This window comes from Phyllobates terribilis, unplaced genomic scaffold (assembly GCF_046119375.1).
Source record: "Phyllobates terribilis strain yellow unplaced genomic scaffold, ASM4611937v1 Scaffold_5__5_contigs__length_657084704, whole genome shotgun sequence".
NCBI classification, from domain to species: domain Eukaryota; kingdom Metazoa; phylum Chordata; class Amphibia; order Anura; family Dendrobatidae; genus Phyllobates; species Phyllobates terribilis.
Window position 1 is genome coordinate 58,965,877 of NW_027362765.1, and position 72,089 is coordinate 59,037,965.

The window sequence follows — 72,089 nt, forward strand, 5'->3', positions numbered from 1 at the left end:
TAATTTTTATTATTTTCCAATTGCCAGAATAATGAGAGAAAGTGAATGTTTTAAGGCATTTTTATTACTGCAAAGTCAAAAGTTTACATACATTTCATTAGTATTTGGTACCATTGCCCTTAAACTGAATGACTTGTTTCAAACGTTTGGGACATCCTTCCACAAGCTTCTCACAATAGTTGGTCGGAATTTGGGCCCATTCTTCCTGACAACACTGGTGTAACTGATCCAGGTTTGTAGGTCGCCTTGCTGGCACCTGCCTTTTCAGCTTTGCCCATAAATTTTCAATAGGATTGAGATCAGGGCTTTGTGATGGCCACTCCAAAACATTGCCTTTGTTATCCTTAAGCCACTTTGTTAAAATTTTGGCAGCATGCTTTGGGTCATTGTCCATTTGGAAGACCTATTTCCGCCCAAGCTTTAACTTCCTGACTGATATCTTGAGATGTTGCTTCAGTATTGCCACATAATCTTCTTTTCTCATGATGCCATCTATTTTGTGAAGTACACCAGTCCCTCCTGCAGCAAAACAACCCCACAACATGATGCTGCGACCCCCGTGTTTCACAGTTGGGTCATTAATGAGGTCATTATGCCCAAAAAGTTCAATTTTAGTTTTATCAGACCACAGGACATGTCTCCAAAAATTAAGGTATTTGTTCCTGTGTGCATTTGCAAACATTAATCTGGGTTTTTATGTTTCTTTTGGAGTAATGGCTTCTTCCTGGCAGAGTGGCCTTTCAGCCCATGTTGATACTGCACTCGTTTCACTTTGAATATTGACACAATCTTACCAGCTACCACAATCATCTTCACAAGGTCTTTTGCTTTTGTCCTTGAGTTGATATGCACATGTAGGACCAAAGCACGTTCATCTCTGGGACACAGAACCCGTCTCCTTCCTGAGTGGTATGATGGCTGGATATTGCCATCTTCTTTGTACTTGCGTATAATTGTTTGTACAGATGAACAAGGCACCTTGAAATTGTACCCAAGAATGAGCCAGACTTGTGCAAGTCCACAATTCTCTTCCTGATATCTTGGCTGATTTCTTTATACTTTCCCATACACAAAGAAGCAGTGTGTTTCAGGTGTGCATTAAAATACATACACAGGTGGGTCTCTAATTAATCAGAAGCTTCCAAACACATGACATCATCATATGGGCAGTCCAGAATTGTTTAAAGGCATAGTAATCTTAGTGTATGTAAACTTTTTACTTTGCAGTAAGTAATAATAATGTCTTAAGACATTCTCTATCATTATTCTGTCATTTGGCAAATATTCAAATTTATGGTAATCCTTATTGACCTAAAATGGGAAAGGGAAAGGTTTATTCTGATTTCATGTCAGATATTGAGAAAAACATGCATATGTGTCTTTTTATATACTGTATGTAAACTTCTGGTTTCAACTGTAAATAACCATAGGACTGTTGAGAAGTGATGATTGAAAATGTGCATCTTTTTTTCTTTTTCTTTTCAGCAACACATGTAGGAAAATTCTTCACCCTGTGAGCTGATTTTTAATTGACGTGAACATTATAAAGGGGTCCCAAACTTAATACTTTTAACCCCTTCACGATGTGGCCAATTTTTGTTTTTTCCTCCCCTTCTGGAGAAATTGTGAAAAAAAAATGAAATTTTTACATAGTTTATTGGGAATTGTTTTTATGGTGTACATTTTCTGGTAAAAATTACCTTGCAATATGACTCTGCTCATCAGTACAATTACGGCGATACCAAACATGTCCAGATTTTTTATTATTTTAGTGGTGAAAAAAAATCAGAATTTTGCAAAAAAAAATTTTTTGGTGTTGCCATTTTCTGAGACCCGTAATGTTTTTCTTTTTTGGTCAGTGGAACTGAATTATGGCTTATTTTTTGCACAAGAAGACTTTGTGAACTTTTTATCGCTTGCTGCAGCATTTTTGTGGAATTGCAGCTACTAAAAAAACTTAATTTCGGTGTTTTTGATTTTTTTTCGTTCACGGTGTTTACCGATCGGATTCATTATTTTTATATTTTGATAGATTGGACTTCTGAACACGGCAATGCCACATGTGTATTTTTTTTATATGCAGTACAGACCAAAAGTTTGGACACACCTTCTCATTTAAAGATTTTTCTGTATTTTCATGACTATGAAAATTGTACATTCACACTGAAGGCATCAAAACTATGAATTAACACATGTGGAATTATATACTTAACAAAAAAGTGTGAAACAACTGAAAATATGTCTTATATTCTAGGTTCTTCAAAGTAGCCACCTTTTGCTTTGATGACTGCTTTGCACACTTGGCATTCTCTTGATGAGCTTCAAGAGGTAGTCACCGGAAATGATTTTCACTTCACAGGTGTGCCCTGTCAGGTTTAATAAGTGGGATTTCTTGCCTTCTAAATGGGGTTGGGACCATCAGTTGTGTTGTGCAGAAGTCAGGTGGATACACAGCTGATAGTCCTACTGAATAGACTGTTAGAATTTGCATTATGGCAAGAAAAAAGCAGCTAAGTAAAGAAAAACGAGTGGCCATCATTACTTTAAGAAATGAAGGTCAGTCAGTCCGAAAAATTGGGCAAACTTTGAATGTGTCCCCAAGTGCAGTTGCAAAAACCATCAAGCGCTACAAAGAAACTGGCTCACATGAGGACCGCCCCAGGAATGGAAGACCAAGAGTCACCTCTGCTTCTGAGGATAAGTTTATCCGAGTCACCAGCCTCAGAAATCGCAGGTTAACAGCAGCTGAGATTAGAGACCAGGTCAATGCCACACAGAGTTCTAGCAGCAGACACATCTCTTCAACAACTGTTAAGAGGAGACTTTGTGCAGCAGGCCTTCATGGTAAAATAGCTGCTAAGAAACCACTGCTAAGAACAGGCAACAAGCAGAAGAGACTTGTTTGGGCTAAAGAACACAAGGAATGGACATTAAACCAGTGAAAATCTGTGCTTTGGTCTGATGAGTCCAAATTTGAGATCTTTGGTTCCAACCACCGTGTCTTTGTGCGACGCAGAAAAGGTGAACGGATGGACTCTACATGCCTGGTTCCCACCGTGAAGCATGGAGGGGGAAGTGTGATGGTGTGGGGGTGCTTTGCTGGTGACACTGTTGGGGATTTATTCAAAATTGAAGGCATGCTGAACCAGCATGGCTACCACAGCATCTTGCAGCGGCATGCTATTCCATCCGGTTTGCGTTTAGTTGGACCATCATTTATTTTTCAACAGGACAATGACCCCAATCACACCTCCAGGCTGTGTAAGGGCTATTTGACCAAGAAGGAGAGTGACGGGGTGCTACGCCAGATGACCTGGCCTCCACAGTCACCAGACCTGAACCCAATCGAGATGGTTTGGGGTGAGCTGGACCGCAGAGTGAAGGCAAAGGGGACAACAAGTGCTAAGCATCTCTGGGAACTCCTTCAAGATTGTTGGAAGACCATTTCCGGTGACTACCTCTTGAAGCTCATCAAGAGAATGCCAAGAGTGTGCAAAGCAGTCATCAAAGCAAAAGGTGGCTACTTTGAAGAGCCTAGAATATAAGACATATTTTCAGTTGTTTCACACTTTTTTGTTAAGTATATAATTCCACATGTGTTAATTCATAGTTTTGATGCCTTCAGTGTGAATGTACAATTTTCATAGTCATGAAAATACAGAAAAATCTTTCAATGAGAAGGTGTGTCCAAACTTTTGGTCTGTACTGTATATATATTACTAATGGGCAAAAGGGGGTGATTTGAACTTTTATGGTTTCTTTTTATTATTTTTTTCACATTTTTTAAAACACTTTTGTTTTTACTTTTTACTGCACTTATTAGTCCCGTTAGGGGACTTGAAGCTGCGATCGTCTGATCGTTTGTGCTATATACAGCGATGCCACAGCATCGCCGCATATTGCAGAAATTACGGTCTCCTTTGAAACCCAGGCAGAGGCTGGTTTCAAAGGAGCATCATAAGGACAAGCATGGGGGTCTTCAGCAGACCCCCGGCTGTCATAGCAACCCATCAGCGACACGCGATCAGGTCACAGGCGCACCAATGGGCGCAAAGAATGATGCACCCCCATGCTGCTGAATGTTAAATGTCAGTAAATAAGTAAGTAAATAAATAATTTAGGGAGAGGCCAACTGCACAGATCTCAAAATTGACTACCAGAGGCAATCTCTTCTGTAGATCCTTCAGAAGGTCTTCGAGAGAAGTATTAGGAGAGGCCAAATAACATACAGTAATACTTGAGAATGAGATTCTATTCCTGGAGGATCTTTCTGAATTGCTAAATTGTAAGCCTACAAATTGCTTTCCTTTAAAGCAGTATACAGAAGTATATTTTAAAATAACCTTTTTTTTCAAGCTAGTGGTTCTAGGCAGAGAAGAGTTAGCTCACCTGGTTTCCATATCTCTGGCAGATTTGAAAGATTATAGACCACCTCATGATCAGTTTTCCTGGTTGTCTTGGAGGAAAACTTGTTCAGTTTTTATGAAGAGGTGATTAGAAACCTGGAAAGAGGGGTAGCTATGGATATAGTGCTTTGGACTTTGCAAAGGCATTTGACACTATCCCACATAGATGCCTAATGGATAAATTAAAGTCTATAAGCTTAAAAAGAAATGTTTGAAATTGAATAAAAAACTGGCTACCAGGATTCAAGACTGGCCACCAGAGAGTTGTGTTGAATAACTGCTACTCTGAATGGTCTCTGGTTATAAGTGCTATACCCCACATTTCAGTGCTATCACTGCTATTATTCAACTTATTTTGTAATGATATAGAAGACAGGAATATAGTGTAGTTTTTAATTTTGCAGATTGTAGGAAAGTCCATGAGAGCTTTACAAAGTCCGAGAAGGCACTGTAGACAATCCGTCTTGAAGCAGGAATTGAGGTTTATTAGAGAAGTGTAAAAGAGCAGATACAAAAGACAGGTTAGTAGATGCACGAGGACCCTTGTATATGTTAAGACAAAAAAAGTGGTGGCCCCAAACTTGGGTGTAGGGGCTTTTTAAACATGGTTAGACAAAGGAAACTACATATTGCAGAAAAAGGCATATACATTGTAGAACAAAGAACCTCTAGCAAATAAATAGCAATAGTGAAGGTTCTGCTCGTCACTTATTCACATTGACGTAATTTGACCTATTGTAAGGTTTTAATACTAGAAGTTAGGACCATCCCGAATATGGTCACCGTGATGTGGTGGGATGGCTTTACTTTTTTTTTAATCAAAATTATGTTAACCAAGTACCCGATGTTATTTTCATCCACTATTGCTATTTATTTATGTGAGCATGCTGCTACACGCTGCATGCATACCAACTTATATTCAAGTTCATTTCTTTAGGTTTTTGTGTCAGGTTTTTGCACTCTGTGAAAATATGTGCGTGAACTCCCTTTTCTTTGAGCTGGACATTTATATAACTCCCCAGGGCTAGGTGTCCTTTAGTCTGGGTCTCGGATCGTCCCGAATAGGGTTACCGTGACATGGTGGGATCTTTTAAAAAATCCTTGGCAATATTTTCTACAGTTTCATCACTGCTTAAATTTAGACTGGCAATGGATAATTTGTGACTCTCGAGCTCCTCCTCCTCCACAGGCACAAGTTACGGAACAAATGCTTGCTCTTTTGCCCCACCACAGAAATTTGTTGCAAAAATCCCCATTGCTCCTAAAATATCAGTACCTAGAATAGTGAAATCTAACTGTGGATTTAGCCAAATAGTGCATTGAAGACCCCTTTGCTTCAATCACCCTGAGTCCTGAAATTTCAGATTTACTAAACAGCTTTTGCGTGGATACAGGAGCCCTCAAAACCTACCAAAGTGGTAGTCTCAGGCAGTCCAGGGGGTGACTGCATCCTGTTACAGAAACTGAGGCTCCCGTATTGATAAGGACATCTTCCCATGCAATCCCTCTGACAATAAGGTCTTCGATCCTTGAGCAGGGAAAGGGTGACAAGGAGAGCCAGGGAACAGGGGGAGCTCCCCATCAGTTGGTGTTTCCTGTGGTGGGAATCCAAAAAAATCCATCATCCTCATCTGAGAAAGTTTTCCATCCTCCAGCCCCCAACTCTACTCCAAAGAGATCATCAGTCAGTGCCCAGTCCTCAGGCTGCTGCAACTCCTTCATTGAAGGAGCATAGGGACAAGCAGGAATGGCTCTTCCCTGAATAACATTGCTCTCTGGTCATGGATGGCTGGAAACTATTGGAGCAGAAAGCTTCTGAGTTGCAGGGTTAACCACTTGAAGACCATTATACTGCTGATACTGCCTAGGCTCATTCACAACTGGATAAGGAGATCACTGGTAAACAAAGCCTCTACAACATCTTCAGCATTCTGCAAGACTCTTGACTTGTAAGCCCCGAATGGTACTATGTTTACAAACTATTCAATGGCACAAACTCTCCTAAACTGTTCCATCATGCTCTCAAGATGCATTGTCACCACATTCTATTTCTCCAAATGTTCTCCCATCCATTCTTCTATCCTAAGTCTCCAGTCCTCAATCTTATCCCCTTCAACTTCCTGCTCCTCTGCTACACCTCAAATCTTATCAATGACTATTTGCAAAGCCCGGTATTCATACCTATCTTTCTGTACTATCTTTAGTGTTTCATTCACCTGTCCTACTCTCTCTCCAAATACCGCCCCTCCCTTGGTGATCACATTAACATGGTGTCTTTCAGGGGGTATCAAAAGCCTTGACTGTTTTACACAAAGCAGCTGTTCGGCTACTATCTTTCCTAACTCCTCTTTCTTGTCTTGGTCCCTACTTTCTTTTGTGAACCGCCACATACAATTTAACCAGGTGGTCTCTGTATTAACCCCTTCTGGATGTGGGGTGCTAGCATGCTTTTCTGCCTGTCTTCTTCATCACTCCATACTGGAGGACGACATGGATGCTTTTTCCTCTGCTCTGGTATCAACAAATGCGATTTAAGCAAAAGTTAGATACTCACACCTCTCTGTACAGGAGAAACGTGCCGGCATGAGTCGACCAAAAGAGGTGTGGTTGCACTCGAGTCTTCTTGCTAAGCTTGCCAGGCGTCTCCTTTCCATCTTTTAATGTCTCTTTGCTAACATGGCACAAAACTCTTTCCCACGTCCTTATAGATAACTCAAGTAGAGGTTTATTCTTACTTGCACATATATTTTTACAGCCCTCAGTTTTTTGTAGTTTTCATATGAAAATTAGGCAGACTCAGGAGGCACTCATGAGAGATTCTCTTTCTGGCTCGTTTCCTTTGAGCGATTTCCATGTGGCAAAAAAATCATTATAATCCTATAGGCCTCCATGTTCCTTCTAACTAATTCCATAATGTCGTCATTACTGACATCTCTGATCTTTGAAGGTGCCTCTATTCAAATAACTCTTCAAACACTTTCTGATGAAACATTCTGCGAAACGTGCGTTAAAGGGCTTAAAGGTGGTAAATATGGAAATGTCTTTTCTTGTTCTCTGCAATATGTAATGTCTGAATAAGCTTTACCTTCTGGTCTGATGCTCCCTGTTCCTCTACCTACCTGTTTTCATGCACTTGCACCTTATTGTTAATATCCAAGCTTGTTTAAGGTACTGGAGCATCGGATCATTAGGATTAGCTTTTATTTAACACTCCTCATAGTGGCCTTTTTTATTTAGCACATGCACTTTATGATGTGTGGATTATATGAATCTACCTCAACTCACACACCCTCGCAGAAATCTCAAACACCTTGACCTACACTCTCTCTCTGAATCCCTCCTTCCTCTCACAGACATAAATTCCTTGCACGATGCAGACGTTGCTGCTGCTTCATATAACACCACAATAGCTGCAGCTCTAGACTCGATCGCCCCTCTCACACACACCACACCTCGCACATTCAACAGGCAACCCTGGCACACTAAACTTACCAAAGAACTGCGCCGGGCCTCCAGGGTTGCGGAGCGGAGATGGAAAAGGTCTCACTCCATCGAGCACTTCATCGCATTCAAGCAATCCCTCACTAATTTCAAGTCCGCACTCACTACAGCAAAACAAACCTACTTCTCATCTCTCATATCCTCCCTATCTCACAACCCTAAACAGCTATTTAACACTTTTAACTCTCTCCTTCGTCCCCCAGCACCTCCTCCCTCTTCTCTCATCTCAGCCGACAACTTTGCCTCATTCTTCAAACAGAAGATTGACACCATCAGACAAAACTTTGGCCTAAAGTCCACACAACCCCTCCTCATATCTACTCAACCCTCCTCCTCCAAACCCCACTTCTCCACCATTACAGAAGGTCAAGTCTCCTCTTTACTCTCCAAATCACACCTCACCACCTGCGAACTTGACCCAATCCCATCCCACCTCATCACTAACCTCACCTCAGTCTTCATCCCAACCCTAACCCACCTCTTCAATCTATCACTAACAACCGGAGTCTTCCCCTCATGTTTCAAACATGCCGCAATCACACCCATCCTCAAAAAGCCCTCCCTTGACCCTTCCTCTCTGACCAGCTACCGCCCCATATCACTTCTCCCCTTTACCTCAAAACTTCTAGAACAACATGTCCACCTTGAACTGACCTCCCACCTCTCCTCCTGCTCCCTCTTCGACCGTCTACAATCTGGCTTCCGACCGCATCACTCGACTGAAACTGCCCTGACCAAAGTCACCAACGACCTACTAAATGCCAAATCCAAGCGACACTACTCCATCCTCCTCCTTCTGGACCTGTCATCTGCCTTTGACACAGTGGACCATTCCCTCTTACTCCAGATTCTCTCATCTCTTGGCATCACGGACTTGGCTCTATCTTGGCTCTCCTCATACTTAACAGACAGGACATTCAGCGTCTCCCACTCACGCACCACCTCCTCATCTCGCCCCCTATCTGTCGGTGTCCCCCAAGGTTCAGTTCTAGGACCCCTGCTCTTCTCCATCTACACCTTCGGCCTGGGACAGCTCATAGAGTCTCACGGCTTTCAGTATCACCTCTATGCTGACGACACACAGATCTACCTCTCTGGACCCGATATCTCCTCCCTACTAACCAGAATCCCACAATGTCTGTCCGCCATCTCATCCTTCTTCTCCGACAGGTTTCTAAAACTCAACATGGATAAAACAGAGTTCATCAACTTTCCACCCTCTCATTCACATCCCCCATCCGACCTATCCATCAACGTCAATGGCTGTTCACTCTCCCCAGTCCCACAAGCTCGCTGCCTTGGGGTAACCCTGGACTCTGATCTCTCCTTCAAGCCACATATTCAAGCCCTTTCCACCTCCTGCCGACTCCAACTCAAAAACATCTCCCGGATCCGTGCATTCCTCAGCAAAGACTCTGCAAAAACACTAGTGCATGCCCTCATCATATCCCGCCTCGACTACTGCAACCTCCTGCTCCGTGGCATCCCTTCCAACACTCTTGCACCTCTCCAATCTATCCTAAACTCTGCTGCTCGACTAATCCACCTGTCCCCCCGCTATTCCCCGGCCTCTCCTCTCTGTCAATCCCTTCACTGGCTCCCTATTGCCCAGAGAATTCAGTTCAAAACTCTAACCATGGCATACAAAGCCATCCACAACCTGTCTCCCCCATACATCTGTGACCTAGTCTCCCGGTACTTACCTGCACGCAACCTCCGATCCTCACAAGATCTCCTGCTCTACTCCCCTCTTATCTCCTCCTCCCACAATCGTATACAAGATTTCTCCCGTGCTTCCCCCCTACTCTGGAACTCTCTACCCCAACATATCAGACTCTCGCCGACCGTGGAAACCTTCAAAAGGAACCTGAAGACCCACCTCTTCCGACAAGCCTACAACCTGCAGTAAACACCACTGCACGACCAGCTCTACCCTCACCTACTGTATCCTCACCCATCCCTTGTAGACTGTGAGCCCTCGCGGGCAGGGTCCTCGCTCCTCCTGTACCAGTCGCTGACTCGTTTTGTTAAGATTATGTAAATGCTTTTGTTATGTATATCCCTATCACATGTAAAGCGCCATGGAATAAATGGCGCTATAATAATAATAATAATAATAATAAATAAAATAAATAAATAAATACCTCGTTGTAGTATGTACTCTTTTTGGCCACTAGATGGAGACCTAATACCCATTTCTATCTGAAGTATAAAATGTGTATAAAATGTAATGTATTTTCTCCATATGGTTCATTAGTAGGAAATAGGTGACATTCAGAAATATCTTTTGGACTGACATAATGTCTGTATGCACTATACCTGTGTTTATTGCAGTACAATCTTGCTTATTTTTTTAATGTGTTTTTCTTCTGTGTTGATTTATATTTTCAATAAAGATATAACTTTTTAATTAAAGGGAGTGTATCTATTGGCTTTTATGGTTTAATACTCCCTTATACTTAGGACCTTTGTTTAGATATCACTGACAGATCTATTGACAACTGGGTTTCTATATCAATTCAACATACTCACTATTCACTACCATATATCACCACTTATCAACCACCACGTTCCACTGCACCTATTCCAGTTAGCCTATTTAGACTTCTACTATACTTAATAATGACACATGTTATTTATGTCTCTAGTCCGGGGAGAACTTCAGAAACTGCATCTCATTAGTTGCAAAGTTAGTTTGCTCAAGTTTTCCCAAGGTGGCTGCTAGGCACAACATGGCTGACCATGATCTTACACAGATTATATCAAGATTCATACTACAGCACAGTCTATGGAAGATATTCATAAGCTATAAGACTATTTTTGCCAAACTGAGTTTATGGCCATCTATTAGGCAGATGACATTAAACGTGGAAAAATATAAAGTAATGCACCTGTGCACTAATTATGTGTGAGCAGTATATGTGCTAGGTGGAGCAAAACTAGGAGAGTCACTTGTAGAGAAGGATCTGGGTGTACTTGTAGAACACACACTAAATAATAGCATACAATGTCAATCAGGAGCTTCTAAGGCTAGCAGGATATTATCATACTGTATGTTATAACAGGCATGGATTCATGGGACATTGAGGTAATACTACCATTTTACAAATCATTAATGTGACCCCATTCGGAATATGAAGTTCAGTTCTGGGCACCAGTTTATACAATGAATGACCTGGAAATAGAAAAGGTAGAAATAAGAGCCACAAAACTGATAAAAACACGAAGGATTTTGGTTATGAGGAAATATTAAAAGAAATGTATTTAATCTTGGCGTGCAGTGGAGGATGGCTTCCACCAACTCTGATGAAAAGTTGAAGCTCAAGTGGGTGAGCTTCATGAAACCCCAGCACACCCTATCATATGCCTTCTCAAAGTCAATGCAAAGAAGGACTAGAGGGGACATAAATCTGTGCTAAGTGTATACCATGGTTTAGACATCAAACCAAAGAAATGAGCTGGAGCACAAGTTGATATATATACAACGTATAAGAGCATGTCTACACTGTGGCCATTTAACATACAAAATTCAAGATAGAAACAAAATGAGCACATACTCTGCTGAAAAAAAACAGTTTTTAATCAAAAAAGTGTGAAAACCATTTCACTGTGACAAGGTGTGTCCCAATCGGGATGGTCCTATCCTCTAGTATTAAAATCTCACCTTGTGTCAGACGACCTCAATGCAGATGGGGGCAGTGCGATACCGGGATTCGACTGTTCGGACACCCGGTCATGGAAAGCTATATAAATGAAATGCCTAGCTAAAAAAGGAGGCCACATCCCTGTATGTACAAAATACAAGGAATTACAGCACAAACAAAGAAATGAGCCAGAGCACAAGTTGTTATACACTCAACGTATAAGAGCATGTTCACAATGTGGCCATTTAACAGACATAATTCAAGATAAAAAACAAAATAAGCATATATCCTGCTGTAAATAAATAGTAATAGTACATATAAATAACAGAGTACTTCGTAAATACTGTGTGACACTGAGTCACTTCTCATGGACACGCCGTGAGTTGGGATAGTCAAGGAGTCCGAGGTCAAAAGCCAGGAGGGTACGTCATGGGCGGACCTATCGCCTGTGCAGCCTGTTCATTGAACGGGGGCCCCTCCAGCCTCCAGCAGGGCCGCCATCAGGGCATGACTGTCCTGACTCCAGTATGGGGCCCGGCCGGTCGGGGCCCCCTCGGAGCCCCGTTGGGGCCCCCATCTTGTGCGTCTCCTCATCGGGTCCCCGCAGGGCCGGCGTCAGCACCCGGCGCACCCGGGCAAATGACGGGGCCCTGAGCAGGCGGGGGGGCCCTCACCCGTGGGCACCCCGCGTGCTATGGGACCCGTGAGCGGAGGAGAGCGGTGTCAGCGCCCGCTCCCCCCCGCTTGCTCAGGGCCCCGGCACCCGGCACAATACTTACCTCTCCTCGTGCCTCCGCAGCAGCTCCTGCATCCTCCGCGGCTGCTGCACTGTGATGTCTCAGGTCAGAGGGCGCGGTGACATCTTTACATCACGCTCTCTCCTGAGCAGTCACAGCGCAGAGCGGGATGAGGCCGGCGACGCTGGAGTCCGGAGCAGCGACAGCAGGTGAGACGTGAGGTGAGTATTTGATTTTTTTTCTTATTGTATGGAGGCCTGTGGCAGTATAAGGGAGGGGGTGAGGTGGGGGTGTGTGACATCCTGCATGGGGCATTATAAGGGGGGGTGACATTCTGCATGGGGCATTATAAGGGGGGGGTGACATCCTGCATGGGGCACTATAAGGGAGGGGGGGTGACATCCTGCATGGGGCATTATAAGGGAGGGGGGGGGACATCCTGCATGGGGCATTATAAGGGAGGGGGGTGTGTGACATCCTGCATGGGGCATAAGGGAGGGGGGTGTGTGACATCCTGCATGGGGCATTATAAGGGGGGCGGGTGTGACATCCTGCATGGGGCATTATAAGGGATGGGGTGGGTGACATCCTGCATGGGGCATTATAAGGGGGGCGGGTGTGACATCCTGCATGGGGCATTATAAGGGAGGGGGTGTGTGACATCCTGCATGGGGCATTATAAGGGGGAGGGGGGGTGACATCCTGCATGGGGAATTATAAGGGAGGGGGTGTGTGACATCCTGCATGGGGCATTATAAGGGGGGCGGGTGTGACATCCTGCATGGGGCATTATAAGGGAGGGGTGTGTGTGACATCCTGCATTGGGCACTATAAGGGAGGGGGGGTGACATCCTGCATGGGGCATTATAAGGGAGGGGGGTGTGTGACATCCTGCATGGGGCATTATAAGGGAGGGGTGTGTGTGACATCCTGCATGGGGCATTATAAGGGAGGGGGTGTGTGTGACATCCTGCATGGGGCATTATAAGGGGTGCGGGTGTGACATCCTGCATGGGGCATTATAAGGGATGGGGGGGTGACATCCTGCATGGGGCATTATAAGGGGGACGGGTGTGACATCCTGCATGGGGCATTATAAGGGAGGGGGTGTGTGACATCCTGCATGGGGCATTATAAGGGGGAGGGGGGTGACATCCTGCATGGGGCATTATAAGGGAGGGGGGGTGACATCCTGCATGGGGCATTATAAGGGGGGCGGGTGTGACATCCTGCATGGGGCATTATAAGGGGGGTGGGTGTGACATCCTGCATGGGGCATTATAATGGGGGGGTTACATCCTACATGGGGCATTATAAGGGAGGGGGGGTGACATCCTGCATGGGGCATTATAAGGGAGGGGGATGTGTGACATCCTGCATGGGGCATTATAAGGGAGGGGGGGTGACATCTTGCATGGGGCATTATAAGGGGGGCGGGTGTGACATCCTGCATGGGGCATTATAAGGGATGGGGGGGACATCCTGCATGGGGCATTATAAGGGGGGCGGGTGTGACATCCTGCATGGGGCATTATAAGGGAGGGGGGGTGTGACATCCTGCATGGGGCATTATAAGGGGGGCGGGTGTGACATCCTGCATGGGGCATTATAAGGGAGGGGGGTGACATCCTGCATGGGGCATTATAAGGGAGGGGGGGTGTGACATCCTGCATGGGGCATTATAAGGGGGACGGGTGTGACATCCTGCATGGGGCATTATAAGGGATGGGGGGTGTGTGACATCCTGCATGGGGCATTATAAGGGGGGCGGGTGTGACATCCTGCATGGGGCATTATAAGGGGGGCGGGTGTGACATCCTGCATGGGGCATTATAAGGGAGGGGGGGTGTGACTTCCTGCATGGGGCATTATAAGGGAGGGGGGGTGTGACATCCTGTATGGGGCATTATAAGGGGGGCGGGTGTGACATCCTGCATGGGGCATTATAAGGGATGGGGGGTGTGTGACATCCTGCATGGGGCATTATAAGGGGGGCGGGTGTGACATCCTGCATGGGGCATTATAAGGGGGGCGGGTGTGACATCCTGCATGGGGCATTATAAGGGAGGGGGGGTGTGACTTCCTGCATGGGGCATTATAAGGGAGGGGGTGTGTGTGACATCCTGCATTGGGCATTATAAGGGAGGGGGGGTGTGACATCCTGTATGGGGCATTATAAGGGGGGCGGGTGTGACATCCAGCATGGGGCATTATAAGGGAGGCGGGTGTAACATCCTGCATGGGGCATTATAAGGGGGGCGGGTGTGACATCCTGCATGGGGGATTATAAGGGAGGGGGGTGTGTGACATCCTGCTTGGGGCATTATAAGGGGGGAGGGGGGTGACATCCTGCATGGGGCATTATAAGGGAGGGGGGGTGACATCCTGCATGGGGCATTATAAGGGGGGTGGGTGTGACATCCTGCATGGGGCATTATAAGGGGGGCGGGTGTGACATCCTGCATGGGGCATTATAAGGGGGAGGGGGGGTGACATCCTGCATGGGGCATTATAAGGGAGGGGGGTGACATCCTGCATGGGGCATTATAAGGGAGGGGGTGTGTGTGACATCCTGCATGGGGCATTATAAGGGAGGGGGTGTGTGTGACATCCTGCATGGGGCATTATGTGGGGGGAACAGCCTACGTGGGGCATTATGTGTGGGGAAGAGCCAGCATGGAGTGTTATATGGGGGCCAGTATTCTGTATGGAGCGTTATATGGGGGCCAGTATCCTGCATGGAGCGTTATATGGGGGCCAGTATCCTGCATGGAGCATTATATGGGGGCCAGTATTCTGTATGGAGCGTTATATGTGGGCCAGTATTCTGTATGGAGCATTATATGGGGGCCAGTATCCTGTATGGAGCGTTATATGGGGGCCAGTATTCTGTATGGAGCGCTTTATGGGGGCCAGTATTCTGTATGGAGCATTATATGGGGGCCAGTATCCTGTATGCAGCGTTATATGGGAGCCAGTATTCTATATGGAGCATTATATGGGGGCCAGTATCCTGTATGGAGCGTTATATGGGGATCAGTATCCTGTATGGAGCATTTTATGGGGGCCAGTATTCTGTATGGAGCATTTTATGGGGGCCAGTCTCCTGTATGGAGCATTTTATGGGGGCCAGTATACTGTGTGGAGCGATTCGCTGGTTTCTGAGCTATTGTGGAATTTACACTAGATATCACTCATGTAACGTAAGAAGTGAAATCTTCGGCATTGTGCTATATATATATTTCTCTGTGCATCATGAATCGTGATATGTGTTAAAGGGGACCACTGAGACTCTTTCGCCCGGGGCCCACAAAAACCTGGAGCCGGCCCTGGGCCCCCGGCCCCATGCTGAGCGCTAAGCGCCGGGACCTCTCAGCGCTGCTTTCCTCTGTGTAGCAGTGCAGCGCTGCTGCGGCAGAACCTTCATGATTCCCCTGACTTCCGGTCATGTGATGGCGCCGCCACATGACCAGAAGTCAGGAGAACATGGTGGCAGCGACGTGGACGAGCGCCAGGATTCTGCAGGGATAGCATGGGGGTAAGTATAACAAGTTTTATTTTTTTTAAATGCAATTAATTAACTAGGAGTGGAGGGAATCAGAGATGCACGGGGGGGGGGGGGTGATGAGAGATGCACGGGGGGGATGAGAGATGCACGGAGAGGATGAGAGATGCACGGGGGGTGAGATGCACGGGGGGGTGAGATGCATGGGGGGGTGAGAGCTGCACATGGGGGGGATGAGAGCTGCACATGGGGGGATGAGAGCTGCACATGGGGGCGATGAGAGCTGCACATGGGGGGGATGAGAGCTGCACATGGGGGGGATGAGAGATGCACATGGGGGATGATAGATGCACATGGGGGGGATGAGAGCTGCACATGGGGGGGTGAGAGATGCACATGGGGGGGTTATGTTTACAAGCTGAATGTACGTCTGGCAGAGGTCTGGGACTAACAGTCCAGTTAAGAAGCCAGTCGATCACCTTGGACAATGAACACCTAGACACAGCCAGTGCCTCCCAGTCTCAGACTGGACAGCTGAGCTGTCAATCAAAACACCGACACCTCAGCACGCCCCTGCACCAGACTGGACACTGAGCTGTTGTGGCTCCCCTGAGGGTTCAGTCGCCACAGGGGTACTGCACCTCAGACCGAGGTGTGGTATCTCCTCTCCGAGGTAAGGATGGAGCACCTCTCAGGACTCAGCCATCCATTCAACACTACACCACTCCTGTCCTGAGGGGGGCTTGAAGGCACCATAGTGCTGACCCAGCCGGGATAGAGGAGATGTGGGGGGGGAACCAAAAGAAAGGGGGAACCATGTAGTGGGTGAGGGTGGAGGACGCACCTTTAGGTTACACTTACTAATTCATATTTAACTAACGGCCATCTTAGGTTCAAGGTCTTTTGATTGTGGTCTTCATCGCTGAATATGGCTTTCTGGGATAGAACCTGCAGCCTGTTGAAGATACACGGTCCTCGTTCTCTGGCCTTGAGACGAGGAGCAGGTTAGAGTTAACTGCTGTCTCTACCCGGTCAAGGTCCCTACCTAAGAAGGCCTGGAGGGGAGCGGAGAAGTAAAGCTCCACAGGCAAAAGGATCCCAGGGGATGCGGACGGAGCGGCGTACGCCACCTGCTACCCTCCTTCTGGCCAAGTCAGAGGGACTCCTGCTGCAAGAGGGGTACTGGCCCCCGATATCTGGCTTTGCTACTTCACGTCTCAGTCAGAAAAGCCCAGAGGCTTAGAGGATCCTGCCGGGTAACGGACGGAGCGGAGTCGCCACCCGTACCCTTGTTCTGTGTATAGCCAGAGGGAGACCCAGCCTTGTAACACGCACCACATACGGACAGGAGAGGACCTAGTGGGAAATTCTAGGAACACTCTGGTGCGGGGGTCCTGATTGATGCACCCGAACTACCCGGAGCGTGCTGAACCCCTTCCTGGTGGCTGCAGCGCGCCGTGAGGAGCAAGGAGAAGCCTTGCAGCAGACACCTAACAACGTGAGTAAAGTTGCATCCATTGCCTCCGGTTCCTTATTTCAGCGTGGCACCACACCTCACCACACCACCCACTACTACTCCCCTGATCCCTCTTCTCTGTCCTGGGGACCTGCTCCGCCTGTGGGGAGTAGTACCATCTGAAGTGACCGCGGGCAAGGCCGCACATTGGTATCTATGATCTGGCCCAGCAAGATCCCCACACACAGACTCTATCTTGATAACTGTATCTTTACTCGTATACATTTTTAACACAGCAGAACACAATAAATGACAACCGTAAATGTTCACAGCAATAACGTGTACTTATAAGCTGACCCTCACTGTCCCTACTCACACGTTACCAGTCCTTTACTCCAGAAGGATGTGTCCCCCGTCGCAGGCCTGTCTGTCTTTGCAGGAGGGCGTCCCAGCCGAAAAAAAAAAACAGGAACAGCAGAATTCGCGGAAAGAAAGGAAGGGGTACTTCGGCCTCTCGCCAGAGGACCCGCTTACAGTCTCTCTGATCCGGATAGCAGCTTTTGTGGATCCCTTATGTAGTCCACACTCCAGTAGCAGGGAGTGTAATAGCTGTATCCTTCAGCAGTGCAGAAGCTGAGGAAGGCTCTGAGGATAAGGTGTCAAATAAAAGAAATCATGTTGAGAGTCTCTCCTGCGCCACACACGAGGGCCTGCACACCGTCCTGGCTCTTTTCACAGACCACAGCAGACTCTTCGCGCGCTTTTTCCTGCTTCCCACTTTGGTCACGTGACTCTCTAGGGCGGGACACAGGAGGCTCAGTCTTTTTCTCTGTCATCACACCCTGCGCAGGTGCAACCTCTGGCCACAAGGTGGCAACATCATCCTGTGTAATCACTTCTGTAACAGGCTCTATATCAATTATCACAGAACAGCCAAAGCCGGCCAGCTCACTGCACGCCCCCCCACTCAAAGGTTGGCAGTCCCTGCCAACGACCGGCTCCAGGGCGGTGATGGCTGTGGATGTGACAGGGGGCGGCTGGGAAGAGGGCCACACATATTGATCTCTGTAGGACTGTCCTGGAGGTACCCCTGCAGTGGTCCTCGTTGTCCACCTAACGGGTTGGATCCCCTCTCTCCTATCAGTCACCCCACTCTCTTTCCCAGTCGACATGTCAGTAGAGGAGGTAATCGGTTCAAGTGTGTCAGTCGGACGGACAGGGGTAGGCATGCATTCAGTCTCTACATCCCCGGGGTCAGTGTCTCCGACAGTATTAGTGATATCCATCTCTCTAGGTATCACAGTAGGGGAGTCAGGCTGGGAACGGCAGGGGCGCAACATATTACGGTGCAAAGTTCGGATTCTGCCGCTGTCTTCGCCCTGCACTCGATAGACGGAGCCACCGGGGTACGGCTGTCCAATTACTCGATAGACTTCGGTCTCCCACTTGGGCCGGAGTTTCCCTTGTGGCTTCTTTATTCGGACTAGGACCAGTTGACCTACATTCAGTGGGTCTTCTTGTACCGGAAGTGGGTCAGCGTGCACTTGATCCTGAATTTGTCGGCCTACTAGCCGGTAGACAGTCTCCATTCTCTGGCGGTGTGTTTGTAGCCAGGAAGGATAGGTACCACAGGTATCTTCTTTGGAGCTAGACAGTTGCAACTCATGGATGTCTTTGCCTGGACGGCCAAAGAGAAGGGTGTATGGGTGTATCCGGTGACGGAATGGACCTGATTATTATAGGCCCACAGCAGTTTCGGGAGGAATCGAGGCCAGTCGGGCTTTTTGTCTTCAGCCAAAGTCCGGATCAGTTGTAAGAGGGTCCGGTTAAAGAGTTCACACGCGCCATTCCCTTGTGGATGGTAAGGGGTGGTCCTGGACTTCCTGATTCCATACATCCGTTGGAGTTCTTCAATGACTCGCCCTTCGAAACAAGCCCCCTGATCAGAGTGTAGCCGCTCCGGACACCCGTAGACCCGAACGAATTGCTGACAGATAGCCTGTGCAGCTGATTCAGCAGTCTGATCCTTGGTAGCAACAGCGACAGAGAATTTCGTGAAGTGGTCCACCATCACCAGACAGTACTGGTAGCCACTATTCGCCGTTCCGATCAACAGATAGTCCACCATCAACAGCTCGAGGGGCCTCGACGTCTTAATAGTCTGGACGGGGGCACGCTGCTCCGCGGACTTGTGGAATTCACAGGTACGGCATGCTTGACAGACGTTTTCAACCAACTTACGGAGCCCCGGACAAAAAATGAACTGCTGGGTCCACCGGAGGGTCTTGTCTATGCCAAAGTGGCCGTTCCTCCTGTGAGCTTCGCCCACCATCTCATGGGCCAACTGCACCGGGACGACAATCTGCAAACACTCCTCCAGCATATGGGATAAAAGGGCCCTGCGACACAGGACTCCATCTTTCACGATCAGCCGATCCCACTGGGCAAGCAGAGCCAAGGCTCCGGTCGATAATCGGGCTCGCATTTCGGAGGGCGGTTTCTCTTGTTTATTCACATACTGTTTCAGTAAGACGTGCTCGGGATCTCGATCTTGAAGCTTGGCCCATTCTTGCTGGGACAGGGGAGATCCCACTACGGCTTCAATCCCTCCTACCGCATACTGGCGGCTATCTTCTATTTGCTTTGCGAGCCGGGCAAAGTCAGGCATCTCATCTTCCTCCAACTCTTCATCCCGATCCCCCACTGGCGGGGATGATGTCACTCTAGACAGGCTGTCAGCATTCTGATTCTCGTTCCCCGCTCTGTATTTAATTTTGTACTGGAATCTAGAGAGCCTGGCCATCCAGCGCTGTTCCATTGCCCCTAGTTTGTCATTCTCTAGGTGGGCAAGAGGATTGTTGTCCGTCTTGACCAGCACCTCCGCTCCTGTCAGATAGCCGGCAAATTTCTCCGTCATAGCCCAAGTCAGAGCCAAGAGTTCCAAGGGGAAGGAGCTGTAGTTGACGGGATTCTTTTCGGTGTCACGGAGAGACCTACTGGCATAGGCTATCACGCGTTCTTTATTATCTTGAACTTGAGAGAGGACCGCCCCTAGACCTTGAAGGCTGGCGTTGGTGTGCAACTGAAACGGTAATGTGTAGTCTGCATATGCCAGAACAGGGGGTGATGTTAGAGCAGCCTTAAGTGCCTGAAAGGATTTTTCTCGGTCAGGCCCCCAACTGATGCATCGTCCTCTGGGGCTGTTCGCGGTCCCTCGGAGAACCTCATGCAGTGGTTCAGCAAGCCGAGCAAAGTCCTTGACAAACCAACGGTAGTAGCCTGCTAGCCCCAGAAAAGCCCGGACTTCTTTGACGGTAGTTGGCTGCGGCCACTCTTGAACGGCTGCTATCTTCTCCGGAGAGGGCTGGACGCCTTCGGCCGAGATCCGGTGACCCAAGCAGTCGATTTCCTGCTGGAACAGACGGCACTTGCTGGGCTTCAACTTCAAGCCGTGTAGCCTCAACCGCTGGAACACTTGGCCAAGCTTGTGAAGATGATCTTCAAAGGTGGCGGAGTATACCACGATGTCGTCAAGGTATATCAGCGTAAACTCAAAGTTGAAGTCCCCCAGACAGCGTTCCATTAGTCTCTGAAAGGTCCCCGGTGCGTTATTCAAGCCGAACGGCATCCGGTCGAACTCATACAGGCCCATGGGAAGGATGAAGGCGGTCTTTTCCCTGTCCTTCTCACTCATTGGAACCTGCCAATATCCACTGGCCAGGTCTAGGGACGAAAAATATTTGGCCTTCTTCAGGGCGGTCAGTGACTCTTCGATCCGAGGAAGTGGATATGAGTCCCGGATAGTGCAAGCGTTCAGCCTACGGTAGTCCACGCAAAACCTTAGGGAACCATCTTTCTTTTTGACTATCACCACGGGTGCAGCCCACGGGCTCTGGCTTTCATGTACCACTCCGGCGTGTAGCATAGATTCTAACAGGCTTTTCACCTCCTGGTATTGCTGAGGTGGTATCTGCCGGTACCTCTCGCGGATAGGGGGGGTATCGCCCGTGGGTATCTCGTGCTGGATACTGGTGGTACACCCAAAGTCTGTGTCATGCTTTGCAAAGGAGTCTTGGTGTTCCCGCAGGAGTTCCTCCACTTGAGACACTTCTTGTTTGGTGTAATGAGACGTGTCTAGCTGCACTTTTTCCCGTAGTTTTCGCCCAATGTCTTCATCGTCTACTTGAGCGTTTATGGCTGAGACGGTTACCGTCCAGTCGCCTTCTGTAGACGGGGTGAATTCTAGGGGCCCAATGGGATTCACTTCCGTGGGTAGAGCATATACCCGGGCAAGTTGAGTGCCGGCTTCAAGGGCTAGGCCTACGTCTGTGGTGTTGTTTAGCCTGACAGGGACTCTCCCGTTCCTCACGACGGCTAGAGTGCGAGCAACTAGTGGGTTTAGCTTACCCCCACTTGGGGTCCTCGGCTCGATCAACACTTCAACCCCCTCAAGTTGTCGGTGGGTGTTAAGGGGTAAGGAAATGACTGTCTCTTTTTCAGCGGGCAAAGTAATCCGGGTACGGCGTGGCACCGTAATGGCGGCTAGGGGTAGTTGTTCCTCTGCCATCTGTTGAAGTCCAACGGTCCGGATTACGCGCTGGAACGCCAGACGAGTCGACTTATGTTTGGTGACTTTCTGCCAGTATTTGGGTCCTTTTCTTGTCAACAGCATAACATCCAGGTCTTTCAAGATGTTCATTCCAACTATCACTGGGGTCTCGGAGCCGAAACCTTCCTTGACGATGACGATCCCTCGTTTCCCTAAGTCCTGTCCGCAGGCCTTTGTGTCCATCCAAGCAACTCTGGTCACTGGAATGGGTAGTTTATTAGCCGCAATAATCTTAATGGCGGTGTCTGGGTCACGAGCAGTTCTTGGTTTGAGGTAATTTTGAGGTAATTTTCGTAAAACTGTTCAGAGATCGTGGTCACTTGTGACCCGGTGTCCATCAGTCCCTGTACGGCAATTCCTTCCAGCACAACTTCAAGTGTCGGGCTATTCGAGGCAAGAGCACTCCGCCATCGGCTCTGTTTTTCCACACCCCTCTCCTTGGCCTCCCCTGCTGCGCGAGCCTCAGCTGCAGGGGTGTCTAGTTTAACGGCGGCCATTGTGGTGAGGCCCGGCGTGGTAGCTCTGCTTGTGGATATGGCTGGGGTTCCATTCGCTGGTCTGATCGAAATTCCCTTCGCTGGGGTGACTGAGGGTTTGGTCGTTGGTGCGACGGAGGTTGTTGCGGAGGGAAGTGTTGAGGACAACGATTTGCCCTATGGCGAGGATCACCGCATGACCAACACTGTCCCACGGGACGACTAGGCTGTCTTCGCTGGTCTCCCTGTCGGTCTAATGTTAACTGTAATATCGGTCTCTGTAAGTCTGCTACCATCTGTTTCAGGTCTTCCGTGTCACTGTTCGGATTTTTAATGTCAGATATGGATCTGCACGCAGCACCTTGAATCCCCACATCCATGACGGGTCCCCTTGAACGTTCTATGGCTTCCTGTTTGACTTCAGCAAAAGTAAGAGCCGGCATCATCCGGATCAAGTCCTGTAACGTGCGGTTAAGATACTGGTCTCTCAGTCCTATTACAAATTGGTCTCTCAGTACCAGGTCACGAGAAGCCATACCAGCTAGTAGCTCCCCTTTTCCACAGGTTTGTTCAAGGAGTACCTGAAGGGCGTTCGCATATTGGGGAATATCCTCCCATTCAAGCTGCGTCCGTCTAAAGAACATGTGTCGCAGTGTTCCCTGGTATGTGGTCGGCCCATAGGTGTTCTCCAGCACCCGCACCAAATCATCTACTGTACGCTGGCCCCTGACCGTCTCCAGTCTGACTGTCGTCGATGCCTCCCCCTCTAGCGTCAGTACCGCCATTTCTGCCAAGGTCTTAGGGTCAATATTATACATTTCCCCCAGTATCCGGACTTGTTCCGCCCACTCTGGTACAGGGTAGTTTCGTCCGCCAAATTTCCTGACCTGATTCACAATAGACACCGGCGGGGCTTTCTGACTGTACACATGGCCTGGGTGGGAATCCTGTTGGTCACAGATCCAGGCCGCGCATTGGTATCTATGATCTGGCCCAGCAAGATCCCCACACACAGACTCTATCTTGATAACCGTATCTTTACTTGTATACATTTTTAACACAGCAGAACACAATAAATGACAACCGTAAATGTTCACAGCAATAACGTGTACTTATAAGCTGACCCTCACTGTCCCTACTCACACGTTACCAGTCCTTTACTCCAGAAGGATGTGTCCCCCGTCGCAGGCCTGTCTGTCTTTGCAGGAGGGCGTCCCAGCCGAAAAAAAAAAACAGGAACAGCAGAATTCGCGGAAAGAAAGGAAGGGGTACTTCGGCCTCTCGCCAGAGGACCCGCTTACAGTCTCTCTGATCCGGATAGCAGCTTTTGTGGATCCCTTATGTAGTCCACACTCCAGTAGCAGGGAGTGTAATAGCTGTATCCTTCAGCAGCGCAGAAGCTGAGGAAGGCTCTGAGGATAAGGTGTCAAATAAAAGAAATCACGTTGATAGTCTCTCCTGCGCCACACACGAGGGCCTGCACACCGTCCTGGCTCTTTTCACAGACCACAGCAGACTCTTCGCGCGCTTTTTCCTGCTTCCCACTTTGGTCACGTGACTCTCTAGGGCGGGACACAGGAGGCTCAGTCTTTTTCTCTGTCACCACACCCTGCGCAGGTGCAACCTCTGGCCACAAGGTGGCAACATCATCCTGTGTAATCACTTCTGTAACAGGCTCTATATCAATTATCACAGAACAGCCAGAGCCGGCCAGCTCACTACACCATCTTCTGCTGCCAGGACATCCCGCCTCAGAGGACTGCCGCAGCGCTGGTGGAGGACCACCAGAAAACCACAGGTGGCGTAGTCATTGAATCCACTCGATTACCACCGTCCCTCCTGGCCCTTATTTTTACTGTGACGACCCTGGGCTTGGGCCGGGCCTAGGCCACGACTGCATCCACTCTACACAGGAGGCCCGGTTCCGAGTAACCCCATCTCTCAGGGTAGGGCTAGTGAGCGGGAGCGAGGCGTCACACTGTCAATCAAAGTACTGACAGCTCCAGCACTCCCCTGTACCAGATTGGACAGCTGAAAAGGAAGAGACCTACAACATCTCAAATAGAAGCTAGACAGGAACAGCTCTGGAGTAGTTGTATTTTACAACACTTTTGGAGCGTAAATTATGATGGGGCAGTTAACACCTAACAAAAATGAATTACCCCATAAAATTTTACCTTTAATAGATATAGCTAAAATATTGCCCAACAGGGCACACATCAAGTGCTGTGCGCAGCAAAACACAACACAATACTGGAAGTGACACAGTCCAAAACAATCCTGCAGCAGTTGCTTTAGGATAAAATCGCTTCCTCGAAGACCAGATATCCAGGTCTATTAATTAATCCTATTAAATGGTTGTACTATAAATGGTTATAATGTAGTCACTAGTCACCATTAGGATAAAATACACAAACGAAAATATGAACTTGGAGTGTACATATATAAATCTAGAATACTGCACTACTGAACTAATCATGCAGACATCATGGAACGGGGGTGTAGTCATATATCTCAACAACTCAGATGATCATACAGCACATATTGGCAACTGGAAACCCCCCTCTCTAATAATTCAGGAGTGGCAGGCCAGAATGACCAATTTATACAGGTACAAAAAGAGACCGCTCCATCCCATATAACTGAATTATTAGAGAGAGGGGTTTTCAGTTGCCAACATGTTTGAGACTGTGGTCCCAGCTCTCTGCAGGTATTTGACCAGGGTCTCTGGTGTAGTTCTGGGCTGATTCCTGACCTTTCTCAGAATTATCCTTACACCATAAGGCGAGACCATATATGGAGCCCCAGACCGAGGAACATTCACAGTCATTCTTGTGTTTCTTCCATTTTCTAATAATTGTGCCAACAGTTACCTTTTCACCAAGCTTCTTGCCTATTGTCCTGTAGCGCATCCCAGCATGTCTACAATTTTGTCCCTGGTGTCCTTAGACAGCTCTTTGGTCTTGGCCATGGTGGAGAGGTTGGAGTGTGATTGATTGGACAGGTATCTTTTTTACAGGTAATGAGTTCAACAGTTGCAATTAATACAGGTAATGAGTACAGAGTAGGAGGGCTTCTTAAAGAAAAACTAACAGGTCTGTGAGAGCCAGAATTCTTGCTGGTTGGTAGGTGATCAAATACTTATCTCATGCAATAAAATGCAATTTAATTATTTAAAAATCATAAAATGTGATTTTCTGGATTTTATTTTTAGATTCTGTCTCTCACAGTTGAAGTGTACCTGCGATAAAAATTACAGACCTCTCCGTTCTTTGTCGGTGGGAAAACTTGCAAAATCGGCAGCGTATCAAATACTTATTTTCCCCACTGAACGTTCACACAGTACATCCACCCTGATCCATCACATAAACGTCACCTCATCCAGCACAACGGAGTCCTGTTCACACTGAGGCACCTGATTATGTGATGCCTGACTCCTCCCCTCCATGTGACTGATCACATGACTGTGACATCATCACAGGTCCTATAAACAAAGAACAGCCATATATCTAGTGTGCGGCTCTGCAGGTGGAGGTATGTGGAGTTCCCCCATTACTATTAACCCCCTCAGTGCTGCAGTCACATTCCAGGAGACAGAACGTGTTCCCGTCTGTGACGTAGTTGCGTCTGAGTGTCAGCCTCCAGTAGGTGTACATTTCCGAAAATGATGCCTGTCAGAGGGCACGTTCGCTCTGCTGGCACCATTACAGTCTACTGCCCTGTTGGTGCATCTGTCCGAATCCCGTTTTGCTGAAGGTTCGGACGTATGCACCGAAGGGGACACCGAGCATGTCCCTAAATGCAATGATAAAGCACCCTTACTGTACAGTCTCCATTATGGCCGTCGCCCGCTCCATGTTGTCACTATCAGGAGATATTAATGTTCTATCATTATCTGTTACTGACGTCCCCGGTTCTGCCGTCCCGATCTCTCTGGATGTTCCCGGCACTTTATAACTTTAGGTTTTGTTCTTCTGAAATATTTAATAAATATTCAGATATTTTAGATTGTTCTTCTAGATTTGTTCTGTGTTTTTGGTGCTGGATTGGAGACATTGTGATAAATCTCTGTATGTGACTATAATGTGATTGTGTGTTATACCGGGGGCAGGACGGGGCCATGACTGGATGTAGTGATCATGTGAAGCCGGTAACAGCTCCGGAGATTTCTTGCATGGGATCTTTATGATGTTACATCGTCATCTTCTCCCCATTCAGGTCCCTACAATATCGGATCCTCTCAGTGGAGATCTTCTATATAAGAGAATTTTCCTGATTGACCGTCAAGGATAGATATGAACAGGGACAAGATGGCGGAGAGGATATTACACCTCACCCTAGAGATCCTCTTCCAGCTTACTGGAGAGGTGAGAGATCCTGATGACGTCACATTACCTCATTCATATCTATGGGAATAACAGATGGACAGAACTGGAGAGGTGAGGTCTATAGTGAGATTTATTAATGTGTCTCTCCATAACCAGGACTACACAAAAGTAAAGAATACCTTTAGTGAGCACTGTCAGGAAAATGTGTCTGAAGGACGGGGAAGAACCATGAGCCCAATCACAAGGCCTCACCCTCTGAGACATGAAGATATCAATGACCAGAAGATCCTAGAACTCACCTACAAGATGATTGAGCTGCTGACTGGAGAGGTGACACTGGGAATGTGGGGACATTATATAGTAACATTATGAAGGAAATGGGGGGATGACAGTATCATTGTATGTGTCAGGTTCCTATAAGGTGTCAGGATGTCACCGTCTATTTCTCCATGGAGGAGTGGGAGTATTTAGAAGGACACAAAGATCTTTACAAGGACGTCATGATGGAGGTTCCCCAGCCCCTCACATCACCAGGTAATAGACAGGACTATATACACACAGCCTATAATTATCTGTACGTAAAGAATGAATTCAGTCCCTGTATGTGTCTCCTCCAGTTCAGTCCAGTAAGAGGACAACACCAGAGAGATGTCCCCGTCCTCTTCTTCCACAAAACTGGAAACAAGAAAATCTCAATGTTCCTCAGGATCATCAGGTAGATGGAGAGAAGGTATCATGAGATCTCCCCTATGATGTGTAGACGGCTGTGAAGGTCTTGTTTTCTGTCCTGTTTTATCCACCAGTTTTATACACTGTATGGACAGTTTATTAGAAACACCAACCCTTTCCCAAGAAAAACTATATTGTATAGAAATTAGACCCTGGAGTGCATCAGAAAATCAGGTGATCGGTTTTCAGTATGAATCCACATTAGAATGAGAGACTGAGTGATTTGAATGATTTGAAACATGGCGTGGTCATCGTTGCTAGATTAATTAGGGCCAATATTTTAAAAAAAAATCAGTCTTGTGCAATTACATGCAATGGTGTCAAGAGTATCCAGAGAATGTTGTGATCGAGAAAAAACATTAAATGAAACAAGATCTTATGGACGTAAACAACTTGTTGAGGAAGATATAAAAAATTGTTTTGAGGCACAGGATGTGAACATTCATGCAAATTACAGCTGAATACAATACTAGTGTTCAACTAATGTAGCCAAATGAGCTGGTAATTTTTTAGCATAGATGGGCTGCGTTACAAGGTGCTCACTAGGTGAGATAGATCCTCTAAGCCCATGGTCCGGGTGGGAACACGGGCGTTTGTGCAGCAGATGGATAATGCACGCAGGACACAGACAGTTAGCTGGAGGACTGGAAGCCGCAGGCAGCCAGGAGACGTCCTGAAGAACACGAACAACGAGCAGAGTTACTGAAGTCCACAGGCAAGCAGGAGATCAAAGGATTGGATGCTGCAGGCAGACAGGCGTTGTCTTGGAGATTGCAGGAAGGTTGCAGAGTTACTGAAACCCGCAGGCAGACAGGACATCGAAGTATTGGAAGCCGCAAACAGGCAGGAGGCAAGGAGTCATGGGGAACACAGACAGGTTGCAGAGTTACTGAAATCCCCAGGCAAACAGGAGATTGAAGGAATGGAAGCCGCAGGCAGACAGGAGATATCTTGAAGACCGCAGACGGGTTGCAGAGTTACTGAAGGTGGCAGGCAGACAGAAGACTGAAGGAGTGGAAGCCGCAAGCAGCCAGGAGGCATCATGGAGACTACAGGCATGTAGCAGACGAAACTCTGGAGTAACAAGAAAGTCTAAATACCTTGTTGCAGGTGGCTAGGAGACATTCAAGAAACCACTGATGGACATGCAACAGAGGTCATAAAAGACTGGGAATAGGTAGCAGTTACTGGACTAACTAGAAAGTTTGAAATACCATGGAAGCCACAGGCTGATAGGAGGCGTCCAGAAGACCGCAGACACAACAGAACACAACAGAGGTACAGAAAGCAACACACAAGTAAATCAGGGACTGGAAACACAGGCAGTCAGGAGACATCCTGGAGACTGTGGACAGGAACTGTGCACAGACAAGCTAAAAAGTCTACTAGGAATTCTTATTACCAAGACCCAGGTGTTTGTCTTGGGAGGTCTTATGTAGGCCTAGGAAGATCAAAACATGGGAGCACGCCAGGCTACTTGCAAAGCCCAACATGATGCACAAGACAGTTTAGCGGACCAAAGTGTAGGGAACAGAGGGATCCGAGACAGGTGTGTAATAGGCTGTAACAGTAGGTGACCATTTCCATTGCTGTCAAAGGGGAAATATAAATAAAAAACTTAATTGAGCTAAAGAGAGCAACAATTATATCACTGAGCAGTGGAAAACATTGGGTAGATGGATCCAGATTTATGTTGCACAATGCTGATGGGAAAGTCACAATTTTGAGAAAACAGCATGATTCCATGTATTCTTCCTATTAGATGTCAGAATTTCAGGCTGGTGGAGTTGGAGTAATGGTGATGGGAATATTTTCTTGGCCCATTCTGTGTCCTCTTAAATTTGTGGATGGAGGTTTGGACACTGGAGCTTACCTTAGCATTTTTTGTCATCAAGTTCATCCAGTCATAGCAGTTGTTTACCCTATGGTAGAAGGACAATGCACAATGTCAGAAAAGTCCATCATGCAATACCATCAGGGAGGCATCTGATTGGCTCCAAGTTTATTCTGCAGTAGGACAACGACCCCAAACATACAGCCAATATCTTTAAGAACTTTCTTCAGAATAAAGAAGAACAAAGAATCCTGGAAGTGATGATGTGGCCCCCACAGAGCCCTGATCTTGGCATCATTCAGTCTGTCTGTAATTACATAAAGAGACTGAAGGGTTTATGCAAACAACATCCACAGAAGATCTATGGTTAGTTCTCCAAGATGTTTGGAACAACTATGAAGCTGAGTTCTTTCAAAATCTGTGCACAAGTATAACTAGAAGAATCGATGCTGTTTTGCAGGCAAAAGGAGATCACACAAAACATTAATTTAATTTCGATATCTCTTTTGTTCACTTTGCATTTTATTAATTGACCAAAATAAACTAGTAACACTTCTGTTTTAACATCTTCTAAAGCATTCTTATCTTGCAGTATTTTTTTCCACACCTACCTTAATCTATTTCACAGTACTGTATCTCAATGCCCAGTGGAATCTATGACACAATAAATTGTTGAGGTCCTGAAGCCCAAAAAGGTCCAACGTGCTACTAAATGGGTGACTCTAATAATGTGGCCATTCAGTGTATGTTTTATACTTGGTGGAGATGACAGGATAAAGCTGATCATAGACATTAGATGTTGTCTGGATCTACTCACAATGTGGCCATTCAGTGTATGTTTTATATCTGGTGGAGATGACAGGATAAAGCTGATCATAGACATTAGATGTTGTCTGGATCTTCTCACAATGTGGCCATTCAGTGTATGTTTTATACTTGGTGGAGATGACAGGATAAAGCTGATCATAGACATTAGATGTTGTCTGGATCTTCTCACAATGTGGCCATTCAGTGTATGTTTTATACCTGGTGGAGATGACAGGATAAAGCTGATCATAGACATTAGATGTTGTCTGGATCTTCTCACAATGTGGCCATTCAGTGTATGTTTTATACTTGGTGGAGATGACAGGATAAAGCTGATCATAGACATTAGATATTGTCTGGATCGCTTCACAATTTTCTGGTTATGGAGGCTGCTGGTTAGAATTAGTAGCTGACAGATTGGATTTAACCAGGAGATCTGCAGCTATGTGATAACTTAAGCTGTCATTTATGGTCATTATGTTAATTTATTATCTTTTCTATATAATTTTATACAACTTCTCCATCTGTCTATGACTTTTACAATCTTTGTTTCAGGGTGAAGATCTGACCCATATTAATACTACAGAGACATATGTGATGAGTGGTGAGCGGTGTAAAGAGGAGATTCCTACAGATAACCGCACAGGTGAGTAGTAATCACTAAATGCAGAGAAGTCACAGATTTTACTCAATTACTGGCTTGACCTAAGATAAAAAGAAAACGAGCAAATACCTTGTAATACGTAAGTGAATAGTAAAAGTGCATGTAATCAAAATAGGGTACTTTTTTGCTCAAAATAGGATAAAGGCCATCCCACCGCAGCAAGGTGTAACCAATCGAGACAGTACCTAACTCTTATAGTTCATCTCACTATTTGTCAGCCTCCCGTCCATGGAAAGCTATAAAAAAACAAAATGGACAGTTCAAAAAGGGAAGCAAGCCTCTTTGTACAAAAAAAACTGAAACAAAACCCCAAAAAATGAGCCTGAGCATATTTCACTGGCGTGTAGAATTATCTGCTGGATCTTTTAGGGTTTGTTCACATGGAGATTTTACGCGGCTATTACTTTTAAACATTTAGTGTTTAAAAAAAATCGTAGTTTTTAAAAATATTTCACAAAGGTTTCTCTACTGGAGCCATAGCACACTTCTGAGCCGCTGTAGAAGAGAGACTTCTGTATTCACAGTCTAACACTGTACTTGTTAATGTCAAAGACTCCTGTACAATCCGTTCTTCTCTAAGTAATTGATATGAGAAGCTTTGAAAAGCCTCAATATTTTTTTTTATTCATACGGGAAAAAAATAGATGATACATGGATCGTAATAAGTGAGGTACAGACCAAAAATGGATAAAGTGCTCTGATAAAAAGGTTGTTTTTCACCTATAACTAATGATTGAGGCTTAAGGCTATGTTCTCAATCCGCAGTGCTCAGTGCATTGTCTGGGGGCTACATCCTTTTTTTTTTATTTGAAACTCGTCTTATTGAAGATTATACAATGTAACAAGGTTACATCAGTGAAGAAAAGATTACTACTGTTTGGCAAAGTTAACCTTGCCCTTAACTTATCATGGGTCTAATATCTTAACCAAATCACCAAATATCACATACATGAGAGAATACTCCTCATCACCTGAGGACTAATGTGAGTCAAAGGAGAATCAAACCAAGGCTTCCATACCTTGTCATTTTTTCAAGACAGTGTCTATTTTTATATACCACCCTCTCATAGGAAGCTGCAGTATTTACCATATTGACCCAGTGTGAAATTCGCGGGGATCTTCTATTCATCCATCTCATTGTGATAGCATGTTTTCACTGAGAATAGTGCGAGGGTAGTGAGGCTAGGTCTCCAAGGATTCCTAATAAACACACCTTAGGGTAGAGTGGATCAGGGGATTGTATGATCTCGATGAGGATAGCTATGGCCTCCTTCCAAAAGTCTGCAATAGGAGGGCAATAACACATCATGTTTTTAAAATCTGACCCCTCTTCCCTACGCCTATCTCAATCTGTAGTGGTATATGTACCCATTTTATAAAACCTTCTAGGAGTCAGGTAGCATTGATGGACTATATACATTTGAACTAGCTTGTAATTGCCGGTGAAACATATTGTGGGGGGATCAAGGTCTCGCTCCATTTCCAGGGAGGGTAAAGGGAGGGTATTACTGTAGAAAGTCCAAAAAGAGACCAGCATTTGCTTCCTCCATAAAAAAAAAAAAAAAAACAGCTTTATTTTAATCCATGTTAAAATCCATGTTAAAATCAAAGAAATTCACACAGCGGTACGTCACAAGGCATAGAGGGAAACCACAAGAAATATTTCAGCCAACGCGTTTCTGACCTGTGCGGTCCTTAGCCTCAGCCTGAATGTTCACCTGGCACAGCACAAGTATATGTAATCTCAAACTCACAAACACGTGTGTAAATTAAAAACAACACTGATATAAAATATCAAAAAAAGTATGTATATGCATATAACCATAGGAAAACAGAAACCAAAACTAAGAACATATAATTAATAATATAAAATTAAATCAGACCTTTTTTAAGCCCCATGGGACATGTGGTGTTCAACATTAGAATCCAGTATGCTTCTCTATTTAGAAGAGCTGTCCTCCAATCCCCACCCCAGGCTGGCTTATTAACCCTGTCAATGGCACAGAAGGAGAAGTGAGTTAAACCTCCCGCAGAAATGCTTAGACACATTGGATGGATTTGATGCATTAGGGTTAGAAGCATCTTTCACATGCTCCCTGATTCTTTGCTTCAACTTCCGGGTAGCACATCCTATGTAAAATAGCTTGCACAAATCGCAATGTACACGGCAAACAACATGGGTAGAATTGCAATTCACGAATTATTTCAATTTATAATAATTACGGTATAAATTATATTAAAAAATTCAGTGGTTTTATTTGCATATTTGCAGCATGTACAATGTTGCATTTCACACCGTAAAAGCCCAAATAATTCAACCATGAACCATTGCGTTTTGACTAATCATACTGGGAGATAAAGCATTACCCAGGGTTGGAGCTATTTTTACTGAGAAAAACGCAACCATTGTGAATAATATTACTGTCCTCCATTTGACCTCAACCAACAATGGCGATGAAGAGCATCTCCAGCTTAGTAACTGGGGTGTATAAAAGCTAGATCAACCCCTTGGGTCCCTGATTCCTTAGAAACCCAAATCAGGGAATATGAGGATATGAGAGAATGTCCAATGTCTGGGAACCGGGTACTTAGGGCATACCTTATTTGCAGATAACTAAAGAAAGGGGACTTAATTGATTGATCAAAGGAAACAAGACCACCCTGGATATTACCTGTGCCAGTGTCTTGACCCCAAAATTTGACCAAAACTGAGCATCTTAGAAATGTAGCAATTTGGAAGAGCACTGTTATGCCTTAAGGGGGACTCAGCTATTGTGTCTTTGAACTGAAAAATCTTTTTTCTGGCTCTCCACACTTGAACCACAAGTCTGTGAATTGACAAGGAGTATTGCTCTAGTGCCTCCAAGACCACCCCCATAGATTCTGAAGACTCAATCAGTGCTCAAAGTAGTGTTCAGAATTAGGCAAATAATTATCTGCTGTCCAGTGTTGTAGAAAGTTGGCCAGCTATGTAGTATAAAAAGAAGTCTGGGAGTGCCGCATCTGCCTCATCCCGGGCCTCTGAAGAGAGGTCAGTTTCAGTTTGTATCTGTTGGAACACCAAAGATGCTAAATGGGAGTTGATCATGGCAAAGACCTTTTGTGGGACTATGGGTGCTGAACGTTCCAGAACATATAGTAATTTAGGGAGGACTATCATTCTAAATAAATTGATTCTCCCAGTTACTAACAGAAGGAAGGCATCTTATATTCTAATTTTCTCCCGCAGGTATGACAAAAAAGGGGATATATTTAAATTATGAAGTTGTGTATGATTTCTTGCTATGTGTATACCTAGATATTTAAAGTGGAGTACTATTCGTAGGCTGTAGAATTCATCCCCTACTTTCCCTCTCATGGTGCTTAGAGGTAACAACATGGCTTTCTGCCAGTTTAGTGTTAGACCGGAGAACCGGCCAAATTCATCAATCAGATCCATTACCAAAGGCAGTGTAACTCTTGGACTGGCCATAAACAGGATTAAATCATCAGCATATAACCCTAAGCGGTCCTCACGGGAACCCACTTTAATCCATTGATACCCTGCAGTCTGACAGATCTTGACAGCTATTGGTTCCATGGCAATGGCAAACAAAAGGGAGGATAGAGGACACCCCTGTCTGGTCCTTCTCCCCAAGGGAATCAATAAGGACATAAAATCTTGAATTGGGACCTTGGCTTTCGGAGATTGATACAAGACTGCAATGCATCTTCTGAAGCCTGGTCTATCAAAGGTCCTTCTCAAGGTAGGCCCACTCGACCGAATCAAATGCCTTAGCAGCATCCAGAGATGCCAAAGCCCAATGTTTCTGTCCTTTCCAACCCAACTGTGCAACTACTGGAGCTCTCCTTATATTTTTGTATGTAGACAAATCTGGCATTAATTCACATTGGTCTGGGTGAATAATTTTGTGAATTACTTTATTTAGTCTATTTGCTAGAACTTTGCTCAATATTTTATCATCTTAATTTAATAAGAATATGGGTCTATGTGATGCACAATCATCTGGAGGCTTATCTGGTTTTAGCATTATCACAATATTGGCATCGTAGAAAAATTCGAGTAGAAAGCCTTTTTCCTTTCTAGTGAGGAATTATATATTTTAAGTACAGACCAAAAGTTTGGACACACCTTCTCATTTAACCTTCCTCTTGTGTTAGCTTTCTATTACTCTTTCTTATGTTAACGGGTCGGTTTTGACCCGTGTCTTAAATCACCCCTAGGACACACTAAAAACAGTTATTTATGATCCAATTTGTTTCTTACCTCTTAATTACCTTGTTAGGGTTTCTCATCCATGGAAGGATTGATTTTAATATTTTTGTTGTGGCCCCCTGGGCCTTTCATTTGAGAGCATACCCTTCATTTTCAATATAAAAATATTGTCAAATGAACCTCAAGAGAATAATATAAACTTAAAAAAGTTTGTTATATTACCTGACTATTACTGAAGGGTTTTAGAACACATTTCTTAAATGTAAAAAAAAGTATACATATATATATTTTATATTATTAACTCTAGTAACATCTATGGTGTTACGGGTCAATTTTGACCCATATCTAACTACTTTATGAAAAAGGCAAAAAACAGATTTTTTTTTTTATAGAACTTTAATACAAATAAAAGATGAAAATTATATTAACATTAATAGCAATAATAATAAAAAGTAGCTTCTCTAGGTCAAACAAACAACAATCAATCAAGCAAATCAACAGAAATCAAGTACTAGTTTTTAGATGCATTAGTATTTAGATGCATGTGCGGCAAAAAGTGACACTTTTTGTGTGTTCTTTGCAGAGGTATTTTTTGCAGCCGAAGCACGATGTGTTTGTCTTTCTGTCCTTATTGCTAGGGCAGACCTGACACCTCTTTCTTTTAGAGTCAGGTGGTCTCACTGGGGTTGTGGCTGTTGTGGTTGATGTTGAGGCAGGCCTGGTTGAGGAGGATGCTGGTGATGATGCTCTTTGTGTTGCTGTGGGTGTGGACGAAGCACTTGTTGAGCTCTGGAGTTGTCGGACCAAGGCTGCAGCGACTGGGTCTCGGGGCACTCGTTCCCTTTGGTCAATGTGCGCCTTGACAAGGGATCTTCCTAGTTCCTCAAGAAACATCCTCCGCTTGTGTTTTTTCTTTGAAATCCATCCTTGGTGAATGTGGGTCCACAACACAAATGAATTGCATGCTGACACATCAAGGATGTTGTAAAATACAACCATTGGCCATCTCCTAGTCATTCGCTGGCAAGTGTAGGTGGCAGTCAGCTTGTCCAGGTTGTCCACTCCTCCTTTGTTTTTGTTATAGTCCAGGATGATTCTGGGCTTTTTGTCACTTCCTGATGACACAGCTGCATCTTTGTGAAGTGTGGACATCAGTACCACATTCCGTCATTTTTTGGGGCAGTATGAAACAGCAGTGGTGGTGTCTGTAAAAACAAACTTTGAGGAAAGTGGAGCCCTGTCCTTCATCTGCAACAATTCAGCGGGCAGCTCAGGTTTGCTTTTTTTCACTGTGCCCACCATGGTGATTTTCCTCCTGAGAAGTTCTTGTCCAAGGTCATAGCTGGTAAAAAAATTGTCACAAGTAATGTTGTGACCCTGCAGTCCAGTAGTCATATCGAGGACTACACTTTTTCCTTGTTTTTTTTCAGGGATGCCGCTTGCAGACTTGCCTGTGTAAATCTGTAGATTCCATGCATAGCTAGTTTTTGCATCACAGGCTGCCCAAATTTTTATGCCGTATTTGCCTGGCTTACTTGGCATGTATTGCCGGAAGGGACATTTTCCGCGGAAAGGGAGAAAACATTCATCTACTGTCACCTCTGGCCCTGGGTTGAACATCAGTGGAAGGAGCTGCACCCATTTCTCCCAAACATACCTGATGGGAGCAGGTTTGTCAGATTTTGTTCTGGTGTCTCTGTTGTCAAATCTGAGGACTCTTGATATCATTTGAAAATTTTGAAGTAACATTGTTGCCCGGAAAATATTCCTGCCTGTCGATGCGTCCCAGAGACTATCAGTGGCCTCATTGCAGGATTTGTGCACTCCAGCAAGGAGAAGAACACCAATGTAGGCATCCAGGACATCATCATGAAGGTCATTCCACATGCTGCCGTGGACTTCTTTTCCTTCAAGGTTTGTCATAGCAATAATGACTTTTTTTATTGACAATGGCATAAACAGATCAAAACATGACTTGATGTCACTTACTCTTGTCACAGCAAACCTTGTGATCCCAGGGGTCATTTTTATGACATTTGCAGCATCTGCCCTGCCATGTACATCTGGAGGTACTGAGCTCCAACTGATCTTGCCACTTTTGGATTTGAATCTTTTAGCGGGAGCAGCTTCAGCACCAGTGACCTCCTCATCAGACTGATCAGAACTGTCTGTGTCTTCCGGTTGATACTCCACATCATCTTCCTCCTCAGAAACCTGTTCATCTGTATCAGTTTGCTGCTGTGTGTCCTCTGATTCATTATCATCTAAGATATAATCCAGAATTTGGCTTACATCAAATCTTCTCCTCATTGTTGCATGTGTAAACTGGAGATGTATACTCTGCAAAGTACCAACTCTAAGCTGATTTGGCCATACATGTCTGGACATGTTCCTAACTCAAGTTGTTGGAGGTAGAGCTGACTGTGGGCTGTTGGTTTATATTGTGTTTTTGAGTTCAGTTTTGGGACTTATTATTGTTTTTTTACTCTTATATTAGACCTGGGTCGAAATTGACCCCAACAACACAAATGCTATAATTTTAATAAGAGCATTTTTACAATTTAGTTAAATAGTTTTATTTATTGTATTTTGTTTAAAAATAAATTCCTGAAAAGGTCAAAAAGTCTTGATGCAATAAACAAATGTATGTAGAATTTGTATGCATTTAAAACCTAAAACGGGTCGGTCACGACCCTAACATAAGAGGAAAGTATTTTCATGACTTTGAAAATTGTACATTCACACTGAAGGCATCAAAACTATGAATTAAAACATGTGGAATTATATACTTAACAAAAAAGTATAAAACAACTGAAAATATGTCTTATATTCTAGGTTCTTCAAAGTAGCCACCTTTTGCTTTGATGACTGCTTCTCATACTCTTGGAATTCTCTTGATGAGCTTCAAGAGGTAGTCACCGGAAATGGTCTTCCAACAATCTTGAAGGAGTTCCCAGAGATGCTTAGCACTTGTTGGCCCTTTTGCCTTCACTCTGCGGTCCAGCTCACCCCAAACCATCTCGATTGGGTTCAGGTCTGGTGACTGTGGAGGCCAGGTCATCTGGCGTAGCACCCCATCACTCTCCTTCTTGGTCAAATAGCCCTTACACAGCCTGGAGGTGTGTTTGGGGTCATTGTCCTGTTGAAAAATAAATGATGGTCCAACTAAACGCAAACCGGATGGAATAGCATGCCGCTGCAAGATGCTGTGGTAGCCATGCTGGTTCAGTATGCCTTCAATTTTGAATAAATCCCCAACAGTGTCACCAGCAAAGCACCCCCACACCATCACACCTCCTCCTCCATGCTTCACGGTGGGAACCAGGCATGTAGAGTCCATCCGTTCACCTTTTCTGCGTCGCACAAAGACACGGTGGTTGGAACCAAAGATCTCAAATTTGGACTCATGAGACCAAAGCACAGATTTCCACTGCTCTAATGTCCATTCCTTGTGTTCTTTAGCCCAAACTTGACTCTTCTGCTTGTTGCCTGTCCTTAGCAGTGGTTTCCTAGCAGCTATTTTACCATGAAGGCCTGCTGCACAAAGTCTCCTCTTAACAGTTGCTGTAGAGATGTGTCTGCTGCTAGTGCTGTGTGGCATTGACCTGGTCTCTAATCTGAGCTGCTATTAACCTGCGATTTCTGAGGCTGGTGACTCGGATAAACTTATCCTCAGAAGCAGAGGTGACTCTTGGTCTTCGTTTCCTGGTGCGGTCCTCATGTGAGCCAGTTTCTTTGTAGAGCTTGATGGTTTTTGCAACTGCACTTGGGGACACTTTCAAAGTTTTCCCAATTTTTCGGACTGACTGACCTTCATTTCTTAAAGTAATGATGGCCACTCGTTTTTCTTTACTTAGCTGCTTTCTTCTTGCCATAATACAAATTCTAACAGTCTATTCAGTAGGACTATCAGCTGTGAATCCCCAGACTTCTGCACAACACAACTGATGGTCCCAACCCCATTTATAAGGCAAGAAATCCCACTTATTAAACCTGACAGGGCACACCTGTGAAGTGAAAACCATTTCCGGTAACTACCTCTTGAAGCTCATCAAGAGAATGCCAAGAGTGTGCAAAGCAAAAGGTGGCTACTTTGAAGAACCTAGAATATAAGACATATTTTCAGTTGCTTCACACTTTTTTATTAAGTATATAATTCCCCAAGTGTTAATTCATAGTTTTGATGCCTTCAGTGTGAATGTACAATTTTCAAAGTCATGAAAATACAGAAAAATCTTTAAATGAGAAGGTGTGTCCAAACTTTTGGTCTGTACTGTATATATACCGTCCAGATATTCCTGTAGAGTCTACCCTGGGTAATCAGTCCGAGTGGAGTACAGGTCCTGGTAGTAGTTAGAAAACTCAAACAGAATCTCGCGAGAATCGGACACCACCCTGCAACTTGGATCATTAACCTGAAGGAGAGCCAATATTACAGTTAACTATATGGGCTAGCAGACACCTAGACTGATTACCAAGCTCAAAAAATGATTGTCTGGTAAAGAATAGCTGTATATCCACTTTGTCTTTTAAAAGTTGTAAGTATTGTCTACCAGTCTGAAGCTAGTCATGTTTACTTGGGTCAGCAGGGCCAGCCACAAAAGCAGCCTCTAGAGACCTACATCGTGAGGCTAACGCCTCCTCCTCCCAAGAGGAAGATTTTTTAATATAGGAGATGGTAGAGCTCAAACATCCCCTCAAATAGGGCTTGAAGGCCTCCCCGGTCACTGTCACAGTTCCCGCCCCAGTGTGGGCTTCACAGAACACTGTAATTTGGTCAGTTATTCTATCATTTTCTCCAATTTGGGACTACCAGGAGGGATGTATCTTATATTTATTAAACATTTCAGGTGGCGGAGAGGTTAGATCCAGTAATATTGGGGAATGATCTTAAATGCGCCCAGATAGATATTCTAGGTTTGACACCAACTGAAGTGTCTCCACACTTCCAAACACATAGTCAGTTCTGGACAACATGTTTCTAGAGAGAGTATGACAAGACTACACACTAGAGCCACCATTTCTCATCCTCCAGTAGTCCAGCCACACCAACTGGCCCACAAAAGCCTGTAGACACAAAGGCCCCTGAACACCATCTCACATAATGTTAACCAGCAGCTTATCTTTTGAGGATCCATTAATAAGTTAAAGTCCTCTAAACAGATTGTTGGAGCAGCGGTATATGAGTCTGTGAATATAGAAGCATCTTATAAGACTTCCAGAATAACCAAAGAGAAATTGTAAATAGTCAGGGTGACAGTGACAATGGGTGAACCTTCAAGGTATTCATAAATGAAAATATATTGACCTTCGATGTCAGACCATGAATATATTACTTCCCACGTAAGAGATTTATGCACAAGCACCAAAACTCCCCTTCAGCAAGAGATTACTTATGCTTGAGGTGAGGTGGGTCTCCTGTAAGCACACCACCTGGAGTTATATATATGGAGGAAGAAAAGACTGGCAACTTCTTCCAGGGTGTTCCTCTTGTTCCACGATAAGAGATGTATCTTAATCATTATAGAACAACTGAACGGAATTCAGCTCAATGCATCTCCTTTTAAAGGGGGGGGGGGGTGTTCCAAGCCAGGGCCCCAAACAGCCCATGTACATTATGTTAAACAATTTCACTGAGCACTCATCAATGCAAGAAACATATACAACATTAAACATGTCAGGCTCAACTGGAACCATAGAACAACGTAGTTAAACCTAAACTCATGAATCGGAGCAAGGTTTCGTGCTTGTGGCTTGAGTGCATACGGTTGCATCAAAGCCGTTACTACATGGACTTTAAATCTTGCCGGAAAAGATATGAAGTAAAGTCTGTCTTTCCCAGACAGATTAAATGGGTTAGGGAGGACTCGAATCCAAGTAATCCATCAGAATTACTTTAAAATATCCAATTAGAAAATGAGAAGATTTAGCTATCTTTGCTGGATTGCATCTCTTCATCTACCATCTTTTGGTCAGCCAATCATCAGCCTCGGGAGGAGTGGTAAAGAAATGAGTCCGGTCTCCATCAACCACTCTCAGCCGATCCAGGTATGCCATAGAACAGGGGTCCATGGCTCACGGGCTCATGATGTGTGGCTCGCGGCTGCCTGCCAGCTTGGTGCAGGCTAGCACACAACTATGAAGAGCAGGTCTCCAGATGGTAAATTTAGTGAGTAACCCTGCACAAAAGAACAGATCTGAATGTCCATATTCTGGCTTTGGGGGTTTGGAGATAATTTAAGTATGGTAAGCTGGAGGCCAGATGATGCTAACTGTCATAGCAGGTACTTGAAACTGGATGCAACAGTGTGGTGAAAGTGATTGATTCAAGAATACTGAATGGAGGTATGGTGGGAACCTCTAGATCTTGGTATACTGCCTCGGTGTGATTTATGTGGAAAATCTATGGCTATCCTTATACCAGTAAAGGGGGCTCTGTATGTCGCTACTGTGAGGGGGCGCGAGCTGGATGTAGCTTGCGACTCTCTTAGATCTAAATGTGGCTCACAACAATCTTAGACCTAAATGTAGCTTGCGAACCTCTCTCAATGCTGAATATAGCCCTCAAGGTCAGAAAGCTTGGGGACCACTGCCATAGAATATGGTATTTGGAGATCTCACAGGTGATGTTTGATATTGATCAATGTGCCTCTTTGATTCTGTAATTTTAACGGAAAAGTCTGGGAATATGGAAACAAAAGCATTCTCAAACCGGATCTCTCCTTTCGATCTAGGCATGTGGAGTGCTGTGTCTGGATCCTGCCAATTTAGGAGTCTAGCCAAGAGTGGTCTGGGGATTCCCCCGCAGGAGGGGGTTTGGCGGGCACCCTATGAGCATGTTCCATAGCAAAGGTCAAGTAGAAGGGTGCATCAGGAAATAATTCCTTGAGTCATTTCTCAACAAATTTGTCAGGGCACTGTACTTCTGCTCTTTCAGGAAGTCCAATAATGTGGAAACTGTTTAGGTAGAATTGATTCTCCAAGTTATCTGCCTCTTGATGCCAAAGCTCTGATCTCCCAGTAAGGTCGCTAATATTAGACATGCCCGGTGTGAAGTTACCTAGACCCGATACCCGAACCTCCATTTCAGACACCCTCAATCTCAGCTTCTGCATATCGTGTCTGAGTTGGCAAATGTCAATTTTGACTTCTTCCAGTTTCTCAGTCAAGGAGGCAGTACTAGATACAATAGTGGATAGGAGTGTATTGGATACCTGTTTCAGAATCAGTTTGACCTCTTGGTGTGCTTGGTCTTGTTCCTCCACTGAATCTGATGGTGGGTTTGGAGGGGCTCGGTTGCGTGCCCTTTCTCGTACAGTATGATGGGAAATTCTTTCAATCTCTCAGTAGCAGAATTTGTGGTTCGACTCAACGTGTCGGGGTGCTCAGCCCAGAGAATTTGTTGCGTTTAGGAGAAATGTGTATCGTGAATTGCTTAAATTTATTTATACAAATCCCATGTTCACTATGCGTCTGCGGCACACCTGTGGAAACTGACATGCGGCGCGTCTTTCCAGACCACAGCATGTAAATTTCTCCGCATGCGGGCTTCCCCCATAGACCTAATCTCTATGGGGAAAGTCTGCATATGTAAAAAAAAAAAAAAAAAAAGAGGCAGGCGCTCATTTGCATAGTGAGTGGAAGCCGAAGGCGGCTTCTCCGCAGCCTCGGGGCCGCAGCCAGCTCCGGATAGTCTGCACATACCCTTAGTCCACAGTGTCAGTGTGTCTGGGTACTCAGGGGCAATATGGCAGGAGGAGGCCTAAATTGCATGTGTCACTGGATCCAAGCAGGCACTACCAGCAGAGGCATTTTCAGACTCAGGAAACAGACCAGAAGGAGGTAGTGAGTACTGGTCCCTTTGTAGTGGGAGGGATTTTTAACAGGATTATGAGAATATAGCTTGAATTCCAGCAGGAGCTCCTGGGAGTTGCTTCTGTCTCCCTCAACTGACAGGCCTCGCCCACCGGGGGATTACATATTTAGGCTATGTGCCCACGATGCAGAAATGCTCCGGATTTCTCCTGAGCGTTTCTGCATCTCCCTGGCAGAAAAAACGCATGTAAAATCCGGATTTTACATGCGTTTTTTCAGCTAGGGACAAGCGTTTATCACGCGTTTTGCACATGCGATTTCGCATGCGGGTTGTCAAGCGCTTTCCAAGCGATTTTAGCATCACTTGGAAAAGTGCTTGACAACTTGGTCACACTATATAAATCCATGCAACCGGCATGGATTTTGTATAGTGTGACCAAGTTAGTTAACAAAAAGAATAAAAATGGTAAAAAAAAACAACAAAACATTATACTCACCTTCCGATGGCCCCCGGTCTCCTTCTCCTATGCGTCCGGTTTCCCCGGTGCCTCGCGGTGATGTAAAAGGACCTTCCATGACGTCATTTAGTCAAGTGACAGGTCACGCGACCGCTGAGACAGGGTGATGCTAGACCAGACTAGGAGGTCTCCACTTCCCCCTTTCCCTAGTGTCTGGGCTCCCGTTCCCTTTTCCCTCTGTGTTGCACTAACACCTGGCATGACAGATGGTCTGTGTTAGGACCTAAGGACTGGACTGTAACCTGAGCGGGCAAACCCGCAACCTTGAATGGACATTTTATTTTGTGTTTACACTTTGTGCCGGAAAAGGCTGTTTTTTTGTTTTGCTTACTGAGCGGTTTATGCTATTTAATAAACCAGCCTGGATTTCCCCGAAAGCGCTTCTGTGCCTACCTCAACCGCAGTCAAGTGAGTACCAAACCCTACAATATCTTTTGATAACAAAGTTCTTTGTCTGCTTGAATGGCTTTCTTTAGTCTTTTACTGATGTTGTTTGCTTCCTGCTTGTTACCTTTTGTCATTCGACTTTCTTCAATGATCTTTAGGGTCTCTTCTGTTAACTATGGCTGCAAGGATCTCTTCTGCTTCTTGTTTATTGTCTTACTGGTTTCTTCAGTTATAAGTCTTGTTGGTCAAATCAAAGTTGGAAATGGCCTGTTGTCTAGTCTGTTTTCACAGCTTGACTCTAATGTTTGCCGTCAGAAGTTCATGATCAGTTCCACAGTCAGCTCCTGGCCTTGTTTTCACAGTAATGATTGATGACCTCCATCTTTTTTTTTAAATCAGATAAATTTGTATTCGTTTAAAGATAGAATAATAAAATACATCTTCAGTACAATAATTTCCCATTTTCTTATTAACAAAAAGACCCCCTCACCCACCCTCTCTCCCCTTTTACGGGCGACAATAATCCTTTATCGTTATATAACATATGTTTCAACGTCTTATAATCATTACAATGTATTTTATAATGTAATGTAGTCATCGGATTCTTTCCTCCAAAAGCATTAACATTAACACACCTTCCATGGTGCCCATAGGTTGTCACTGAGTTTGGTGTTTTTCCTTTTTAAATAAATTTTTTCCTCCATCCGTACCACATAATGCACCTGCTTTATGTACTCCTGTCTAGAGGGAGGCTCCGGTCGCACCCAATACCTAGCTATTACTTTCCTAGCTGCATATAAGAGTCTGGCAATTGTCAGTTTTGCGACATCATTCCTCACAAGTTCCTCCACATATCCCAGCAAACAAACCACTGGATCTCTAGGAATTATACAATGATACCGTCATTCAATTAGGCCTGCTACTTCAGACCAATAGTTTGCAAGCTTTGGGCAACTCCACATAACATGTAATATATCAGCATTTTCTGACCGACATCTCGGGCAATCCGAATTCTCCCGTACCCCTATCCTGAACAAAAAATCAAGTGATCTTTATGCTCTATGTACAAGAAGTAGTTGGGACATTCTGGCAGGTTCATTTAGAGACAACTTAGGGATATATTCCAAAATGGATTCCCACCTGTCATCTTCAATGGTACCAACATCTGCTTCCCACCTCTCCCTCGCCAAAACAGGATAGTTCAATAGAAAGATGTGGAGCAAATCAGCATACACTCCAGATATGATGCCTGCTGTACATCCCCCCATACAAATATAGTCAATAACGATATCCTTTAAAACAGATAGGTTCCTGATTTTCCTTTGCTTAATAAACGCATGTTTAACCTGTGTATACTGATAGCTGTGTCCGTCCGATAAGTGAAATTCCTCTTTCAGCATCTCTAAGGTTTTGATATTTTGATTATCCATCAGTTGGTAAATGTACTGTATACCCCTTACCACCCATCCTCTCAGCTCTCCTATCTTATAAAATTCACCTAAATTTTCGTTATCCCAAATAGGAGTAAACATAGACATTCCCACTATACCTCTAATCCTCTTCACCCTCATCCACAGTTTATGGACTAGACCACATGTCGGGTATGACCTGCCTTTCTTCCCAAAAAGTCCCGACTCTAGGCCCACTACCAATGGACTCTTTTTAAGATGAGCTTCCAAGACCACCTGGATAGTCCCCTTCACCTCCTTCAGTGCCCACCCTCTAATATGCTGGGACTGTGCTGCTAAAAAGTATATCCACGGGTTTGGTAAGGCGAGACCCCCCTCTTCTTTCAGCCTCTGGAGAGATTCCAGCTTAATCCTGGGTTGTCCTCCACCCCAAATCAGATCCCTAAATATTGAATTAATACGCTGGAACACCGACCAAGGAATCCACACAGGGGAGTTATGCAAAACATATAGCAATTTGGGCATCAGCACCATTTTAAGAAGATTGGTGCGTCCCACCACCGAGAGGCGCATTTTGCCCCACGTAGTTGCTTTATCTTTTAATTTCCCAATTATTGGGTATACATTCAACTGAAGGTACTCCTTTACTGGTAGTGATATTGTAATTCCAAGCTATTTAAATTCTCGTACTAATTTAAGTTGTGTACGTTCCACCTGTTCAACATCTAAGCCATCCAGGGTATCTATTTCCATAATATGAGATTTATCCCAATTAATTTGTAACCCAGATAACAGGCCAAATCTTTTGATGACAGCTATTGCACCATGTAATGACGCTTGAGGGTCCTGTAAGAATAATAAAATATCATCTGCGTACAACGCTATCTTCTCCTCAACCAGTCCATACCGAAATCCCTTTACCTCGTCTGACTGTCTCATTACAGAAGCCAGTGGCTCTATGGCCAAGGCACATAAAAGAGGGGAAAGGGGGCAGCCCTGTCTGGTTCATCTTGTCATATCAAATTTATCTGATCGTTCCCCATTTACTCTTATTCTAGCCACAGGGCGCGTATACAATAACTTTACCCAGGCCACAAAAAACGGACCAAATCCCATCAATTGGAGAACTCGCCAGAGATAGCTCCACTCTACACTATCAAAGGCTTTTCGTGTCCAGATTATGTACATCTTCCTAATTCCGAAGAAGTGGAGTCCTGTTCTGTCCAATTCAGCTTTGACAATGTCGAGTTTGCCTTAGTTCATAGTACGTACTTCCTAACTTCCATTAGCTGTACTTTTCATCAAGTTGTCTTGCCATAATATGGAAGTAGTTGCCAGGCCTTTCCTCCGCGCAGTAATATGGCAACTCTGAAGGAGCCACGCTGAATCAGCATTGTATGTTGTCAATACAAACTGCCTCATCGCTCAACGTCTAGCTGCCGACGCTGGCTCTGGGCAAAAAACGTAATACATAGTGTAAACTTCTCATCTACATTATTGGCCGTACCAACTTATTAAAAATAATTGTAATGCTCTAACGCCTATATGTAATACATAGTAGCCTGATATGGTTACAACTCAGGCACTTGTACAATTCCAGTAATTATTTAGGAAATTAATTTTTAAAAAGATGTGAGTCAAACCAATATGATACTTTAGAATATGTAAAGAATGATAATGGGTTGTTGACCCCCTAATCCATGATCCCCTAATCCATGACCTCCTTATCCAGACCAAAGGGGGGCCTCTGTTGCTTTCTCTGGAAGCTGGCACTACAGGCCTGGCCAACAGAAAATTCCCTTCCATCAATTTGATGGTAAACACCTGTGTTATTTCCCATATATGCCTAACTGGCATAATCTAAAGCTTTCTTAATTTTTTTGCCATTAAAGTTTTTTCTCAAAGGAAAAAGCGAGAGTCCACTTGCTATCACAGCTGCAGAGAGCGACATCTTCAAAAGATTTCAGTAGTTTCAAGTAGAATATGGGTTGCAACATAAAGTATTTTATCAACATTTACAGTTCCGACATTCCTGGCACTTGTGTAATAATGCTGCCAGAGTAAATAGACAAATTAATACCCTGCTAACAATAACTTTTGGTAGGGGAGAAAACGCGAGGGATATATTGATAGTGCTTTGCTAATTCATGTGAAAACAGCAAAATGCTCATTCGTCGGATAAAGTAATTTTTAAGCATGCTTTAAAAAAATCACTGCCATCGGCAGCATGTTGTCTTGTGTAAAGATGACTTGTGCTGCAGAGAAAAATGGCAGCCTACACGCACTGATGGATCTATATCTGATCATTCAGTGAGCATTGTTTAGGGCATTCTGCTATTACAAACAGGCTATTAAATGATCACCAATTTGATAAATATTTACAGGTTGGCGGTTGTTTAGTGTTGGTGTTTAGTCAATGTAAATGGATCCATAGTCACATATGTGTTTAGTTATTTTTTGTTCACAAAGGTGAAATTAGCTGACCTATGGACGAACCAAACACTGGAAACCATAGCTTGTAGAGGAAACAGCTGCACATTCTTTTTCAATATTTCAGTGCTCCTATATATATTGTGATGGAAGCCAATATTTCCATTGGCTTACACCATGTATAAATGAGTATAAGGCTGTCACATACACACTTCTGAGCATGTGACGTGGAGTGCGTCTGCAATAGGAAATATTCTGCCTAGTACAGACCATTTGATAACCTTTTGAAGCTCAGGATCCAGGAGCTAAAGTGCCAGGTCTGACACCTCCAGCAAAAGCCCCTTTGTGCTTACAATACTGGTATTTTCAGTTTCACCCTTTGTCAACTAAATGTAACTCTACTGCTGTTATGATATCCCTTATTGATTTTATATTTTCTTCACAAAGGCACTTGCCCTCCTTTCTTTACTCTATTACACAGTTTCATAAAAAAATCAAAAAATATATATAGACTACGATAGACTGCATGTAGATGTCAGGGAGGGTTTGAGACGGACTCCAACTAACAGCACTGATTTACCTTGATGAGTCTCCATTGAACATTTAACTAGAAATGATTCGTGACAGGCACAATGAAACATTAACCCATGGACAAGACAACTTCAACAGAGAAGTGAAAAATTTAAACAGCACAATCTAGTGGCCTAAGATTATAATCTATTAGTCAGTTGATAATTGAATCAAATTACAATTTGTATTTGACAATTTATAAAATATAGAATAATATAAATTTTCATATAGTTTGAATATTGTGTTATTGAAAAATAATAAAATCAATTTTATTCTTGGCAGATGACGGTACCAGGAGCTCAGAGGGACATCTGCAATATACAGATTTTACTGCACATGATCATGGTATCACCTCGGATACATGTGACGAATATTTCATTATCCCAGGCACACCTCCAGTCCATCTAAGAAAAAATCTTTCATTCGACCTTTTTCAACAGTTCCTTTCATCTACTTCATCAAACACCAGTATGCAAAACAAAAGTTACAGGAGCGTTGTTGAACATGAAATAGCTAATATAGGGGAAATATGTTCAGAATGTGGGAAATATTATACTATTAAATCAAGACTTGTTGCACATCAGAGAATTCATACCGGGGAGAAGCCATTTTCATGTTCAGAGTGTGGAAAATGTTTTAATGTGAAATCAAATCTTGTTAGGCATCAGAGAATTCATACAGGCGAGAAGCCATTTTCATGCTCTGAGTGTGGGAAATGTTTTAATGTCAAATCAGATCTTGTTAAACATCGGAGAACTCACACTGGGGAGAAGCCATATTCATGTTCAGATTGTGGGAGACGTTTTAATGATAAATCAAATCTTGTTAAACATCAGAGAACTCACATGGGGAGAAGCCATTTTCATGTTCAGAGTGTCGGAAATGTTTTAATGTGAAATCAGATCTTGTTAAACATCAGAGAACTCACACAGGGACGTTTGCAAATGGAATTGCAAAGGAAGCTGCCAGCAGTAGATCTTGCAGAACAGTAGATCTTGCGTGGTAGAACATTTCTCAGACAACCATTAATAACCTCAGTGATAGCATGTCAAAGCGTTTATGTTTGTGTATTTCTGCACATGGTGCTCATATTCAATACTGAATAGATAAAGACGTTTTGAAGATGTTGTTTCCTTTTCTTATAGTTCATGTCATTAACATGTCTTGTGATCCTGTCAGTTCCATAATTCCATGACCTTTTCTTCTTATCATAGATTGTAAGCTTGTGAGCAGGACCCTCATTCCTCTTGGTATCTGTTGAATTATGTATTTACTCTATAATGTCTGTACAAGTCCCCTCTTAAGTGTAAATTGCTGCAGAATATGTTGGTGTTATAGAAATAAAAATTATTATTATTATTATTATTATTGGTGTTAAGTAGCATCAACATTATTACCACACAAAAAGCAAACCTTCACCCAGCTTTATTGATTAAAAACGAAAAACATACGCAAATCAAATTCATTTTCACCACTTTAATAAAAAAAAATAATCTATGTTTGGTATCACTGTAATCATGCTGTCCTGGAGGATCATATCCAAGTCATTTTTTCTATACAATTAATCTTGTAAAAACAAATATTCCCATTTTTCAGTACATTGGTAAAAAACTGCAACTCATTTAGGAAAAAAAAACAAGCCCTTATATGGCTATGTTGTTGGAGAAAAAAGATATGGCACTTAAAAGATGGGGACAAAAAAAACACAAAAATAATAATTACCGAGTTCTTAAAGGATTAAAGGGAATCTGTCAGCAGGTTTTTATAATCTTATTTGAGAGCAGCATAATGGAGGAAAAGAGACCCTGATTCCAACAATGTGTCACTTAATTTACTGGGTGTACAGTTTTGACATAATCAGAGTTTTTAGATGTAGCATGAAGCAGAACTTTCTATACACATTATCTATTGACCGTGAGCTGCTTATCAAAGGAGGGGGCATGTTCGGACCAGTGCGCACGTTCACTGTGGTCAGGGCAATAATAGTCTCCTAGTGATAAAACCTTCATTGTAAGTAAACAACAGCACACAGCCTAATAAGTGACACATTGCTAATATCTGTATTTCAGACCCTATTCCCTGCTGTCTTCAGATTACATAGCAAAAACCTGCTGACAAATTCCCTTTAAAAAATGTTCATAAAATTGTCCTTTTTTGGGGGCAGATGCTTACTGTGTGTTCATACACATGCCATGGCTTTTTGACAAGTGGCAGTCCAAAAATTATCCCTTTTACGGGAGTATCAACAGGTTTGTTGTTTGCAAACTGAAGAAGCACTTGCTTGACTGTTTTTAGCCCAAAAAAATGAATTACCCTTTTTTGTGGAATAACAACAAGTTTGGTATTAGTACATAAAGTGAGTAAGCAATGGGGAGGCACCAGGGTACTGATAGAATTGCCAATCAAAAAGTAAAGTACCAATCAAAGCACCAGTCCAGGGTTCAGACAGCATATAGCTCATTTCAACTGAACTGTAATAATATTAAAAATGTTATATTTTGTTTTATCAGCAGTAACGTTCACAACAAATAGTTAAAGAAAACTTGTATTTCGAATTTCGGTGAGTGAAACAAAAGAACGAACAACCCATGGCTTACGTCAAACATGACGACAAACTTGAAATTTATTTTGGCAGCCATAACATGTTTATTGTAAAAATTGTAACATTTCTTGCCCACTTCAAAATTACAGAATGGCACGTAAAGAAAAAAAAGGCTTTTAACAAACCATCCAAAAAAATTCCCTTTTTGGGATATGCACAGGTTTGTTGCTTGGTAAGTGAAGACACAAAGTCTTATTAACAACCTGTCCAAAAATCAGCTTTTTTTTGCGATCACCATCACGTTTGCTGTTTGGAAAACAATGGCTTTTTAACAAACTATGCAAAAATTATCCCTTCTTTGAGAGCAGCAGCATGTCTGCTTTTTTGTAAAGTGAAGAAGCAATGACTTTTTAAAAAGCCGTCCACATATTATTCATTTTTGGGAGCAGTTTCAGGTTTCTTAAATATATCCTATGCAGGGTGGGGTTCCCAACAGCAGTACAGTATAGATATAGAACTTAATGGACAGAAAGGAGATGTGTGACTATTAGAGACTGTGTGACTGTTAGAGACGAGCAGATCGGACAAAATTTGAAATTGAGTCATACGGACTTTCCCAGGAACTTAATTTTGCAGCATAGTTATTCTCTTCAAATTGAGCGTCTCTCCCTTCAGATCCCAGAGCATAATAAATGTAAGATGGAAAAAAAGCAAAACAAAAGAACTTATACTCACCTCACTGTTCTTCTGTCCGTCCCCTTTAATGCTCATCGTCATTGTCCTCAGAGCCAACTTTTCGATTTTAGATAGCGAACTGCATCTCCCTACTCTAAGCTGGAATTTTTTGCCACAACCAGTCTATGGAGGTCACAGTGCAAAATGACTTCTGTGGCCTGTTCACAGCTAGAATTCTTAGGCTTGAGTGAATAGATCAGAGCTACAGCGGTAGAAAGAAGAGGACCAGATACCAGGCAGTGCTGTCCATCGTCAAGTCCTCTCTTTTCCGCTGTTGATTCCTTGACCTCTTCCCTGTATGTCGGGATTTCAGGCTGTGACCAGGCCTTAAAGGTCATTCTATTTTGCATGTGTGACATGCGATGTGCAGTAACCTCCAAGGCCTAGTCGTGGCAGGAGGTCCCGGCTGAGGGTGAACAGACCAGGAGATGTAGCTCCATATTTTAAAAAATGCTGATTTTTTTTTTTTTGTACAGTGGGTTCAGAAAGCAGACCCCTTTACATTTGTCACTCTTTGTTTCATTGTAGCCATTTGGTAAATTCTAAAAAGTTCATTTTTTTCTCATTAAAGTACACTCTGCACCCCATCTTGACTGAAAAAAAACAGAAATGTAGAAATTTTTGGAAATTTATTAAAAAAGAAAAACGGAAATATCACATGGTCATAAGTAAGTGCTCAGACACTCATATTTAAGTCACATGCTGTCCATTTCCTTGTAATACTCCTTGAGATGGTTCTACTCATTCATTGGAGTCCAGCTGTGTTTAATTAAACTGATAGGACTTGATTTGGAAAGGCACACACCTGTCTATATAAGACCTCACAGGTCACAGTGCATGTTAGACCAAATGAGAATCATGTGCTCAAAGGAACTGCCCAAGGAGCTCAGAGACAAAATTGTGGCAAGGCACAGATCTGGCCAAGGTTACAAAAGAATTTCTGCATTACTCAAGGTTCCTAAGAGCATAGTGGCCTCCATAATCCTTAAATGGATGAAGTTTGAGACCATCAGAAGTCTTCCTAGACCTGGGCATCCATCCAAACTGGGCAATCGTGGGAGAAGAGCCTTGGTGAGAGATGTAAAGAAGAATCCTAAGATCACTGTGGCTGAGCTCCAGAGATGCAGTAGGGAGATGGGAGAAAGTTCCACAAAGTCAACTATCATTGCAGCCTTTCATCAGTTGGGCTTTTATGGCAGAGTGGCCCGATGGAAGCCTCTTCTTAGTGCAAGTGCATAGAGTTTGCTCAAAAACACATGAAGGACTGCCAGACTATGAGAAATAAGATTCTCTGGTCGGATGAGATGAAGATAGAACTTTTTGGTGATAATTCTAAGCGGTATGTGTGGAGAAAACCAGGCACTGCTCATCACCTGCCCAATACACTCCCAACAGTGAAACATGGTGGTGGCAGCATCATGCTATGGGGGTGTTTTTCAGCTGCCGGGACAGGACGACCGGTTGCAATTGAAGGAAACATGAATGCGGCCGAAGGTTCACCTTCCGAAAAGACAATGACCCTAAGCACACAGCTAAAATAACAAAGGAGTGGCTTCAGAACAACTCTTTGACCATTCTTGACTGGCCCAGCCAGAGCCCTGACCTAAACCCAATTGAGCATCTCTGGAGAGACCTGAAAGTGGCTGTCCACCAACGTTCACCATCCAACCTGACAGAACTGGAGAGGATCTGCAAGGAAGAATGGCAGAGGATCCCCAAATCCAGATGTGAAAAACTTGTTGCATCATTCTCAAGAAGACTCATGGCTGTACTAGCTCAAAAGGGTGCTTCTACTAAATAGTGAGCAAAGGGTCTGAATACTTATGACCATATGATATTTCAGTTTTTCTTTTTTAATAAATTTGCAAAAATTTCTACATTTGTTTTTTTTCAGTCAAGATGGGGTGCAGAGTGTACTTTAACCCCTTAATAACATCTGACATACTAATACGCGTCTGTGCCCTGGGACTTAAGAGCCAGACCCGTATTAGTACGTCATGGCGATCGCGCGCGCACATAGGCTATGCGGGCGCGATCGCCGCCGGGTGTCAGCTGATTGTCACAGCTGACACCCGGTACTATGTGCAGGGAGCGGTCCTGCACCGCTCCCAGCACATTAACCCCCGCGATGCTGCAATCGAAGTCGATCGAAGTCGATTGCGGCATTGCGGGGGCAAGGGGAGGTGATCGGCGATACTCACCTCCTCTTCCGGCTTCCAGCGCAGTCTGCAAAGGCTTCCCGGGTGTTGCCATGACGACCCGAAGTCGTCATGACAACATCCGGGTCACCAGAGAGCAGGAAGATTGCTTGGGCATGCGCAGTGCATCTCCAAGCAATCTTCACACTGTGCACTTCTGACAGCCTGCATGGCACAGGGATGGTGCTTCATTCCTGTGCCATGCAGGCGATCAGAAAAAAAAAAAGTGAAAGTCCCAGAGTGGGACAAAGTAATAAAGTGTATAAACTGTGTGAAAGTGGGAAAAAAAAAAAAAAATGTGCAAAAATATTATAAAAAAAGAAAAAAAATAATACACCAAAAATAAAAATATAATGTACCCATCAATAAATATTATTATAAAAAAACCAAAAAAAAAACCAATAAAAGTACACATATTTGGTATCGCCGCGTCCGGAACAACCTGACCTATAAAACTGTCCCACTAGTTAACCCCTTCAGTGAACACGGTAAAAAAAAAAAAAAAAAAAAACAAAGCAAAAAACAATGCTTTATCACCATACCGCCAAACAAAAAGTGGAATAACACGCGATCAAAAAGACGCATATAAATAAAAATGATTCCGCTGAAAACGTCATCTCGTCCCGCAAAAAACAAGCCGCCATACAGCTCCATCAGCCGAAAAATAAAAAAGTTATAGCTCTCAGAATAAAGCGATGCTAAAAAATATTTTTTTCTATAAAATAGCTTTTATTGTGTATAAGCGCCAAAACATAGAAAAATGATACAAATGTGGTACCGCTGTAAACGTACTGACCCGAAGAATAAAGCTACCTCATCAATTTTACCACACGCGGAACAGAATAAAAAAAAAAAAAAAAAACAATTCCTGAATTGTTGGTTTTTGTTTATTCTGCCTCCCAAAAATCGGAATAGAAAGCGATCAAAAAATGTCACGTGCCTGAAAATGGCACCAATAACAACGTCAAGTCATCCCGCAAAAAACGAGCCGTCACATGACTGTCTGCCAAAATCTGGAAAAATTATAGCTCTCAAAATATGGCGATGCAAAAACTAGATTTTACAAAAAATGCGTCTTTTAGTGTGTGACAGCTGTCAGTCATAAAAACCCCATATGATTCTGGCATTGCTGTAATCACACCGACCCGAAGAATAAAGTCGTCTAATCACTTATACCGCACAAGGAACGGCGTCAAAAATAAACTCTTGGGTTAGGATTGGGCTAGGGTTAGGGCTGGGTTTGGGGCTAGGCTTGTGCTGGGGCTAGGGTTGTGCTGGGGCTAGGGTTGTGCTGGGGCTAGGGTTGTGCTAGGGCTAGGGTTGTGCTAGGGCTAGGGTTGTGCTAGGGTTAGGGCTAGGGTTGTGCTAGGGTTAGGGCTGGGGTTGGGATTTTTTTCAAAATTAAGAAAAAAAGATGACGATATGGCGACTAGTGTTGAGAGCAAGTGCTCGCTACTTGAGTTTGCATCGGGTGCTCTGGTATGCATTGAGTATCGTGGGCATTTGAGTGACATGCTCGAGTCTCTGCCCCATATGCTTCGCGGCCAAAAAACTTTACGGGGATTGCCTGCCATGCACGAGCGATCCCCGCATGTTTTTTTTGGGTGTCTAATAACCGTGAAACATGCGGAGCAGGGACTCGAGCATGTCACTCGAGCACACGCTGTACATGGTGCATACCTGAGTACCCGATGCAAACTCAAGTAGCGAGCACTTGCGCTCAAGAATAATGACAACTTATTCAATATGATGACCTAATGTAAACAAATTCTGTGCCGTACCTCTGGGTTCAAAATGTTCACTATACACCTTAATAAAATCCTTGAGGGGTATAGTTTCCAAAATGGGGACACTTGTGGGGGGAGCTCCACTGTTTAGGCACATCACGGGCTCTCCAAACGCGACATGGTGTCCGCTAACAAATTGAATGGAAAATCGGCTCAAATTGTTAGCGGACGCCATGTTGCGTTTGGAGAGCCCCTGTGTGCCCAAACATTGGAGCTCCCCCACAAGTGACCCCATTTTGGAAAGTAGACCCCCCAAGGCACCTATCTAGATGCATAGTGAGCACTTGGAACCCCCAGGTGCTTCACAAATTGATTCGTAAAAATGAAAAAGTGAAAAAAAAAAACACTTTTTCATTTTTATGAATCAATTTGTGAAGCACCTGGGGTTCCAAGTGCTCACTATGAATCTAGATAGGTGCCTTGGGGGGTCTAGTTTCCAAAATGGGGTCACTTGTGGGGGAGCTCCAATGTTTGGGCACACAGGGACTCTCCAAATGCAACATGATATCCGCTAACAAATTGTCGGCTCAATTTGTTAGCGGATATCATGTTGCATTTGGAGAGTCCCTGTGTGCCCAAACATTGGAGCTCCCCCACAAGTGACCCCATTTTGGAAACTAGACCCCCCAAGGCACCTATCTAGATGCATAGTGAGCACTTGGAACCCCTAAGTGCTTCACAAATTGATTCGTAAAAATGAAAAAGTGTTTTTTTTTTCACTTTTTCATTTTTACAAATCAATTTGTGAAGTACCTGGGGGTTCCAAGTGCTCACTATGCATCTATAAAGGTGCCTTGGGGGGTCTAGTTTCCAAAATGGGGTCACTTGTGGGGGAGCTCCAAAGTTTGGGCACACAGGGGCTCTCCAAACACAACATGGCGTCCGCTAATTATTCAAGCAAATTTTACAATCAAAAAGTCAAATGGCGCTCCTTCCCTTCCGAGCCCTGCCGTGCGCCCAAACAGTGTTTTTTCCCCAAATATTGGGTATCTGCGTGCCCAGGGGAAATTGCACAACAAATTTTGGGGTCCATTTTTTCTTGTTACCCCTGTGAAAATAAAAAAAATTGGGTCTAAAGTAACATTTTTGTGAAAAAAGTTAAATGTTCATTTTTTTCTAACACATTCAAAAAATTCCTGTGAAGCACCTGAAGGGTTACTAAAGTTCTTGAATGTGGTTTTGAGCACCTTGAGGGGTGCAGTTTTTAGAATGGTGTCACTTTTGGGTATTTTCTGTCAAAAAGACCTCTTCAAGTGACTTCAAATGTGATGTGGTCCCTAAAAAAATGGTTTTGTAAATTTTGTTGGAAAAATGAGAAATCGCTGGTCAACTTTTAACCCTTATAGCTCCCTAACAAAAAAAAATGTTGGTTCCAAAATTGTGCTGATGTAAAGTAGACATGTGGGAAATGTTATTTATTAACTCTTTTGTGTGACATATCTCTCTGATTTCAGGGCTTAAAAATTCAAATTTTGAAAATTGCAAAATTTTCAAAATTTTCGCCAAATTTCCATTTTTTTCACAAATAAACGCAAGTGATATCGAAGAAACTTTTTCCACAATCATGAAGTACAATATGTCACGAAAAAACAATCTCAGAATCAGGGGGATCCGTTGAAGCGTTCCAGAGTAATTACCTCATAAAGTGACAGTGGTCAGAATTGTAAAAATTGGCCCGGTCATTAACGTGCAAACCACCCGCAGGGCTTAAGGGGTTAATGAGAGGAAAAAAAAAATGAACTTTTTAGAATTTACCAAATGGCTGCACTGAAACAAAGAGTGAAAAATTTAAAGGGGTCTGAATACTTTCCATACCCACTGTATATTCGAGTACATGATGGACGAGTACAAGATGTCCGGCTGTACAGGGGCATCAAAAATGGTGGCAGAAGAACAGTATAGAACATAATTGACAGGCAGTTAGATAGTGCGGCCAATCTAATCATTGCCATTGGCTGTAGATGAATGAAAATTTTCACTGATCCATACCTGATTAATGCTCACAGATGTAAGGTTTTCTTCACTTGTGCAGCACAATGTGATCCACAGTGACATGACAGAGCCACCAACCGCACTGAATACCCTCTCTGACTGTACACTGGAGGCTGGACAAAAGAGTACCCCCATGGCAAACTGGGTCAGTTCTTGCCAGTAGTGAAGGCTGGTGACTCAGAAGTCCATGAGTCAGGGCTCAAGTTATGTACCAGAGAAAGAATACAGTATATGTATGACTGAACCTGGTTGTTAGGTGGCGTTCTTTCTGTTTGCAGATGTACGTCAGGTTGGCGCAGTGGTTGATAAAACATCAGGTCTGTCATATCATATATTCTGGAATTGCTACTGTTTTGGATACGTAAAAAGAAATAAACAACAAGAAAAAAACAAAATGAGCATACAGCCTACAGCAAGTAATTATACATGTAAATAACATAGGGTACTTAGTTAACGCTATTTTGATCAAAATCGCATAAAAGCCATCCCACCGTTGCAAGGTGTACCCAATTGTGGCACCCTGCTACCACAGGTACCACAGGACCCAAAAGGGTGCATGGACGGACTCCTCCACAAGAGGCCCTCACTACAAACAGACACCTCCACCCTTCCACCTCATACCACCAGAGGGAGCCTGTTAGGGATATATATATGGAGGGTGGAGTCAGGCAGTTCAGTCAGAGAGTTTGTGCAGTCAGAGAGCAGTGAAGACGCAGTACGTCTGCTGCTGTTCGGAGGGCCCCGAGTGTGGCCGAGGCAATGAGAGAGAAGAGAGGAGTTAAGGGGGCAGAGGAGCGTCTGAAGCTCACCCCAAGACACAAGCCGGACACCGGGTCCGCGCCTACAGGGTTCTCTACACCCAGTAGGGACTACCGGCATACCAGGAGGCTTCCAGACCCCTGGTCATCTTGAAGCTACCATCAAATTACAGGACTAGGAACCACGAAGGCCCCGGCATCCAGGGATAGTGGTTGCCAGAGAAAAGTCCTACTACCAAGCGGTCAGGTGAGAGAGCAATGCAACATAGAAGCCAGGCCAAGTTCCAGGCTGGCCAGAAGTTTAGAGAGAGGGAGACATGGATCAGGAGGCCTTATAGCCGCTCACTGGGGAGAGTCCTGAAGTGCACCCTTCCTAGCAAGTACCCTGGACCATACCTGCCGTTACACCAGTAAAGGTACTGAAGCGAATCCCCTGTGTGCGTGTCCGTCATTCCCCCTGACCCAACTGGGCCATCTCTCACCTGCATCCAATCCATCAACACTGCCCCGGGGGGCCCGCTCCGCCTGTGGGGAGCAGAAACATCCCGGCTGCCATTCCATCACCCCCGGAGGTCTGCAGCAGCACAGGTAACTATTACCGGAAACCACAGGTGGCGTCACAAAACAAACTGTTAAACAACACTAAAACCCCTTTTTAAAGAGTGACCCCAGGGTACGGGCCCGGGAGCCGACTGCCGTGACATCCCAAGAAGGTACAGGCCCGGGTACCGAGTCCCCCATATATCCCACTGGGCGAGTCATCTCTTCCTGGAGTCACGAACAGGATTTCGTTCCCGTTGCCACCGGGTACTGTGTGCCATATATGAACTGTGTTTTAACTGTGGTGAATATCGCCGCCATTACCGCGTCGCTGCGCGGGAAGAAGAGGAACGTAACCGTGGGAACCAGAGAGGCGTGACTGTTGGTAGCGTGCGAAGCTCAAGCCCCGCCTCGCGCTCTGACGCAGCACCAGGAAGCGTCAGGTCCTGGAAGGAGACCGTCGTCTGCAGAGCTGCGGCCTACCCAAAAAAGAAAGGGAAGGTAGGCTACGGTTTACTAGGGTGGCGCAACCGCGGCCGACGACCAGCAAGACGCCGGAGCACCAGTTAACGCTCCCGATGTTCAACTCGCGCCCGGCACTGCTCAGGCCGGAGCAGCCGCTCCACCAGCAGGGGTCGTGACTCCATTGATACCCATGGCCCTGCCGTATATCCCCGGAGCGAAATGGCTTCCCCAGTATGATGGCAAACCAGACACCCTGTCTGGATTCAAAGGGAAAATATGCGATGTACTGGATATGTACTCAATGACTGGTAAACAGAGAGCCGCTGTTGTGCTGGGACAATTGACTGGTGCCCCAGAGCGGGAAGTTGAAACCTGGCCAGCCGCAGACCAGGAATCAGTATCTATCATATTCAAGAGACTGCAAACTGTCTTTGAAAACCACACTGAGACAGATCTTCGGATGAGGTTCTACCACTGTACCCAGAATCCTGAGGACAGTATCCGGGACTATGCCTGGCATTTACAAGAGGCACTGCGGGCCCTGAAACATGTTAGTCCGGCCAGCAAACATGATGAGAACAAAATGCTGACAGAACAATTCATCCGGGGGTTAAGGTCCCAGGAGGAGAGCAGAACTGTACGGTGGGCCTTAGATCATCCAAATGCCCCTTTGACACCCTGAAGGACATGGATATTAAGGGCCTTCAGCCCCTGGAAACATCAGATACTGCTATCCAGCGTTAACAGGGTGGGGTCACCCCAATGGACACAACACTCACTGCCCCTTCATTAGCGGCTGAGACAAAAGTGCAAACAGCACCCCCTAGCGAGCTGGACAGCCTGCACTCTGAAGTGCGTCAGCTAAGTAAAACCCTGACCACTGTCCTGAGCGCCCTGCAGCTACAGGCAGAGCCCAAGCCGGATGGAAGGATCCTACTTGCTGACAGACCGGTGGATGTCCCCTGGATGAGGAGAAGAAGGAGGACAACGCCACACCGTGGGAGGACCAACGACCAACGTCGCCCTCCAGGAGAACTCACCTGCTACCGTTGCCACAAGACAGGCCACACCGTGCGGATCTGTCCTTTAAACGGGCAAACCCTGGGGCCAAGGGCCGACACCCAGGAGTAGATCAACCAGGCCCATCAAGCTAGTACGACCGGTTTGTAGGAGGAAGGCCTTTCCTGTCCATCGTGTTGGACGGCATGGCAACACCAGCATTACTGGACACTGGCTCACAGGTAACCATCATACCTGATGTCCTCTACAAAAGGTACTGGTCCATAGATGAACTCAACCCGCCAGCCCCAAATCTCTCTGTGTATGCCTCCAATGGCCTTCCTCTTAACCTGGTAGGGGTTAAGGACGTGACAGTGAAGGTGGGGAGAGTGGAACTAAAGGACCAAGGACTGATTGTTATAGAGTCTAACCCTGGTGATACAAATCCATATATGATACTTGGTACAAATATTGTTGGTAACTGTTTGGGAGAAGTGTTGTTTTTACTCCAACAGATTGCTGACACTGCCAAACCAGGGCAGAGGAAGGTGCTCCAGAAGGAAATTCGCACCCTCCTGTACCAGCAGCAGGTAAAGCTAACAGGTGGTGAGATTGGTAATGTACGGGTGACAGACCCGATACCCATTGTGATTCCCCCAATGAGTGAAATGCTGATTTGGTGTAGGGCAGAAGGGACAGAACTACCAGGCGGTAGTAGAGCCCATCAACTCAGAACACAGACCTATACTCCTAACTGCTAGAGGGGTAGTTGATGTGCGCAATGGGAGGGTACCCGTACGTCTCCTAAATTGTGGGGAGGAGGAAGTTAAATTGCCACGATACGCCACTGTTGCCAGACTGTATACTGTGAATAATGATGCCATACACACAGTGGAATCCTTGACCCCACCGGATACAGTGGAGGACAATGACTCTGAAGCTCAGCTGGAACAATGGTGTCAACAGCTCCATGTTGGGACTGACGCCACTCCTGTCCATCAGAAACACAGTGTTTACAGAGTGGTTCAGGAATATGAGCAGGTGTTTAGCAAACACCCACTTGATTTTGGAAGGGTTAAAGGGGTACAACACCACATGCCCACCAGTAACCATCCACCCATTAAGGAGCGTTACAGACCCATACCACCAGCACATTACCAAAAAGCCAAAGAAATGTTGCATGACATGAAAAAGGCAGGGGTAGTAAGGGATAGCTGTAGCCCCTGGGCAGCTCCCCTGGTCCTGGTCAGAAAGAAGGATGGTAGCATGAGGATGTGTGTAGATTATAGACAAATTAATCGAATAACACATAAAGATGCATACCCTTTGCCCCATATAGAGGAATCCCTGGCTGCGCTAAAATCTGCCAATTATTTCTCTACATTGGATCTCACTAGCGGGTACTGGCAAGTCTCTGTTGTTGAGGAAGACCGGGAGAAGACAGCCTTCACCACCCCGATGGGATTATGCGAATTCAACAGCATGCCATTTGGACTCTGCAACGCACCGGGAACGTTCCAGAGGTTGATGGAGTGTTGCTTGGGACACACTGGAACTTTGAGACAGTGCTGCTATACCTGGATGACGTTATTGTGTACTCGAGGACGTATGAAGACCATCTAAAGCACCTGGCGAAGGTATTTGAGGCATTGTCCCGGTATGGGATGAAACTAAAACCTTCCAAGTGCCACCTGCTCAAACAGAAGGTTCAGTACCTGGGACACGTGGTTAGCTCAGAGGGAGTAGCACCAGACCCGGAGAAGGTCACTGCCATCCAGAAGTAGCCTGAACCAAGGAACATCAAAGAGGTACGTCAATTTCTGGGACTGGCTGGGTACTACAGGAGGTTCATTAAGGACTATACCATAAAGGCAGCACCTTTACAAGATCTCCTAGTAGGACAGTCCAAAAGAGGTAAAAGTCCCCCATTCCAGTGAGGCAAAGAGCAGACTGAGTCCTTTGCATCAATGAAGGAAGTCCTAACTGGTGAGGAAATCCTGGCTTACCCCGACTACAGCCAACCTTTCCTGTTGTACACCGACGCCAGCAACGAGGGACTGGGAGCTGTGTTTTCCCAGAAGCAAAATGTCAGAGAAAAGGTAATTGCCTATGCTACTAGGAAGCTTCGCCCTACTAAGAGGAACCCAGAGAATTACAGTTCCTTCAAGCTGGAGTTCCTGGCCTTGGTCTGGGCTATCACTGAAAGATTCAAGCATTACCTAGCCTCAACCAAATTCACAGCCTTTACCGACAATAATCCCTTGACACACCCGGAGACAGCCAGGTTGGGAGCCATGGAACAGCGTTGGGTGGCCAGACTGTCGAATTATCAGTTCACAATCAAGTACCGGGCAGGTCAGAAGAACACCAACGCTGATGCTCTGTCAAGAATGCCCCACCAGTCGGACACCGAGGATGAAGTGGATGACCTAGAAGAAGTTGAATTACCTGCTTTCCACAGAAGCGGAGTGGTCCACGAGCAACACGCCTCCAGAAGACGTCATGGTAGGACGCTGAATCCTTTACCTCATCACAGTTGGAAGGAGACCCAGGACAGTGACCCGGTTGTCAGCCTCATCAAAGGACTGATAACCCAAGAAGGTTCTCACCTGCAGAAGGATGCTCCTCCTCAAGCCAAACACCTGTGGAATGAGAGAAGCCGGCTGTTCATCTACAGAGAAAAGCTGTGCAGAAGGTATGTCAACCCCAGAACCCATGAAATGGTGTGGCAGATTGTTGTACCCAGGACGGATATCCAGATGGTGTTAGAGGCCTACAACGACCAAGCAGGTCACTTTGGCTGGAAGAAGCTGGAAACCCTGCTGAAGGACCGATTCTATTGGGTTGGAATGCTGAGTTCCATAGAAAGGTGGTGCCGGAATTGTGGGCCCTGTAGCCTCAGAAGGAAAGACTACGGCAGCCAGAAAGCACCCTTGCAGTCCATCAATACAACCCAACCCCTGGAGATTGTCGCTCTGGATCACGTCAAACTGTCGCCCAGATGATCAGGCTATTCCTATGCCCTGACCATGGTGGATCACTATTCCCGGTTCCTGGTGGTAGTCCCTGTCAAGGATCTGACAGCAGAAACTGCAGCAAGAACGTTTCAAGCCTACTTCTGCAGACCCCATAGATATCCGGACAAGGTGCTAACAGATTAAGGCCCTGCTTTTGAAGCTGAACTGTTCAAGGAATTCTGTCACCTGTATGGATGCAAGAAGATCCGGACTACGCCATATCATCCGCAAACCAACGGTATGTGCGAGAAAATGAATAACATTGTTATAGACCTGCTAAAAACCCTACCTTTGGAAGAGAGGAACCAGTGGCCAGACAAGCTACCTGACCTAGTGGACCTGTATAACCACATACCTGTGAGTTCTACTAATTGTACCCCAGCGTACCTCATGAGAGCAAGACCTGGAAAATTGCCCATGGACCTGGAGCTCGGAGTGGTGGAACCTGCTGCAGATATGTCCACTGAAGATTGGGACACAAGTCGGCAAGAGCAGTACAGGAAAGTACAGGCCTGTGTCGAAGACAGTCTAAACAAGGTGAGGGAAAGACAAGAAGAGCAGTATAACAAACATGCACCAGCAGAACCCTTGGCGCCAGGAGAAATAGTGCTCAAATGGAAAAGAAGAGGTCACAAGCTCTATGACCAGTGGGAAAGAGAGCCCTATACAGTGTTAAATTCTAAATTTGACAACACCAAAACCTGCCTGATCAGAAAGGATGGAGGTAAAACAACCGCAACAGTTTCAAGAGACCACTTGAAATTGTGCCCAGGTCTACTGAAGACACCGGAGGAAGAAGCACCTCCTGTAATGCCGGAGAAACCCAAGGAAGATGTACTTCATACAGTTCTAGGAGACTTCCCTGCGGACTGGCCTCAACTTGATGGAGCAGTTATTATACCAGCAATACACTTCTGTCAACCACAAGAAGAACCTGCTCAGGAACAGGAAGAGTCCTCAGTAAGAGGAGGATCACCCGTTGAGGCAGAGCCTGAAGGCCCAGTAATCGGTGCACTTGCCAGTCCCATAGAGAGATTGAGGCAGTTTTATAATCTACCAGCACATACACCTGATAGGTTAACAGAGAGTGCATGCACAGACACCAGTATCACCCCAGTGCTACGAAGGTCCACACGCAGCACACAAGACCAAATCCCTGCCAGGTATAGGGAATAAATACAAAATGCCTACATTGTAAATAGTTACTCAGTTGGGTATTGCCTAATGTTATTTATTGTGTGAACTGAAAAAGTAAAATTGTGTGCCTTTAGTACCCATGAGGGAATAAAGACTTGTAGGCTGAGGACTATGAGCAGCCAAAAACTTTCCCTTGTAAATAGTTGCACTTACCAAAGTGCCCCCCTTATTTATTTCATATTAAAAAGACCACAGAACAAAAACCCGTTTGGCGTGGCCGAAGACGTGGTCCAACACCTGGATCACCTATGCCCTGTAGCCACACCCAGGGCCTACGTTGAGGGTTTTCAGGCGGGTCCCTCATGTTACTCTTGTTACACCTTCATCAGTGAAATGGACACCTGGTGACGGGACTTACTGTAACATTGTTATTGTTGTTGTAGTTATTATTGTTACTTGTTGCTACCTGTTTGAAATGCTTCAGTCCAGGAGTACTAAATGGTACTAGGGGGGAATGTGGCACCCTGCTAGCACAGGTACCACAGGACCCAAAAGGGTGCATGGACGGACTCCTCCACAAGAGGCCCTCACTACAAACAGACACCTCCACCCTTCCACCTCATACCACCAGAGGGAGCCTGTTAGGGATATATATATGGAGGGTGGAGTCAGGCAGTTCAGTCAGAGAGTTTGTGCAGTCAGAGAGCAGTGAAGACGCAGTACGTCTGCTGCTGTTCTGAGGGCCCCGAGTGTGGCCGAGGCAAGGAGAGAGAAGAGAGGAGTTAAGGGGGCAGAGTAGTGTCTGAAGCTCACCTCAAGACACGAGCCGGACACCGGGTCCGCGCCTACAGGGTTCTCTACACTCAGTAGGGACAACTGGCATACCAGGAGGCTTCCAGACCCCTGGTCATCCTGAAGCTACCATCAAATTACAGGACTAGGAACCACGAAGGCCCCGGCATCCAGGGATAGTGGTTGCCAGAGAAAAGTCCTACTACCAAGCGGTCAGGTGAGAGAGCAACGCAACATAGAAGCCAGGCCAAGTTCCAGGCTGGCCAGAAGCTTAGAGAGAGGGAGACACAGATCAGGAGGCCTTATACCCGCTCACTGGGGAGAGTCCTGAAGTGCACCCTTCCTAGCAAGTACCCTGGACCATACCTGCCGTTACACCAGTAAAGGTACTGAAGCGAATCCCCTGTGTGCGTGTCCGTCATTCCCCCTGACCCGACCGGGCCATCTCTCACCTGCATCCCATCCATCAACACTGCACCGGGGGGCCCGCTCTGCCTGTGGGGAGCAGAAACATCCCGGCTGCCATTCCATCACCCCCGGAGGTTTGCAGCAGCGCCGGTAACTATTACCGGAAACCACAGGTGGCGTCACGAAACAAACTGTTAAACAACACTAAAACCCCCTTTTAAAGAGTGACCCAGGGTACAGGCCCGGGAGCCGACTGCTGTGACATCCCTAGAAGGTACAGGCCCGGGTACCGAGTCCCCCATATATCCCCCTGGGCGAGTCACAATCAGGACATTCCTATCCTGTCTCTAGTATTAAAACCTCCCCTTTGTCAGCCGACCTCAAAGTGAATAAGGGCAGAGAAGTACAGGGTCCTGAATGAGACACCCATCCATGGGAAGCTATAGAGATGAAATACTTAGCTCAAAAGGGGGGGCAGTGTCCCTATTTGTACAAAGTACAAGAAATCTCAGCAAAACCAAAGATATAAGCAAGACTATAAGCTTATAGTTGTGTTCTGGGCAAACAATCAGGTATGGATATCTGGATGGAAAAGAAGGAGGGCTAGTCAGAGTACACCAACCAGGTACTACTTAAATATGTGGCCTTGGTACCAGAAATACAATTGCAAGAAATAGGAAGTGAAGGACAACTTGAGCCATGTTGATATTGCTGGCCATTTTGCTTCATCCATATAAGCAGATGATACTACTTCATATACTGATGGAGAGCTGTAGTTCCAAAATATCAAGTCATAAGACTCATAAGCCTCTTTCATTTAAAATAATTTGTGGCATCACTTGCTCTAGAGTTGTCCAAAGAAGCATATCAGCCCCTGGAAGATCTTTGGCCAAATGTCAGCTCTACCAGGATGTTTTAAACTGAATAAATCTGACTTCTTTACCACCCTGCCTATCATCCCCGCGGCAGCGCCCGACCTCATTGCCATATTCACTCTTATCTGGATTACTTTGCGACGTGCACACTTTGTGTGGCAGACAGTCACACAGTTAAATGCCTTTTTTTACTTCTATTTTGTATTATTTAAAACAATTCCCTCCTATCTGAAAAGGAACAATAGAGGAATCCTAGGCACACAACTCATGAAAATGTCAAATCTGAATAATAAAATGGATTTGGAAAAGATTAGTAGTTTGTGACATGCATGCATTGTAAGGTAATGTGCCCACGTAGCATTTTTGTAGTGTTTTTGTGGCGCTTTTACGGCCACGAAAACGCCGCAAAAACCCTTGTAAAACCGTCTGCCATGCAAAGCAATGTGAATTCAGATGTGCTGTGCACATGATGCGCTAATTAGCGTGCCGAATTCGCACTGCGTTGCAAAATGCAGCATGACCATTTCTACCGCGATTACGCCGCAAATTCACGGCCATTGAGGACCATTGAAATGCAGCAAACCCGCAGGTATATGTGGATTTGCTGCGTTTCAATTAAATTAAATGGCCGCGAATTTGCAGCGTAATCGCGGTGTGTGTGGTACCCGGGATGAAGAGGAGACTACAACTCCTCTTCATCCCGGCTACCAAGCAGTGAAAAAAAGAAATAAAAAAGTTAAAAATAAAGAAAACCTGTATACTCACCTCTCTGGTCTCCTCCCGGCCACGTCCTCTCTCCTCGGCGTCCCGCGGTGTACTTGCAGGACCTGCGGTGACGCCATTTAGTCAGCTTATGGTCACGTGACCGCTGACATCAGCGGTCAGGTGATGGTCGCTTGACCATCAGCTGACTAAATGACGTCACCGCCAGTACACCGCGGGACGCCGAAGAGAGAGGATCGCCGCCGGGAGGAGACTGGAGAGGTGAGTTTTTTTATTTTTAACTTTTTAGGCTGTGTGCCCACGTAGCATTTTTCAAGCGTATATGCTGCGGAATTTCCGCAGCGTAAACGCTTGAAAAACGCATGTATATCCGCACCCCATGGTCCCCAATGGGATTCCGCAAGTTCTATGCACATGCTGCGGATTTTTCCGCAGCGTTTATGCCGCGTTCAAAAATCCGCAGCATGTCATTTAATTTTGCGTTTCCGCAAGCGGAATTGCCTTTGTCCAAAGCATAAAAAACGCAAGGCAATTCCGCATGTGGAAAACGCGTGATAAACGCGCGAAAAATGCGCGATAAACGAGTGCGGAATTCCGCATGCGTTTTTCCAGGAGAGGACTTGCATTTATGCAGCAGAAATTTTCTGCTTCATAAATGCAATGTGGGCACATAGCCTAAATTTTTTTTTTTTTACTATAGATGCAGCATTTAAAACATCTAAGTTGGTCACACAATATAAATCCATGCCGGTTGCATGGATTTATATTGTGTGACCAACTTGTCAAGCGCTTTTCCAAGTGATGCTCAAAATCACTTGGAAAAGTGCTCGAAAAAAAGCATGCGGAAACGCATGTAAAAACGCTGAAAAAAACGCTTCTCTCTGGCATAAAAAACGCATGTAAATCTGCATGCATTTGTTTCTGCCAGAGAGAGGCAAAAACGCTCTGCATCAAATTTGCTACATGGGCACATAGCCTAAGGCAGGGCAAATTATAATCCAGGATAAGAGAAAATGCCAGCTCTCTGTTACTTTTGTTGAAAACTGCTACTTATTAATCTTCACACTACATGTAAAGCAAAACAAATGTATTTAAAATCTCGGACGCGTTTCAGACAATGTGCGTTCTTACTTATTGCCTGGAATTTTGCCTTACTCAATAAGTAATATTGGTGGCTTGATTCTGCATGATTGCAAAAATGTGTAATTAAAATGCAGAAGCAACAGCACTATTACCCCAACCCATCCTGATCAAGCAAGTAGCATCTCCTTATGAATTACAGTGCCTACAAGTAGTATTCAACCCCCTGCAGATTTAGCTGGTTTGATAAGATGCAAATAAGTTAGAGCCTTCAAACTGCAAACGAGAGTAGGTTTTATGAACAGAAGCATAAATCTTACAAACCAAAAAGTTATGTTGCTCAGTTGAATTTTATTAAATTTTAAACATAAAAGTGTGGGTCAATTATTATACAACCCCTATGTTTAATATTTTGTGGAATAACCCTTGTTTGCAATTACAGCTAATAATCGTCTTTTATAAGACCTGATCAGGCCGGCACAGGTCTGTGGAGTTATCTTGGCCCACTCCTCCATGCAGATCTTCTCCAAGTTATCTAGGTTCTTTGGGTGTCTCATGTGGACTTTATTCTTGAGCTCCTTCCACAAGTTTTCAATTGGGTTAAGGTCAGGAGACTGACTAGGCCACTCCAACACCTTGACTTTTTCCCTATTGAACCAGGCCTTGGTTTTCTTGGCTGTGTGCTTTGGGTCGTTGTCTTGTTGGAAGATGAAATTACGACCCATCTTAAGATCCTTGATGGAGGAGCGGAGGTTCTTGGCCAAAATCTCCAGGTAGGCCGTGCTATCCATCTTCCCATGGATGCGGACCAGATGGCCAGGCCCCTTGGCAGAGAAACAGCCCCACAGCATGATGCTGCCACCACCATGCTTGACTGTAGGGATGGTATTCTTGGGGTCGTATGCAGTGCCATCCAGTCTCCAAACGTCACGTGTGTGGTTGGCACCAAAGATCTCGATCTTGGTCTCATCAGACCATAGAACCTTGAACCAGTCTGTCTCAGAGTCCTCCAAGTGATCATGAGCAAACTGTAGACGAGCCTTGACATGACGCTTTGAAAGTAAAGGTACCTTACGGGCTCGTCTGGAACGGAGACCATTGCGGTGGAGTACGTTACTTATGGTATTGACTGAAACCAATGTCCCCACTGCCATGAGATCTTCCCGGAGCTCCTTCCTTGTTGTCCTTGGGTTAGCCTTGACTCTTCGGACAAGCCTGGCCTCGGCACGGGAGGACACTTTCAAAGGCTGTCCTGGCCGTGGAAGGCTAACAGTAGTTCCATAAGCCTTCCACTTACGGATGATGCTCCCAACAGTGGAGACAGGTAGGCCCAACTCCTTGGAAAGGTTTTTGTACCCCTTGCCAGCCTTGTGACCCTCCACGATCTTGTCTCTGATGGCCTTGGAATGCTCCTTTGTCTTTCCCATGTTGACCATGTCTGAGTGCTGTTCACAAGTTTGGGGAGGGTCTTAAATAGTCAGAAAAGGCTGGCAAAAGAGATCTTTAATCCACACATGTGAAGCTCATTATTCTTGGTGCCTGAACTACTTCTTAATACTTTAGGGGGACCAAACAGAATTCTTGTGGTTTGAGGGGTTGAATAATAAATGACACTCTGAATTAACTTTTTACGTTTTAAAAAACAAAACAAAAAAAAAACAAAAACAAAATTTGCTGCAGTGCATTTCCCACTTCCAGGCTGATCTACAGTACAAATGTCACAATGCCAAGTTAATTCCGCATGTGTCAACCAGCTAAATCTGCAGGGGGTTGAATACTACTTGTAGGCACTGTATGTAGCATCGGCGTCTCTGCCCTAGAGACGCCGTCCCCCTTACCACCGCGGTTCTGCTCCGACGTCTTCCAGCTACCCTGCAGCTGCTGCTGGTGCATGCAGCTTCCCTGGCTCTGTGCTTAGGGCACGCGCTCCCTCCTTCTTAAAGGGGCCGCGCACGCCGTCCTAAAAAGTCCACAGCCAATGGTCAGAGGACTTTCCCTATAAAAGGCACCTCCTCCAATATGGAGGTGCCCGTGCAAGGTTGTTGCTTTGTGTTACTTACTTTGCTTCAGCCCTCAGGTCCTCTGCAAGTCAGTCCTGTCCGCCAGCCTGTTCTACAGTCCAGTCCGCCAGTCTGACTACTATCCAGCCCGACAGTCTGTCTATAGTCCAGTCCGCCAGTCTGTCTATGGGCTCTGCCCACTCGCTTACCTGGAAGCACCTGCCTGTTACCTGCTGTGCCTGCCAGCCAGCTTTACCTGGAAGCACCTGCCTGTTACCTGCCGTGCACGCCAGCCTGCCTACCTGGAACTCCTGCCTGTTATCTGCCGTGCCCGCCTGCCTGCTTACCTGGAAGCACCTGCCAGCTATCTGTTGTGCCCGCCTGCCCGCTTACTTGGAAGCACCTGCCAGCTACCTGTTGTGCCCGCCAGCTTGCCTACCCGGAACACTCATCTGACTATCAGCCCAATCAGCCAGCTTGTCTACTTGGACCACCCGTCAGCCTGCCTGCCGAGCTCATCCGCTGTACCGGTCAGTTCCTGCCTTCTGACCCGTGGGAGTTACCTGCTCTCATACAAGGTCGGTCCCAGAGTGGCACCTGGTCCCTCTGCTCGGTTCCTCCCTGGTTCACGGAGTCGACTGAGCCGCCGTGCGACCTTGGTCGGGCCGAGTAGATACTTAGTCACGCCCCTCTGGCCCCTCCTTGCACCGCAGCACAGAGGTTCCACCACCCGGATCCGTAACAGTTTGCACGGGCCATGGAACCCGGTGACCCCCAGGCCCCTTCGCTTGCTGACCTGTACCAGGAGGTTTCTCGTCAGAGATCCCAACAGGAAACTATCCTGACCTACCGGCGGTCTGTCAACTCCCGCCTGGACACGCTGTTAATTCCACCTGTGTCCGCTTCGAGCCGAGCGGCACTCGCTCCGGAGGCGCCTCAGCCTATTAGTGCCATGGCATCCTGCTCAGGACCCTGGCTCTCTGCGCCTCCACGTTTTGGTGGTGACCCCGTCTTATGTAGGGGTTTTCTGAACCAGTGCACGCTGCACTTTGGACTCCTGGCACATCAGTTTCCCTCCGACCGGGCCAAGGTGGCGTTCATCATGTCTCACCTCACTGGGGAAGCATTGGCATGGCTAAACCCTCTATGGGAGAGAGGGGATCCCCTCGTGTCTGATCTTCCGGCTTTCATCTCTGCCTTCCGGAAGGTCTTCGATGAGCCCGGATGAAGGACTTCTACTGCCCCCTCACTGCTCCGTCTCCGCCAAGGGAGTCTCACCGTGGGCAAGTATGCCATACAGTTCCGTACCCTCGCATCTGAGCTTGCCTGGAACAACGAGGCCCTGGTGTCCACCTTCTGGGAGGGTCTTTCTGGACGGATCAAGGATGAGCTAGCCGGCCGGGACATTCCTTCCACCCTGGACGACCTGGTGTCACTAGCTACCCGGATTGACATCAGTTTCTTTGAACAAGTTAAGGAGACTACCCGGGAAAGAATATTTCCTCGTCTCGCTCCTGTTTTTCAGAAACCTGCTTCCCAACCAGTAATTCCCCGGGCACGCTCGCCCAAACCCATGCAGATTGACCAGACCATGATGGTCAAGTTTCGCCAAGAGAAGCGCCGAGCCGAGGGGAGCTGTTTCTACTGTGGCAGTAAGGAGCATCTGATCCGTACTTGTCCGGTGAAGCTGGGAAACTCCAGTGTCTAGGTGTTAGAACCCTCCTGCTTGTTTTTTCCATCTTGTGTTTTGCGGTCACGTGACCATCTGCCTTTATATTCCAACTCCGCCCTTTTGGCTTAGCTGGACTTCAGTGTTGTTTGACTGTGTTGCTAGCCAGGTGCTTCTGAGCCTTCTCTGTCAGTTCGCTTGGTTCTTCTGGGACCTCTAGTACCTTTTTGTCAGTTTATCTTTCTGTGTTCTGCAACAACTTCTCTGTTTAGGAGGTGTCCCATTTTTGTTCCAGTCCTTAGTTCTTTTAGGGACCCCTCCCCTTATGCTA

The 72,089-nt window shown here is 45.3% G+C and overlaps 1 protein-coding gene across 2 annotated transcripts; it reads left to right on the forward strand.

Moving 5' to 3' along the window:
- The first annotated feature begins 25,780 nt into the window (after positions 1-25,780).
- Positions 25,781-49,409, forward strand: LOC141272020 (zinc finger protein 184-like). Of its 2 annotated transcripts, none has more exons than XM_073682302.1 (7): positions 25,781-25,868; positions 26,553-26,701; positions 26,819-26,992; positions 27,073-27,196; positions 27,280-27,392; positions 30,588-30,678; positions 48,324-49,409. In XM_073682302.1, the coding sequence occupies exons 2-7, from the start codon at positions 26,630-26,632 to the stop codon at positions 48,935-48,937; spliced, it is 1,188 nt and encodes a 395-aa protein (XP_073538403.1). In that variant the 5' UTR covers positions 25,781-25,868; positions 26,553-26,629; the 3' UTR covers positions 48,938-49,409. The 2 variants fall into 2 exon arrangements, with proteins under 2 accessions (XP_073538403.1, XP_073538404.1); XM_073682303.1 differs by having other exon boundaries at positions 27,280-27,377.
- Positions 49,410-72,089: the final 22,680 nt, after the last annotated feature.

Excerpts from the sequence above, each read along its gene's own strand:
- LOC141272020 (XM_073682302.1), top strand. The coding sequence starts at position 26,630 with ATGAACAGGGACAAGATGGCGGAGAGGATATTACACCTCACCCTAGAG. Across the intron at positions 26,702-26,818 it reads TCTTCCAGCTTACTGGAGAG|GACTACACAAAAGTAAAGAA; the intron begins GTGAGAGATCCT and ends CTCCATAACCAG. Across the intron at positions 27,393-30,587 it reads ATCAGGTAGATGGAGAGAAG|GGTGAAGATCTGACCCATAT; the intron begins GTATCATGAGAT and ends TCTTTGTTTCAG.